Source organism: Xiphias gladius, chromosome 6 (assembly GCF_016859285.1).
Source record: "Xiphias gladius isolate SHS-SW01 ecotype Sanya breed wild chromosome 6, ASM1685928v1, whole genome shotgun sequence".
Classification (NCBI taxonomy): Eukaryota; Metazoa; Chordata; class Actinopteri; order Istiophoriformes; family Xiphiidae; genus Xiphias; species Xiphias gladius.
Genome location: NC_053405.1, coordinates 8,551,178 through 8,623,266, shown reverse-complemented (window position 1 = coordinate 8,623,266; position 72,089 = coordinate 8,551,178). Strand labels below are relative to the sequence as shown.

General features: G+C 40.8%; 2 protein-coding genes across 4 annotated transcripts in view; one reads left to right on the top strand and one right to left on the bottom strand.

Annotated features, from left to right (window-relative positions):
- lurap1 (leucine rich adaptor protein 1) overlaps positions 1 to 7,064 on the top strand; it is a 16,540-nt gene extending 9,476 nt beyond the window's left edge. Inside the window, exon 2 of the mRNA XM_040127992.1 lies at positions 4,380 to 7,064. Within this exon, the coding sequence (XP_039983926.1) occupies positions 4,380 to 5,222 (843 nt within the window). The 3' untranslated portion in view covers positions 5,223 to 7,064. The remainder of the gene's footprint in view (positions 1 to 4,379) is intronic.
- A 19,639-nt stretch (positions 7,065 to 26,703) lies between these two features.
- lepr (leptin receptor) lies at positions 26,704 to 59,489 on the bottom strand. 3 transcript variants are annotated; one of them, XM_040129170.1, is made up of 21 exons: positions 59,282 to 59,489; positions 55,211 to 55,267; positions 52,844 to 52,896; positions 50,230 to 50,457; positions 46,828 to 46,957; positions 46,010 to 46,200; positions 42,116 to 42,264; positions 40,123 to 40,264; positions 37,322 to 37,482; positions 37,080 to 37,179; positions 36,682 to 36,781; positions 35,615 to 35,829; positions 34,777 to 34,931; positions 33,968 to 34,121; positions 33,660 to 33,742; positions 32,852 to 33,065; positions 30,412 to 30,618; positions 30,200 to 30,283; positions 29,982 to 30,075; positions 29,401 to 29,476; positions 26,704 to 28,829 (listed from the first exon to the last, which is right to left on the bottom strand). In XM_040129170.1, exons 2-21 carry the CDS (start codon positions 55,222 to 55,224, stop codon positions 27,900 to 27,902), a joined length of 3,480 nt encoding a protein of 1,159 aa, XP_039985104.1. In that variant the 5' UTR covers positions 55,225 to 55,267; positions 59,282 to 59,489; the 3' UTR covers positions 26,704 to 27,899. The 3 variants fall into 3 exon arrangements, with proteins under 3 accessions (XP_039985104.1, XP_039985105.1, XP_039985106.1); XM_040129171.1 differs by lacking the exon at positions 59,282 to 59,489 and adding an exon at positions 58,978 to 59,002; XM_040129172.1 differs by lacking the exon at positions 55,211 to 55,267.
- Positions 59,490 to 72,089: the final 12,600 nt, after the last annotated feature.

Below are 72,089 nucleotides of genomic sequence, written 5' to 3'. Positions count from 1 at the left end.
GAGGCTGTTTGACCTTATGTCATAATTAAAGGCTGTAATCAGTATGGAAATAATGAGAATATTGGGGATGAAAGAAAAACCTCCAGCACAATACAAGACACAGTTGGCATGAATGCAAACTGTAGATGCATGTAGGTGTTTTTAATTCTTGGCACAAAAAAAAGGTAAATCTAATTTGCATAAAGGACATATTTGCATATTCTTAATTAGTAACACAAGGAAATATCTACAGTTTTAAATGGACTAGACTAACATAAATAGCGCTTTTCTAGTATTATCAACCACTCAAAGCGCTTTACAATACATGGAGCATTCACCCATTCACATACATGTTCATACATTGCATTCACACACGCTCACACATACTGATGGCACAGCAATCAGGGGATTTTGGGGTTCAGTATCTTCAACATGTGGACTGGAGCAGTCGGGGGATTGAACCAGCAGGTCAGTGGACGACCCGCTCCACCACCTGAGCCACAGCCGCCCCAAACTGTATTTTGGATTAATTCTGAGCACTTGCTTGAACTAGGACATATTTCTGAGGGAAAACAGATACATATTTAGGGCTGCATGTAACGATTAATCTGCCAGTTACTTTTTCGATTACACAGGGGCTTATTTTGTATGACCAATGCTCTGAAACCCAAAGATTTTCAGTTTAATATCAAATAAGGTTTTGAAAAAGGAATCAAATCCTCTCAGTTGAGACGCTGGAAGCAGGGGATGTTTCGAATTTTTACTCGAAAAATAGCTTGATTGATCAATCGCTTATCAAGTTGCTGATTCATGTTCTGTCGATTACCTTGAAACTTAGTGTTTCAACTCTACCCATATACAACTCCTTTTCAGGTACATGTTTATTGGTAGACAGCATACAGCGTAATCCAAATACTCGCTGCTTGCGTGTATTTTACAAAGTAAAATGCAGCCTTCCCGCTAAAGAATAACTAGTATAACATTGAGTTGTGAAAGCAGCAATGAACCTACAGGATCTATACTCTCAGACAGGCCCAGCTCAGCAGCAGAGTGACCACAGACTGTTGGAGCGCTCAGCTTCGTTAGCACTGTGCCACCTCAGCACTGACAGGCATGGAGCTACTTTTCTGACACCCTTATTAGGTTCTCAGTCTCTGCCAGCCGAAAACCCTCAAACCTCAAACCTGAACCCCACCCCAAATGTCTGAGTGCCAGGACGCCAGCGGGTCTACAGTCACACACACACACACACACACACACACACACACACACACACAAAGCTGTGGTTTTTGTTGATCTTCTGTTCTTGGTCATCTGGTACTCCTCCCAGCTTCTCTGTTGTGTTTCATGTACAGTAGAGGTGGATGAACGGGGTGGATAAGCATAAGAGATATATCTATATATTTCAATTCTCTTTTATGTCTCCCTTTTACCTCACTGTCTTCATTTCTTTGCCCTTCATCGCATGTTGTTAGAGCTGTGTCTGCAAGTGTAAGTTGGCATACAGTGTGACTTTGGCATCAGCACCTCTCCGACCACACAGCTCGGGCATTTGCTTTCCGGCAAATAAGCTCCTCTGTAAAAGCTCCAATTTTCTACCTCATCTCATATCCCAGGTGTCTTTTCTTCTCAACCGATGTCTGTTGTCTCTCTGGGTGTATATTAGTATTATTCAATGTGGGGAAAAACATCTTAGCGAAATTTCGGTGACTCATCTCCTCTCTGTGGACAGAAAGTTGGTCCCAACAAGCTTAAGTATCTCTGTATTTTGGATCAACACTGGGTTTTTGGTTAAAATTAAAATAATGCTCTGAAGTGGTGAAAGTACCCTCTATTCTACATGTAAAAGCAAAATATTGACAAAAGTCAGAAAAAAAATAATTTTGCATAACAGACTTTTTTCTTTGTTCTCACATTTATCATCTTGTGACTTCTCAGATTTATCTTTAGGGATTTTAACCACTGATCTAAATCTGTTTCCTACAGTGTGGTTTGTTTAACCGCGGTGGGCCTTGACACTGAGAGAGATGAAGGGAAGCCACTGAATTCGAGAGGACTAAATGCGCTTAAACGGTTTTATCCTGCAGCCTGTGGCGTGTACTGTCCTGACTGGTGACAGGTTCAAAAAAAGGTCTACCACCACCTACACGCAGAGATGCCGTATGAGGGCTTCTCATTTCAGTTCATACAAACTGTTGTCCTTGTAAATGGAAGAATCTCAGGCTCTTGAACATACTTTCTTGTTTTGGGCAATACAGCTCGATCATGACAGAAAAACCATACGCACTAAATCTACAATGATGCATCGCTCCACTGGATGTATAACTACTGATGCTAAAATTATGCAGGACCAAGAGATAAGTAGCTTGACAGGTCTGAACAACGAATATGTTTATCTCCACTGTTTTATTGACATGACCTGAAATGTCATAAGGACCCTATATAGGAAATAAGAGAGGACAAGGACTACACAAGGACTCTGAAAGGTCAGCAAAGGTCTAAGTAGCTTAAGGTCCTTGCGCTTGTACCTAACATTAGTAAAAATGCTAATGTTTAAATATGTTTTGCTGTAAAATTACCCCTTACACAATCTATAAGAACCATATACAGGTATGCTGTTAACTAACCATTTATGGCTTGTATACGGACATGCAATGGGCGTGTATTTTGTCTGGCCGGGATTCCTATGAATATGGCCCCTGTCAAATATATTACCATTATAACGGGTATTATGGGCTTTGTATAAGACAGTTTAGTAAAACACAGTGGAGGAATGTAAGTACATTTGCTCAACTACTGTACATAAGTACAAATTTAATGTACTCGGAATTACTTTGTAAATTAAGATTTTACATAGAAAATATACAATGAGCTCATAAAGTATGGTGCATTTTCTTAGATAAAACTGACCCGACAGTTTATAAAACAGTTAAAAATACCTCCCACTTTGACCAACTACACTACAACAGTAAAAACTACTTACATGTTATTACATCAGCACTGAAATCTGATTATATGTATAATAGTATAACCCTCACTATGGGCACTTTTCTGCATTTAGCTCTTTTACTTTTTATATTTTAAGTACATTTTTCACATGACTTTTACTAAGGTAACATTTTGAATGCAGAACTCATAATAGAGTATTTTAAAGTTCGGGTGTTATTACTTTTATTTCAATAAAGAAACTTCCTCCATCATTGGTAAAACATATTTATATGTTTAAATGTATGTTATAATCATCAGTAGGACTAAACCACAATGAAACCTGTCTGAAAGTAGCCATAATTACAGTATGTGAGGCAAAATACAAATTTGGTATGTTTATATACACTATAAACTGCACATTTTACAATATGATCCCAGAAACCAGAGCTACAGTGACCTTGAGGACACAGTGAGAGATAGACACAAAAAGTAACAAGGAAAAAGTGTTATTTGAAGGAAACTGGGAAATAATGAGAGGCTAAAGGCTTGTGCTTTGACAGAGGCTGGTTATCTGCAGAGAGAGGTGGAGATCATCAGGCCGAGCTTCGAATGTTGGTGCCATATGCACTTCACCGCAGACCTTACTAATGTATTCTCGGGAGGAATTTTCCATGACTGCAGCCATCTCTTTCTTCTTATTCACCATTTAGCTCTTCTAACCTCCCCCACACACATATCACATTAGAAGACAGCAGTGGCTGTTATATTTCTGATTAATCGTAACTTTATTTATCTGTATCAGATGACAGCATGAATAAATAAACATTTGAGTGGTTTGCCTCATTTACAGGGCATTTAAACATCGTTTCAAAGTCGTATTCAAAGAATGTGTTTTCTTTCTTTTCTTGATTTTCCTTTCAAATGTGACATACTTTCCACTGTATCAAATTTCTATCTTTCAACAGCCTCTCCTTCAGTGTTTCTATTGGTCATATTTCTTTTTAAACACTTTTAAACTGCTTAATCCACTACAGTATACTACTCTAAACCTTCTTTTCCTTCTGTGATCAGTTTGTTTCTCTGTTTTCTTTTATTTCCATCTCTAAGGGCTTTTCCACTACCTTTAAATTATTTGTTTCCACATTAGTTGCAGCTTACTGTATACTCGACCTGCCAGCTTCTGTTATATGTTACTTCCAATTATGGTAATCTGCAAAGGTTTAATAGCTTTATAATGGTGTTTGCACTTGTCTCCGTAGCCAAAGCTGACTGGTTAAAGTAAAAGTCCTAGTGGTTCTGCGGTTCAGTGTGTCTGGTTCTCATATATAACTTCTTCTTCCCCACTGCAAACTGCAAAATATCCAAACATGAGTGCAATAAAACATTAAAACTCATAATTCAACTTCACTCCTTGTTACTCTTACTTGTCTCCGTGTAATTTCATCCATATCTCCTTTTTTATTTCTCCTCAGGCCCACTTGCGCTCAGTGGATGTGAAGATCTTGCAGCAGTTGCTGGCGGTCCATGAAGGTATTGAGGCAGTGAAATGGCTGCTGGAAGAGCGCAGCACACTGACCAGCCGTTGCAGCAGCCTCACTAGCAGCCAGTACAGCCTGGGAGAGGGCCCCGACGCCTCCTGGAGAGGCTCCTGGAGCAGCCTGCAGGACCCTAATGACAAGCTGGACAACATCTCCATCGGTAGTTATCTGGACACCCTGGCAGATGACATGGATGAGTACTGCCCCTCCACCTCAGAGTCGGTCATCTGCTCCACCACACCGCTGGTTTCAGAGGCTGTTGCTGGGGGCCGGACAGGGGGAGGCCCCGGGGCCACCCTCACAGCTGCTGGGACAGGAGCTGGGGTAGGGGTAAGGTCTGGTCCTGGGGCTGGGAGTGGGATTCGGGATACTGTGACTACCAGTGCTGTCACTGGGACTGGGATTGCTGGGACTGCAACTGGGAAACTAGCTGTTCCAGCCAACTCTCCCCAAACCAAGTCTGAGGGCCCCAAGCAAGATTTCCCCATGTGGACCAAGGCTGCAGAGATGGGCAAGGGAAGCCCTGTCTCTAAGGACAATATCCAGGTACAATCCACTAAGGTTAACGGTGTCCTGGAGAAACCAACCACACAAACAGGCAGCCAAACCCGCCCCAGCCTCACTGAGAAACTGGGAACCAGCCAGAGCCCCAAACTCAAACCTTACAAAAACGGAAAGATTGAGTTGGATACTTGCAAAATGAACAGCAAAATGCATCTGGAGTACGACGCGCACTGGCGGTGGGTGCAGTCGCAAGAGGATGTTACATTTTTGTGAGAAGGATAATGACAGAGGGGACAAAATCCGCTATTGATCACTCCCTCTGTAACATCAAAGACCAGATCACTGAAGGTTAGAAGAAGAGTGAACTTTCGTTGGTAGATGCACATAGTGAGGCTTTCTTTGTTGAAAGACACTGGGTTTGAAAGACAAAGAATAACTTTCTTGTTCTGTCTTTCCCTCCTGTGACTGCACTAACTTTCTATAAAACATTGATGTCAGTATTAAGATGGATGCACATTACAGGATTTTGACCATAGTGAGCCAAACTTTGGCTGCTTCACACAAACTTGGGAAAATTTTAAAATCCTGTGTCATTGTTTTTCTCAGGGTCTTTCTTGGCATTCCCTGATTTTATTTTATTTTATTTTATTTTATTTTATTTCTCCTAGAAATAAAGAACAGTGAAATGATCTACCGGAGAGCTGAAACATGATTTCAGATTGACGTGTGGTATACAGTATCAACCAATAAATATTTGAAGGTTTAAAATATAATTTGACTTTCTCCTATTCAGTCAGAAAAATATTCCCAATGAGTACAATGCTATATACTTCTTCAAAACCCGTAAAAGAAAGATTGCTCTCCAATTAATTTATACTTTACATCCTATTAAACGTTTTGTGGATCCTCTACAACAGTGGTTCCCAGCCATTTTTTTTGTGACCCCTTAAAATGAAACAAATGTGGCCTCTCATTTCAGGTTATGGCCTTATTTTCTGTCCTGGATTTTTTATTTGAAGGCATTTAAAAGAAGACGGGAGAATATTTCACGAGAAAAAAAGGCTAAAATGCTTCTTTCTTTCATATTTCTTCATTTTTCTTGGGACCCTTTGGTAAGTCCTGATCCCTCGGTTGGGAACCACTACTCTACAATCATCACTACTTTCACTCCACAATCAATAGCAATGAGAGAGCCTGCTGTACTGAATTTAAGGTAGTAGTAATAGTATAAAACCAAAGTTTCCCCGTATCAACCTCTCATTAAAGTCCCAAATAAATTGTATTGTATAGGCCCTTACTTTTGGACATTGTAACTGAACACTACCAGTTGTTATAGACAGTATAACTTGTTAAAGTATTAACAATATAAGTATTATGATAAAATCTGTGAGTGTGTTTCTCCCCAAACACTTCCCTGAACAACGGTAGATGACATGAATGACGTAGACGACAGAGCACTGAGGTTACTAAACGTTTCCCTCACAGAGAAATAATATACCCACTACTAGCATTTGTGTATTTGTGGAGCCAATATCTTCAGTGATTGCCTAACCATCTGCAACCTGCTGCACTGTATATTCACCGAATTACAGCCACTCTATGCATCAGGTAGTGGTCGTGACTGGTTGTAGGCTAATCCTGAATATGGCTGGATATTTTTGTTTGGTTTTTTCAACAGTTACAGTAATCTGTGCTAGGTTTTAAAAGCAGATGTTGTGCCTGATTGATGTAAACCTTTACTACATACTGTATGCCTGTACTTTCCCTCCTAAGATCACTGCAATGTTGTTATGATGATCTGAGTTTTCTAACTGATTCTTTTTTTATTATTATTATATTTGCCTCGTCCTGGCTGCTGCTTGCATGTACAAATCGCTAGACCAACAGTCTGTATGCTCTTGAGTGTTTGAGCGGTAAATGTGTTACATTGCCTGGGTGGATATTGCATGCCCTGTGTAGCGAGCTTTATTGGTTGAATTGTGAGAAATGTGTGGAAGACCCAACACAATCAGAGAAGAAAAGCAATATCTCTTGAAGCTTTTCTACTGGCTTACATAAGCAGCCTCTTCTCAGCAAGTGAAAACGAATATTTTCTTCAGGAGTTTGAAAGTATACTAACAGGGAGAGGGTGTGTGTGTGTGTGTGTGTGTGTGTGTGTGTGTGTGTGTGTGTGTGTGTGTGTGTGTGTGTGTGTGTGTGTGTGTGTGTGTGTGTGTGTGTGTGTGTGTGTGTTTGTGTTGAGAGAGACAGATGTCAACTGTATGCCTGAGCACAGCTGGCCCGTCAAGGTTCGGATAAGAATAGACGAGTCCCAAAGGTCTTCAAGCGTTTTCAGCTCATTCCTCGCAGAGTAACTACACTACCTACCAGTCTGCAGTTAGTCATGTAACTGCTGCAGTCTTAGTGCAACACATTTAATAAATGGAAGACATATTACATAATCAGTACATAAGTATTTATGCTACAGTGTACCTTGTCAAACAAAAGCTCCTTATGAAAAGTTTGGCTTAGCCTCTCTCCTATCCTATATGACCTTCTGAAAAGCTGACATTTAGAGTGAATTTGTTTCTCTCCTTGTGTGGTATGATTGTGTGCCTCTGTACCCCTCTTACACTTGAGCTCTGTCCACAGTGCTGGGATTTGTTTTAAACTTTTCAGTACTAGTGCTAATACAATATATGAGATTTAATGCTGAAACCAAATCAATTGACAGTGTTTGATACTAGGTTGCATTGCAGTCAGTACCAAAAAAGTGTTCCCAGCCCCGGTCCCTCTACATCCTAAAAGTCATAGTCCTAGTTTTTTATGAAAGTGATTTTTGCATTTTAACCAAGATTTTTTTTTAATCACCCATTCGACCATTTGCTAAGCCCTTTCCCTCCTTAGTTTATGTTGCTATGCCTGCCATTCTTTTTGTTGTTGCATAGTACATACAGTATGTAGTTAATAATGGCAACGGGGGCAGATTCACCTAAAATTTAGAGTAATTTTTGAAACAATGGGTCCAAAACTTCAGACAGTGGTAAACAAAAGTGGGTTCCGCATTTTTGTTGTCTTTGAAATTGTAACTGTACTTGGCAGATATTATCAGCTACGCTATACCTAGCTAGCTAATTAAGCTAACTTTAGGTTTACAAGTCGGTTGAAAAATCTCCCTCTGACTTTTTAATGTTTTCAGCTGCCTCGTTTTAAAAGAATAAGAATCTTGCAAAAGAGTTTTAAATATGCACTTCATGGCTACATACATAAGAGTTCTAGGATCAGACTTTTGTTTTGTTCTAACATAATCCTGTTTGACTGCTTATCTTACATACTTGTTCAGTTTTTCAAACACTGTTTTTCACTTCAACATAATAAGGAAAAAGCTTTGAGGACGAGGACTATATGGTGTGTTTTGCAAAAGTAATGCTAGCTCAGATAAAGTTGGCTATCTAGGTAAACTTCTCCAAATCCAGTAAAGTTTGGGACAGAGCTGCTAATGTTAGCCTAAACCCTGACAGTATCCAGGACCAGTACACTGCATCTCTGTTTTTTTTAATATAACCTGTAACCCCTCTTTGTCTTGGAAGTAACCTAACTACTTTAGGTATTAAGCTAGTTAGCCGGAAATGCTAACGATTGACTTTACATTACAACAGGAATGGATTAAACACACACTTTACTCCAGCGCTTACACAGACTTGTGTACAACCCTTCGAAACCTGGATGTATCCAAAGTTTGCTGGCCCGCCATTTCTAGTTCGGGAGAGGGGTTTAGCAAACAGTCAATGAATGGATCGTGGCTGTTGCTCGGATCTGGCTATTTCAGTTCATGTAAAGAGTTAAGTAATTTTTAACTGCCACTGCTTGCACTAAATATAATGCGGCTAGTTATTATAACGTGTCGACTTGGAGTCAAGTATAGCCAGTCCATCTTAATTCACTTTCAGCTGGATCTCACTGTACGGAAATTCTATCTCCATGGGCAGCTACAGAAAGATGTCAAGCTCAGCATCTCCATTTGTTTGAGCCACTGAAGTGTTTCCTCTCTCCTCCTCCTCCTCCTGCCTTTCTTTTCATCCTACTTTCCACCACACTGGCTTGATGGAAATATTCAGTCCGTGCCAACACACACATCATGCACACACAATGCACTCTCACTGGAGACAGCACTATAAAACCAGCACCACAGAAACAGGCCAGTCCTGGAGACAGGCAAGGAAAACTGAGCTAAAACTGGACCTTGAACTCTTGGACGAGTTGGAACAGTCTTTTCCCTCTCTAAATACAAATAGAGCATCTGCCAGTCGGATGAGTATTTCAGGCATGGTATATCATCCAGCCACAGTATAGACATGAAGTCATTTGAAACCTCCTTCCCTTTTAACATATGTGTTGGCTGTAAAGCACTATTGCATGCCAAAGAAACAGTCTGCTCTGCTAGTTTGTGGTTTGCTTTCCAAATTAACCATGCCATATGGGGGGAAAAAAATTTAGTGTAGGGAACAAACCTGTAAAACACATTACATCAAGCTATAGTGTCTCTCTCTCTGAAGATATACTGCAGCCCACGGTGGTTCAATGTGTTTTCACTGGGCACATCCAGTCTAAAATAGGACTATCAACATTGTTTCAACTGCTTTTTGGCAATGATTTAATGAGTGCTGACAGCCTAGGTGCCAGGAGTGATTGCTTGTGGCCTGTTTGTTTTCGAAAGAGAGGGGTGATAATTGCTGTGTGCATGAGTAAGAATGGAAGTGTTACTAACTGGCAAGCTTGTGGAAAATACCTTTTAGTCAAAGCTGAAAGAAATGTCTCTCCTCGCTTTCTAGATTTTTTAGAAGGTACGAAGGTAAAGACAACTCAGCAGGCTAGCTCCCAAAAACCCCTCTGTTCTATCCTTTTATGATGTCCAGAAATTATCAGATGCCCAGTGCGCGATGTGTTTGCCTTGACTTCAGGTGCCGGGCACCCTCCGGCTACTCTGGGCACAAGACAGACAGCATGATTAAATAGACGAGTGGATAGCTACACGATTGTCATGACAATGAGACCAACCGAGCTTCAGCCCTAGTGGCTACATAAAGCAATGTTTACTGCAGTCGTAGGAGTTAAATATATTCAAAAAGTTTTTTATAAGCTACTAAAAAGAACAAAGCATTACCAGGTTGTGAAAAATCCCTTTGATTGGTTAGATGATTTGACCCCTTATTTAAAAAAAACAAACGATCAAACCAAAATCAGTTTATTAACAACTTAACACTTTTAACCTTAACAATAACTGAATCCTTTTTTTTTATATAGCTTATAACCTTTATGTTGACTGATAGACTATGCAGATTCAACTGTATTACTTCCAGAAAGGATTAACACAAATCAGTGTGATCTTTCAAGCAACTAAGCATATAAGCATTTTTCCCATAATGTTGTACTATTGCTTTAAGGTCATTTAAGACTGTCATCTTAGCACCAACGATATCACTGGTATTGGCATGGTCTCATTCATTTCAATTATACCAGGATATCAGACCCAGAATTTCTTCCTATTAATTCTGACTGATCTGTAAAGCAGATGTCAAGTCCAAAAAAACTGTAATCGTGATTTCTCCTGATGAACTCTCCGTTTAAATTTTCAATTTTATTACCTTAGGAATCATAATTTTTGCCAGGTACAGAGGAATCAAAGGAATCAGAGGAATCAAAACTTTTGATTCCTCTGTACCTGGCAAAGACCCAATTTGGGCATGAAATGTTTTACTTATGGTAATGTAATAAAACAAAAAATTTAAAAAGGGAGTGTTGCGAGTCCTTGAGACACAAGTCAACCATTCAGTGTAAGCTTTAGATGATAATTATGTTGGATTTTTTTAATTTTTCACTGTACATGAAGTCATTTCCAGTGGTGAAAAGTAACTAAGTACATTTACTCAAGTACTGTACTTAAGTGCAAATTTGTGGTACTTGTACTTTACTTGACTATCTCCATTTAATGCTACTTTATACTACCACTCCACTACATCTCAGAGGGAAATATTGTACTTTCCACTACATTAATTTGACAGGTTTAGTTACTAATTACTTTACACAATGGAATATATAACAAGCTTTTAAAATACAACCTATTGTTAAAGATTAAACCGATGGTTTCCAACCTGGTTGGCTTCTTACATCTTACCAAAAAAAGCAGTGTGTAGTCAGGGTCACATTTCAGATGTCTATAAATTGTTAACAGCTCCACCAAATAGTGATTATTCCCTCTAAACTAAATTGCTCAATTGATCCAATATCTCACCAAAAATCAAAGATTAAAGAAGAAGTCCAAAGACTGAAAACAGATATGTGTATCAAAACGTTGTCTTTTCTTCTTCCCTCTCCCATTAATCATCTCACAACCCCTCAGATTTATCTGGTGACCCTGTGGAGGCGCTCGACCCCTTGGTTGGAAACCACTGGACTAAACTAGCTAACTGTATATAAAATAGTTAAAACCAGCTCCACCTTGAGCAGCTACAACAGTAAAGTGTAAAAGTAATAATGGTGTGCCAGTCAAGGGCCGTTTTTCTGTACAAAGAGTACTTTCGTTTTGATACTTTTGATTCATCATTTTCACACTTACCACTGCACTGTTCAGCATTTTTACAGAGTACAGCCACCCTCTCTGTTAGCGGTCCGAAATGCTTTTAAGAGCCTTTTTACCTGCGAGTTCTGGCCGTTTTTGGGGAGGTTAAAAGACAGACTGTTTGTGTCTCCCCTGGAGGCAGAGTAGAGGGAGACACAGTGAGCTGAGCAGTGCAGCACACAGCACACAGCACACAGCTACAGGGAAGCTACCACTCCCGGTGTCCCACTGTTTTCTTCCTTCCTCTTACACATACACAAACAAACACAAGCACAATATAGTCCAGGACTGACATGGGTCTCTAGGAACCTGACAGCTCCTCAAAGAGAGCGATTAAGCATTTCCTTTTTCTTGAACTTTATTTATACTTTAATCCCGTGTGTGTTTGTGTTTTGTTAACATCCCAAACCGCTCAGTCAGAGGGAAGTGAACTGAAATAAACTCCACTGGGTGCACACTGGGTTCTGAACAGGGTCAAAAACTTAACCTAGGCAACACAAAGCTTAGAAGGTTGGAAGATAAAAGCCACTGAGACCGACTGCAGTACACTGGATCAGTCGAATCGATATCCTTGCTTGAGTGAGTGAAATTTACCTGAATTTTCACAGTACGATGCATTTTTATTATTTGGTTATGCAATGTGCCCAGAGAAAAAATTTATTTTCTCTTTGTAAAGTGGAAATGTTCAATAAATATCTGATTATGTCAGTGATGTGGAGAATTATATTATGCAGTATGTAAATTATACAAGCTTATCCAATGATTAAAGATATTTTAAGTGTTTTTGCTTGTGTTTTTTTATTCCTATATCAAATAGGGAAGTGGGGGATCACAGTAATGTTACTCAGGAAAACATCCTATTCAGCTGTTCGACCTCTTGATCCTTCGGTTTTGAGAAACTACACTTGCATTGTATCAAATATTTCCCACGAGAGAAAGCAAATAAGAAATTCAAAACCTAACCCTCCCCACCCTCTCCTGGTCAGCAGCTGTTTTTTACTCTCCTGATCTCTTAATGTAAACTACTCTGAGTGCTTTCAGTGAACCTATTGAAAATTCCTAATCAATACCCTGCCCAGCTCTCCCACAAAGGTTTTTCAATGAAGATCCATTCGCTCCCAGAACACTCAATGGCCATTTCCATAAGCAATTTCAAAGATGCTAAACTACGCTGATTGACGAAACTAGAGCCAGCATCCTTGTCCTTCCTACAACAGGTAACAGAAAGAAGGTGTAAGGATGAATGGGAAATTATTAAATTGAATATAAAAGAATACAAAAGTATATTTTGATAAATACATTATATTGTATGTCTTTAGACAGTTTTCCTCTTGAATAGTAATATTTGCAAACTTTAAAATATAAGTAGCCTATACAATACACATACAGTATATGCATTCAAAATGGGGGGGTCACACCTCCTGACAAGATCACACCTTTATAGGGTGATGAGTCAAGAGGGTTTAGCATCAGCATCGTTAGTAGGCATCATTATAGTTGATCTACTTTAAGAATGAATGACTGTACTAGCATGTAATCTAACAACAGCCTCTGGCCCCCTTTGACAAGTATATTCAGACTCGGCTGAGTGGGAAGAGGCTGGGGGCATGATAAAGGACGGGAGGATCTTGGAGATGTGATGTAGGGGATCGGTTCTGCAGATCCGAATATACACTGGTTGGGTTCAAAGACCGAGGTGATGAAAGCCGGGTGTGCGTGTGAGAAGGTGACAAGGGGGACGGTTCTGACGATGCCCTCTGGGTGTGTCAGAGTCAGGGCACCCAGCTGTTGAGGCTCAGATGTGGATTAGTGAGGAGTGTAGATTGTGGTTCGCCAAGACCAACCAATGAAGCTCAATCAAGAAGAGTACTTTTCATGCCTTCTGCTTTTTTTTTTGTCTGCTTTCACATGAATCAGCTTACTGTGAGCATTGCCCCTATCCACTTCAATCAATCTGATTTCACCACAACCTCTCAATAAATTGCTGCTGTCAGCATGGAAAGCTTGGAAAGCTGTCAGCACTCATTTCAGAGCTTTCAGAGAGTTTGATCTGACTCCATGTCCAGTCCCAGAGCTTCTAAACAATCCTGCAGTAGTTCACATTTTGAAAAAAATCTTCACTACCACCAGTATTTAGACATAGTTTCACTTTTATTATATTATTCACTCAAACAATATAAATTAATTTCATCAATAGGTCACGCAAGCCTTTATTTCTATCTTTTTTGTGATTATTTCTGTGGTGAAAATAGTTAGGACTGAACAAATTCACTTTCCTTTCAGCAGTCCCTATTGATAAAATCATAAAGGAATTATATACACATGAGATGGGAGATTAAAAAGCATTACGGTAACAATATTTACTGCATAATAATAAATGGACAAAAACACTTACAAACTCGATGAAAGCTCTTACGTTTGTTGCTCTGAACACTGACGTTGAGTTGAGTGAAACGGGAAACAACCATTCACGCTTACTGACTGACTGGCTGGCTGGCCGGCTGACTGACAGGTGATCTCTGAGAGGTGCAGAGCAGAAACACTACTCAAAAATGTCTTCTTTGAACCTCGAGAGACCAACCTGCATGAAAATGGGTGGCTCTATGAAGATGATGTACTGCTGTGTTACAGTGCTGGTGTCAGTGTCAGCCACTGGTGTTCAGTGTCCAGGAGACAGTGGCTTTGTCTGGCAAAGCATTACTCTGCTAGTTGTAGCGGGCTAAGTGTTTGCGGCTGGCGTTGATGCCTGTGTCAGCAGAGATTTTCATTTTACCACCAACGACCGCAAGAAGCCGTCAGATACCACGCAGACTGGAGAACAGCACTTTTTAAGTTGCAGTGAATCGGCTGATCATATAAATGCCGCTGCTTCAAGCTGTGCTCTATTCAGAGCCCTGACAGGGTATTTTTATTTCCGTTTGAGCGTTTTATTCCACAGTGGGTGGCAATCGTACGGAATGCACACAAACAACGTGGGGAGTTGTAAAAGCACAGTAAAACAGTTGGAAGGAGGAAGGTTTCCTGCTAACAAGACAGGGCGGAGGACCCAGAACAAGGGGGGGGCAATGTAGAAAAAAAATATATTAAAAGGAATTGTTCGACATTTGGAGAAACATTCTTATTTGCTTTCTTGCTGGGAGTTAGATGAAAAAAACAAAAAAATCATAATTGTATGCTAAATAGGAGGCTATAGAGCCAGCAGGCTATTAGCTTAGCAGAGCATAAAGACTGAGAGCAGGGGGAAATATTTAGCCTGTATCAATGGAATCCTGGCAAGAAAAGAATTCCAGCACGTAACTCCCCCTAAAACCACAACCCGTGGTTTTTACCTTCTGGTTTGTGTGCTGACTAAACAAACAAGATATAATGTGTTAATTTATAACACGAGGAGGTGCTAACTGGCAAATTTGTTAAACTCTGGACAAAGTCAAGCAAGCAGTTTCCCTCTTCTTACAGTCTGTATGTTATACTAAGCTAATTATCTCCTGGCTCCAGTTTCACATTTAAAGTAAGACTATGTAACTTTTAAATGTATAAAAAGTAAATTCATCCTCATAAAAAAAAAAAAAAATTTAGATTTCCCATGCGTATGATAGCTTCACACAGAGAAACACATGGGGAATGAGTGGCAGCAGTGTTTGCTGCATGTGGCATAAGTAGACCACAGAGTGGAGGCGCAGCCAGACGTACCTGCCTTCAATCAACCCACTGAATCGCTGCCACTGGTTCACGCCGCGCACCCACTCATGCTCGCCACCCACAGTTAGTGTCAGTGAGTGGTGATGATACATGTCTACCCTGTTACAGTGCCACCAATCTACTGATCTAACCCGCAGCAAAAATGTAAATAAACACCAGATTATTTTCATATTATACAGGAAAATGTTGGTAAATTAGACCTGAGGAACTCCAAGATTAAAGTACTTGTAGAAAAAGAACTGAACACAATAACATATGTCTTTAAAAAGTCTGTTATTTCAATAATTATGTAAAAAATGTCCAATTTTCCTTCTACCTGTCAGTGGATTGTGAAGCTGTCAAATTCACTAAAGAAAATAACAAAGACCGAAGTTAGGTCTGGTGTGTGTGTACACACAGACACACCATCTACCACTTATATTCAGATTTTAAATCCCATTGCAGATCAAGTGAAAACACAGCTGCTTACTGCTGTCTTGCCATTTTGCCATTTAGTCAGGTTAAAGACAATAGTTACAATGAGCCATAGAGTCTTATAGTACCACTAATCTGCTCAAGTACCCCTCAGTCTCATGACAGCAGCCATTCAAAACTAGAGAGAAAAACACCACAGGCCTCCAATCAGCCTCAGCATGGTGTGAGAGGAAACCATAGATCCGGACCTCTTTATCCTCAAGAGTCGTCGTCTGACCTCACGTTACCCCAGCCGGGACAAATTTCAGGGACGAGATGGGTCAAAAAGATTTTCATAAGGGAGAATGGAAAGCTAGTCTTTAACATTCCTTAACTTTGTTGATATACTCCTCAAAACCATTTGGTGTTGTAGCTCACTCCATTACGCAAAACTTTTCCTTATGTGCTATGTTTTTGGTATTTTTAATGTAGCTAATATTTAATATTCACCTATGTGTTTATCAAGGCAGGATTAGTTTTCCTGACAGAATCCCTTCTTCTGCTGAGATTTTTTGGTTGCCCCCCCAAAAAAGCAGATCCTTTTCCACAAATCCTAACTGCATAGCAATTTACTATTAAATGTCAATTTCTTGACGTAAGTGTCTGAAATGGCTATAAAGGCCTCTGGACAGCATCTGCACTGCTGACACAGATGATACAGGCACAGAAATCCCACTTTACCCGTGCGCACATGCAAAGCCAGGACCAAATATTATATAAGGCCGCTCAGTGAACTTGAGTTTTCTAGTTTAGCCCTCCTTAGTGAAAACCAAGCAAAGTATAGGGGTGCACTCAAAACTGGATCAAAAACCCCTTAGAACCCCTGGTAAAACCTTTTTAATCCGATGCTGGTGTCTAGTTGAAGTAAGTGTGAGTCTTTTGTTTCTGTTTTCAGTAACTCATGAGTCCAAGGAAGGCACGAGGTTATCTGGATATGACAGTTTATAAACATTCCCTCTTTCCATTCAAAACATCCAAAAACCAAAATTCAACTCCTTCGAGCTTCTTTTAACAAAGACCATTTGGAATTATCCAACCTCTCTTTATTCTTATACACTCAGCTGCCAGTTTTTTAGGAACGCAAAACTGATGCAGTTTAAAATAACAGTCCTTCGATTAAATCCTAACTTCATGATGGTTATGTTCAGTTTTTGTTGAATCTGTTTTAAAAAGCTGATGATTCATGATCTCATTGGACAGATATATGGGTGTACCTAATAAAACGGCAACCGAGCGCATATTATATGGTCAGAAACGCAAAATCCGTTTTTGTTCCCATCTTAAATTTGACAGACCACCTTCTTGTGTCACGTAACCACCTGGACATGAGCAGTAACCTAGACAAAATTATAAAACAAAGTCTTAACCATTGGACCAGCTTCAACCTATAAAATAATGTCCAAACATGTAGATAGGAAATTCCCTCTAAATAGTAACAGAATGATCATATTAGTTGAATTCACAGATTTATGCAATAATATATATACAAAGTTATTTATAGTTTGTTTTGGCTTTTTCACTGAAAATGAGTGCAGATAAATAATGTGAAAGTTTTTTTTCTTCACTAAATTTTTATTTAATATATGTGCTCTCATACTGTAGCTTCATATTACTTTACGATCATCTCTTCCTCCCCCTCATATTAACAACTACTCGGATCCTCTGACAGTTTGTTAGGATGTTCCCAGACGGTGGAATGTGCATGGCCGTCCCACGAGCTGGTTGCTACTGTTGAGTGTTTTTACTCCAGAGGTCCCCGGGCTCTAAGGGACCACAAGGGAAACAAACAAAGGGGCAGAACTAGGCCGTGGTGTTCCCACCGAGTGACGTAATCCAACGTGGGTCAAGGTCAGCGGAGGCCGGGGTTTTTGGGAATTGTTGTTGGGGTTTCCAATAGCTACCCAAAGATTTTGTGAGGTAACTCATAACATGGCCTGGGATGAGGCCATCTGTTTTGTGTTAGCGTGACTGGGTGCGCGTGCGTGTGTTAGTTTCTCAGCAGGATTCTCCGGTCCCAGCGTACTCTGCCGGCTGTTATGGTTGAGGTCATTTTGTGTTCACTGTATGCAATGAGTGTGATTCCACATTGACAAATGTAAACGCATTTGTAGGGAGATGTCACTGGTGTCAGATGTTCATGCGCAAAACAGAGAGAGAGAGAGAGAGAGAGAGAGGGAGAAAAGTTAAGACAAATAATCTAACAAAAAGAGGGGAAAAAAAGATGAGATATGAAACAGATAATTTAACCCAAGGTTATATCATTTCCAATCTGTTTGAAGACTGAATGTAGTGAGTATTGATCACGTAATCCCTGGCCACAGAGTCAAGGATCCTAGATTCATTCTTATTCCACTTGCAAATCCTTTAAACGGTCGATATTTACTTTGAGGTACTCAGATTGTCGGTTCAAAGCAGACCTGTACAGTATAAAGTTGAATTTAAGGAATAAATCAGCAGGCAGAAAAACCCTTGTCAGAGATAAATCTCATGTTGAGACTTTTCAGAGCAAGTAATTGTCACGTTATTTTTTTAAACGAGAGTGTGGTCAAACAGATTTAGTGGCTGGGTTTTGACAAAATCGCTCTGATTTCAGAAAACAAAAACTTTTTTAGAGTCAGATCACAGTTTTTTGAAAAAATTAAAGAACTTCTGACCAAGTTAATGATCTGCTTGTTATACTGGATACCAATAAGGTTCCATTCCACCATGGATCTGTGGATGTTCACTGCAAATCCTCTCTTCCAGGGACATGAATGAAGAGATCCTTTGATTTTATGTTAGCTGTGTCTAAATGCAATTTAAGGAATGCGTACTGTATGTCTGTTTTAGTTTGGTACAGTTTAGTTTTCTTTTGCTTAACACTTTTCATTGCGATCAGAGCCTTTGGCAGTTCACTGTGTCAACTGTCATTGAATTCAGCTGTTCAAGGGAGGTGCTTAAAGACCCTAAACACCTATGGTTCAGCTACACAGGTGTTTTCACTTATCGTGCCTAGTTAGACCTCTGCTGAAGACTGTGTGGGTGGGTACAAACTGTGCTTAACTGACACGCTTTGTAATCTAGTTGCACCTGTTAAAAGGTTCACAATTTTCCACAGTTCAGTTTGTCATTTGAACACAGAGGCAGTTTTTGGTCAGTGTAATCATTCCTCCCGTTCAAACTGGCTATTAAAACAACCTTTCCTAACGTGCTTTCTGTGTAAGTGATGGGGGACAAAATCTAGTGTCCTCATTCTGTGCAAAACATAATGAAGGTTACAGCCTCTACAGTACAGAAGCTTAGCACAGGAACTCTGTACAGCGAAAGGGAATTCTGCATCAAAAAGACCAATTTTTGAAAATATTTTTTTTGAAATCTCAGGTTAACTTCAGATAAACTTTTTAATATATTTTTTTACATGGACTGAAGACTGTGGAATTCATCACCCATCTCTTCCTTTGGAAGCAATGAACAGGGAGAATGATTTAAACAAAACATTAAAAACTCTTGAATGTAAATATGGTCATGTGAGTGTTAAAAATGCAAACTTATCCTTTAGGGTATATTCAGAGTGGATTTCCTTTGGCAAATTTTATCCATGTGGTGTCTCTAAAAGCAGGTGAACCCTAACAACAACAACAGTTAATCGAGGTGTACATTATTCTTCATCTTATCAAACATCTGGCTGTCATTAACCTCTCGTGATGTTCTTGCATTCACTGCAGCCGATCTGGAGCAGAGGTTTAATCACTCAGAATAAGTTAAAACATCTGGGTGGGTGTGCAAGGTCTTTAAGTGATACATAATGTAGCTTTTGTCATTTTAACAAAGGATACAGATGGAAGTTCACGGGGATCAAAGCTAAAGGATAGATTTACATTTTTTTCAAGCCTAGCTTCAAACAGCGCTAACATGCCCATATGTGCGTTGAAACGTTGAAACGTTTCTCGGTCGCTGGTTTCATTTCTCCAGTTTATACTGGCCGTGGAGAGATCCTCCTCCTAATGTGATTCCAGTGTAAGAGATGGGGCACAAAAGCCACAGTCCTCCTTTCTCTGCACCAATGTATTGTAAAGCTCAGCTGAAGTTAATGTGAGGCTTCAGGAGTCTGACTTAGTAAAGGTGTACAGGAATCTCAGGAATCCCCAACCTCACCTTTTTCCTTGTTCTGAAATGTCAGGAAGCAGCTTGTGCAGGCTTGAGAAAATGTGTCCGACATGACCACTATGTAGTGTGCAATGTGAGATTAAAGGGGTCAAAAGATTTTGAAATTGCTACTACATGGTTGCATGGGTCTCCGGGGAGCAATAGAGTGATGGAGCTTGCCAGTAATGCATTACAATAAAGGGGTGCAACTCAGCATAGAGAAATGGTCTTCCATACTGCTGACAAAGCTCATGGAAATGTTTCACGTGCACTCATATGCAAGTACATGGACGGGCATTCACACCCACATAAACACACACGTGCTCCCTCTTTTGTGCAAACGTACACACAAAACTGCATTACAAAGATTGATCTGTAGTCATGGTCATATGGATCCATATATGCACTTAACAGAAAATAGGGAACGAGTTCACAGAAGCCTGGGTTGTTGCCTTTCCACATGCCTGTAGTGGACCCCAAACCAATTAGGCCTTAATTGAGTGAAGGCGGGGGGGTCAGCCGAGTCTCTTTCACCCTGTTAGCCAGAGACAAGCATGCTTTGTGACACACGTACTGACTGATCTGGAAGCATTTCGTCCATCCGACCCACTTACGACACACGAGGCCAAGCGAAAAGGCTCCCCCAAGTCGCTTTCAGAGACTCATGTGCATCTCACGTTCTTCTCTCACAAACAAGTGGACAACTGGGTTTTGCCATGCAACTGTTCGGGCTAATGGTTTTGGTAGATTATCAGTGTGTGCCCTATAAATATGTGGGCTAATGCTTCTTTTCGCTCCTGCAAACAAGCTGAATAATTGGTCGGAATCGACGAGGACGAGCTCTTTGATGGCATCTTTCAATACCATCAGCACGGAAGTTTGTCACCATCGAGCTCGACTGACCTAGTTGTTCTGTCTCCAATCAACAAGAAATAACAATGGAGAAAAGGTTGGGTGAGGTAATATGATGGTGTTTAGTTGCTGGATTGAACATGGCTGCACAACATGGGCTAGTTAACTGCACCCGGGTTATTTTAGTTGGATTTATGAGTGTCTTTAATGAGAGGGGGAAAAGCTAGAGAGAAGTTTGGCCTCAGTGAACCAGATGTCAGCAATATGGACACTTCTGAGATTTTAGAACTCAACATTTATACTTTGGTGAATGTACAGTAGAATCCCAGGTGGTTTCACACATTTTAGCCACGAATTCGGAACTGAAAATTTTATTTATTTTTTTTTTTGTCCAAAGAGGAGGAGAGATGCTGCTCCTCAAAAGGGTACTCCGGTCATTTATTTATCATAAAATTGAGGGATTTGTGAGACACACAAACAAAATGGTTAAAATCGGTGCAGCAGGGGCTGAGATATCCTGACCTTTTTAGTATCTAGTATGACTCAAGCTTCGAAAACACTGGATACTACATTTTGTGGAAAAATGTAGTATCCAGTGCAACTAATAGCATCTTTCATTAGACCTTTGCGGCCTGTTAAATGGCCTCTTTTTTTTCATATTCCCTGCAGGTTTTCTGTTTAAAAGTTTAGAAGTCTCAAGCTTAAGTTGAGATAACCCTATTGATCGTCAAAGTAATTTTCCCAGACTTTTAAGAGTTTCTTTCAGAGCCACAGAAAACATTATATTTATTAATACGACTGACTTCACAGCCTGAGTGATACTCTGCTGTATAAAAAAAAAGACATTTTCAAGCAAGTTCATGCTTGCTCTCAACAATCGAATGCATTAATTTGTAACTATGTGGGGCAATCCATATAGTAAACGATGAAGAAATAGATATTTGCATATACTGTGGTCTGAAAAAAGACTTCAAAGTTAGGAGGGTGCAGAGTAACACAAAACATTATTTATTTACATGATGATGTACTATGATAGTCCTGGATCATGCCCATACACTGATGAAAGCATTATAGTAGAAAATATTTCGGAGAATAAAGTACAGAATATATTTAAGGACATCTGAGCAACTCAAAAAAGAAATCTTAGAAATCTTGATCTTACTCTGCCTTTCTTTGGCTCCATCACCCGATTTTATATGTATTTATAACATGAGAAGCTCCCCGCTGCTCGTGGAGTTGCATCACTGGAAATTTCTTGCTCTAAAACCAGATATTGCCAGGTGTCTGATGAGGTAAATCATGCAACAGGCATCAAATAGCTCATATATTTACAGCCCTGTCTGAGAGCAATGGGGTGGGAGAGCAATATGCATGTCTTCACAAATCCTCTCAGAGGACTCCAGCACAGAAAGGGCCCCAAGAGAGGGTCCCAGGGGTCAGCACAGCTTCTGTCTGCATTCTTTTTTTCCCTCTCCCACTCTCAGCCACTCCCACTCCCTCACTCTGTTTGCTATGCTTTCCTCCACCTGCTGCTGCAGATACTTTTACTACATCTGTTTTTGCCAGTGCCATTTTTTTTTTTTTTTTTTTACTGTGGCTTTTTCTAAATCCATATTTTTCATGCACTGCTCTTTGTTTTTCTCACTGTCTCATTGTCTTTGTGCATCTCCCTATCCTCATGAATGTTGATGGCATTGATTTCCCTACAGCAGAGCTGCAGTTGAGCTAAGATTATGATTACAGGGCGCGAGAGGCTTTACATTCCCAGAGAACCCAAATCTCTCCACCTAACTGTGGTCCCTGGCAACCAAACCAAAGTTGTTGTGTGTTTTTTTTTTTTTTTTTTCCCCCCGTTTACTAAAAAAAGAAGCACAGCCAATGCAGCATTGCACACGCGACTCTAAAACAGCAAAGAAAGATTTTCCTCATTTCCTTTTTGGTTGCAGAGTTTTGCAGCGAACTTGCCACAATCCGACCTTTACCCCAGATGTTAAGGCCTTCAAAGCCAACGTGGATAAACATCAGTAGCTAAAGCCCTTCACGATTGCTGCACAAATTAATGCCAGGCGATCAATGAGGGATTTACAATGTCAAGCTCCTAAATCTTTCTGCTGATTCCCATTAACAGGGTTGATGGCAACAGCCGGAGCATGAACAGTGATGTCAGCGCACACACACACACACACACACACACACACACACACACACACACACACACAGTTGATGGCCAGGCTGATAAAACTTTTGTGTGAAATTCACCAGTGAAAGTAACAATAATGATGATAGTAATAACAATGATACACATGAAGGATAATAGCAGTTTTTCAAGTTAAACTTTTTATGGAGCACCAGTGGATATGAAACATGTTTATTTGTTTTATCTCATAGTATGATTTCAGTCCATCTGTTTGTTTTTTTTACACAAATTCACTAATTCTAACCATTGAACGGAGAGAATTTAGGAAAATTATACTTGCAATTTAATTTTGCATTTTGATCAGCTGTGGTGGGTGTGGTGAATAACCACAGCATATTTACTTTTCAGGAGAACATAACTCCTCGTGGGGCTTGGTTACCAAACTTACTGCTGTTACCGTGTCAAGTTTTCTTAAAGGACCATACCAGTGTGTTTGTAAGATTTAGCTCCTTTTTTAAAGCTGCACTAATCAAACTTTTTATATTCCCACTTCAAATGACTTGTGTAATGTGAAAGGTGTCACTCGTAGTGATGAACCCACAGAATATTTTCACTCAACTCTGCAGTTCCCCTCAGCTCTTTTTTAGTGTCTTTCAGCACATTGTTTTGGTTTTGCAGTCCTCACCTTTACTGTTTTGGTTCAGTCTCATCACTCTCGTAGCATCATTCTGCAATATAGCAGGCAGTTGTTTTCAGCAACAAAAAAAAACCCAAAACAGGCTCAGTCTGTCCAGCACCAAACAGCAGAAAGAAAAATAAGCGACTAGTTTGTGAGCATGGTGGGCCTCGTAGTTAAAGAGCCAAATATTTCCCTCAGGAGCTGATGGAGACCAAAACTAGAGACCAAACCAGGGGTAGAAGAGATTATTGCATGATATGTTTACAGCTTGTTTTAGCTGCCTGTTATTGCAGGTTTAACCACAAACCTTGTATACTTCACATTTCTGCTTGCCATTTTCAAATGCAGGCTATAAAGTTTTGATATACTTATATATAATCAGCGCAGATTTATTTGAATAGTCTGCACTGCACAACTTAACAGTAATCACTGAAATTTACTGCAGGCTGTTTTTCATACTATTATGAAATGAATGGAAACCAGCGGACACCAGAAACGGCAGAAAAAAATACATCTCGGTAGTTTTCTCCTATTTTTTCCACCTCCTTCCTCCCCAGCACAGAGGTGCCAGATGATAACAGCATCCCGCGCAAAGATAAATCAGTTAGGACACATAGGCTGGCTTTTGAAGAAAGTTTTATCTCCTGACAAATATTTCCTGGGAGGCGAGGATGGCTTCTGAGGAAGCGTTTGTGCAGCTCAAGGCGGCGCTGCCATTTCCAGATGAATGGATCCTGGCAGAGACGAGAACAAGATCAGGGAAGATGACCAGAGAGAAATTAAATGTAATTGTAATTAAATCACATTCGTATGTACTTATTCAAGCACACATTTCTGTATGACATATACACCATTCGACTTGTATATACATCAAATATTAATGCAAATAAGGAATATTTGACCTTGAACTAGAGATATTTCGCAGGCTAATTTGATTTAATAGCACAACAGAAACACTTTTTTTTGTTAACATCACATAATATTTGACTGAAAATGGGCATTTTGTGAAACCATTTCAGTTATGTTCTTCTCTTATTAGCATTTTTAAAGCCGCTACACTATAAATCTCTATGGGTTATGGCAAAGTTCACGGCTTTGAACGGAGTCATTTGTGCCAGGAACACTCAACAGCTCATCTGGCCTTCAAAAGGGAATTTAAGTTAATATGCAAAATCTTATTTTTCACCAGAATCAGTCTCCTTCCGCTAATGAACTCACTAAATCTCCTTTCATTATGGTCAAATAAGATTAAAATAAACATAAAACATATTCCTCAAAGTTGGTCTTCAATATTATTATTAAAAATTATTTTTCCCTGCTGGTAGCTTATCTTTCTAAGAAGGTTATTCGCCTCTTCAAATGTTTCCAAACCTTGAATTGGTTAATTTGCCACAGCTGAAAGATCAGCAGAGCACCAAAGAACTTTCACATGTGCAGTATTTCTCCTGCAGGCCACTTTATCTCATGGCCTCTTGTTAAGCTGCTGGTTTTCAGAACAGGAACAGGTACCGTGGTCTGTTGCTGAGGGGCTTCTCAGGGAAAACTGGGTCACTTGACCAGACATGGCATCACTGGAAAAGCTTGGCTCTGATTTTGGATGATTTTGATCATGACTGGGATGTAATTTTGTCTGCATCCTAATTTGAAACATTTGTGTCGGATCAGTTTCAGGCTAAACACAACTTCTCCCCCTCTCCGAGTCCTTGCTCTCTGTTACCATATCTGAACCTAGCATGGCGTCAGGCCCCAGTGCTTTCAAACCTCTCTTTGCCAAACCTAGCAGCTCTCTGCACCATCATGTCCTTCTATGGCAAATGCAAGAGATGAAACAGAGAGGGCATTTAAGGATACAGCTGACATCACTTAAATAACCAGCTCCACAAGCTCTATCAGTGGTACTTTTTCAGTGTCCTTGCGGCTGATTGACATACATTAAAGAGAGATTTATAGTCCTACAGTTTGCCATCATTTTCAGGCTGAGTTTCTGTCATGTTATCATTAGCTGTATAGTTTAGTGTGAATGTTTCGTCAAAGTCGAACTGCTGCAAAACTGAAGCTGAACCCTGTGTACAATCAGACATTTTCATGAAGCCGGGGAACTCACAAAGGACACATTAAAAAAGAATAGTCAAATATGATGCAGCAGAGGACAACATATCCTGATTTTCAGCTCCTAATACGGGTCAAGATCCAAAAACATTGGATCCGACACTTTCCATAATGCAACATGATATCATCCTCGGCTGACCTTCCCTGCCAGGGCCCCGTTTTATGTACAAGGATAACCATATTATCCAGATTATAGTGTTGACGTTGTGTCATCAGTCGGGATTTTTTTTTTTTTAAGCAGTTTAAAATTCATCTGAGAGCTGTTGCCAGCTCTGCTGCAAAACCTGCAAAAGTGCAGTCTGACAGTTAGCTGGATCATGACTTTTTAGGAAGAATAACAATAAAATATGACAAAAATAAGTTTGTACACCAAAAAAGAACCAAACCAAAACGTAGTCTGAGATACTGTTAGCAAAAAGGGAAAAAAAAAAAAAAACTCAAATAAAAGATTCTCATTGTTAAAAGACAAATGTTGCGAGAACAATCGAGCGGAAACATTGTGAGGCACAATGTAGATAATAATGACACCAATAACAATGCAGGAACACACACAACTTGAGACTTAGTTCACAGTGACCTCTAGTGGAATTTAGGTGGTTGCTGCATCCTGCAGCTTATGAGGACACTGCAGTCACTGTTGAAGAGACCATGTGACCGGTCGTGAATCGGCCTCCTCTCTACTGAACACAAGTATGCCATAAGCAAAATGTAAACAGTTTGATTGGAAGGTTTCAAATCATTTTTTTTTAGAGGTGAGTGATTTTTTTTTTGTATTTTTTTTTTTTTTGTGTGTCATTTATTTGAGTCTATAAACATGTTCACCCTCTTATTTGTTTCTTGGAGTCTTCAGTTGTTTGGGTTGCGAAATCTTGGGGAAGTAATCCCTGAATGACTCATTACCTCCCACCTGTTGACCTGTCAGTTGTTATGAACAAGCCACATAAACAATATAAGCTTTTTAGCAAAACTCCAAATACTCCTGCTCCTCTATGCGCAAGTTCCTGAAGTTTGCTCTTTTCATTTGAACAGTTCGCTGGCAGTACCAGTCCTGGTTACATAAACCAGACACAATCACAATAAATACTTTATTTTCACCATGAAAAATAGACAAAAGATCTCCATATACAATAACAATTTGTCAACCACGTTTCAATAGTTCCAATAGATTAATTTTCTTTCTTCGTCCTCTGGTTTGCAACAGACACTATTTTGTTTTTAATTTACACCAGACAGCAGGTGTTTTATGTTAATGGCCAAACACAGAAAAAAAATAGATATCACATTTCTCACATACTGTAACAAAGTCTGAAATACATTACAGCACAAAGTACAAAAAGACAATCTTTGGGTTGGTGGGTGAGTCAGTCCATGCAGATGTTGATGTCCAAGCTGCCAATGAATGCAGTAAATTCTGCGCCTGTAAATCACCTGCAGTTACTCACTGACTATAGCTGTTTTCATCATCACCTGGTTTCATTTAGTCACACCAGTAGCTCTGAAGTGACATCCAAGTTTTGACTTCAAAATCACAGTCAAATGTGCTTTGAGAAAGCCGACACCGTGCAGATTACAGGCCCTTTCTCTCTCTCGCTTTTTTTGGGCATTTATTTATTCTCTTTGAACCGCTTTCATGTTTCGCTTAAAATGCAGCCGAAAGAATTCAGCAGAGAATCAATGACGACGTGTTTTCCACATGAAGATAGGAGCAGGCGAGTGAACGGTGGCACAAATGGCATTTCCTACATATTTTTATATGCATTTAATATACGTCCACCTGTGAAATAAAGTGTATGTATAGGATGTTTGAAGCCACAAAATGCTTACCTCCCCTATCGCTCCTTCCTGATGACCTGATGACATACTGCTTGTACAGTCTGCCTGCTGCTCCCTTCGAGCATTAACTGTGCATTACTCCACTAGCCTAAGCTCCACTGAAAATACGTGAGCTCCTCTCTCTCTGCAAGCCCTCCTGCATCAACAACCGATCCTGCGTAATTTGCAGTGTTGCAGTGTGGCACAGTAGAATCTGCAGCCCCATGAAGAAAGAAATAAATGCCTGTGAATGAGGCTTGTGCCATCCTGACGTCTTTTCCAACAGACCACTATAGCAGCATTGATAAATATCAATTTTGCAATCATGCATATTTTGAGGTATTATTACATTTTCCAGCTCCACACCTCAGTTTGTCTGAAGGAACAGATGCAAATCCACTTCGGTAAATGCTGAACCGTGCCGCAGTCCACAACTCAACGGATTTAACGGCGCGCATTTTCATTTAAATGCAGTTTGTGTGAGGGTCACATCTGGGGTTTGCTGTCTTGTGGTTGCCTCGTGCACGGAGCAGTTCTATACTGAGGCAGGTACAGCGGGGAAAAGCCTAATGTCGACGCCGACAACGGCTCTGCGGGCTGGCTCGAGTCCTCGGGGCCGAGCAACGGGTGCGACTCCACAGAACAGTCTTCTCTGTTCAAAACTACATTTTTAAGCAGCTTAATTTTTGTCTCCTCTTCTCTCTGCTGCTCCTCATCGTCCGCTGGATAGTCCGTTCCTAGATAGTACAAGTCCTTCTCATCTCTCACCTCCCCGTCATCCTCTTGCTCCGACGTTTCGGAAAGCTCTTCCACAGAGTTGTAGGAGCAGGAGCGCCGCGGGTTGTCCATCTCCCCACCCCGGCAGCTGTCGAGCTCCCACAGACCACCGGGGAACGAGCCTGAAATGTCAGAGTTGTTGGCAGAGAAATTGCCCTCATCGCTGCAGCTGCTGCCACTACCATCCTTGTAGTGGAGTTGAATGGGCTGTTGCTCCTGCTTTGGGTCAGAGAGCAGCACGGTGGCATATGTGACTGAAGACTGGGCAGAGCTGTCAGTGCTGCCTGGGGGTTGGTCCGCCGGGGGATCGACTGGCTGTAACTCATCTATCCTTGGATGTGAACTGGTCAGAGCATCCAGATTAAGGGCTAAGGACGGAGCTCCAGCCATGAGCACCTCACTTTCTATGCACTGGGTTTGGTCAACCTCTGCGTCAAACCCTGAAGGTATGGAGATAGCTAAGGCAGTGGCTGGGTTGGAGGTCAGGGACACAAGTGGGGTTTGGACCAGGGCTGTGGTCAGAGCTGACAGGTCGGCTTTGTCCACTATGACGACTTTGGAGATGTTCTCAGAGGGCAGCAGGAGCGGCCAGGCTGGCAGGCCTTCTGGGGGTCGGAACAGGTGGTCAGAGGTGTCAGCCTAGACGGAGGTACAAAAAAACAGATGTAAAGTGCTGATGTATAAATAAAAAAATATGAATACGAGAATACGTTGCTGATAATAGAAAAACTGGTTAAGAAGGGAGATGAACTGCATTTTTTCTGTTACTGTATTACTCCCTGAGGGTTGTACTGCAACCGGCTCATACAGTAGCCCATAGATGTGGACAGACATAGCTTGTACATTGCTGTTGTAGAGTAAATGTGCAGGGTTGAAGGAAAACGTGTTTCTATTTCTTTATTTATCAAAGTCATAAAAAGATGATTTTAAAATGTTTAATCAGTCTACAGCACTACACCAAATACGTGTTATAAAACAGAACTTTCTGCAAAGGCATATTGTATTGACTTGAAATAAAAGTTTAATATTCTGGAAAATGCACTTCTTTGCTTTCTTGCTGGAAACAGGGGGAAACAGCTAGCCTGGCTCTGTCCAAATTTTTCTGAAAAGTCCTTTACATTACTTTAGGTGTTAAAAAAAAAAATGTTGACCCTGAATATAATAAGCATTTAAGGAGTGCATTCTCTGTTTTGTTTTTTTTTGTGTTCACCTTTTTGTAGTCTAGTCCTTTAGCCCACGAGCACTTGTTTGGGTTGGGTACATCCTTCCACACAATCTTTTTCATCCTGGGAATAAAATGCAGAACATATTCAGGTTGTGTGTACTGTGTCTCACTTACTGTCCCTTTCTCCCTGGCTTGATTTCTCCTCCGATCAGTTAGCATCTAGTGTAATTACACCCCCCTGACCTGCTAAATGTCACACTAATTTTTCAAGGTCAGTCTCTACTCCCTAAATTAGACTGCACCCCAGAGATTAACATCATTTATCATTCCTTGCAGGTGTCAGGGCAAAACACAAATTCAGTATACACTGATGTCGTAGTATTGGTTCAAGGAACAAGATTAAATATGAAAGAAAATGCAAAATCTGTATGTCTAATATTTCTTTTGCAGGATAACATACATTATTAAAAACACCCTTTAAATGTTGATGTTGCTGGTGCAGAAGGTTTTGTGACCTTACTGATTAAGAAACACAATTCAGTTCAATTCATAAAATTTTAATACTCTAATATCCTGACTTTAAGGAAATATGTTTTAATTGCTTTTTACTGAACAGGTTCTCTTACTGGTTTTGGGAGAGGACCAGAGTGACAAACAGGATGACTGAAAGGAAGGAGATGATCATCAGCATCATGTAGGCTGCAGGGTCTCCCCTGGTGGCTGTAACACGTGGAAAGAGAAATAATGAAGTGAAAGTGCTAGAAGTGGACTGTTCTTGTAAACACCTTGATGAGCCATACGATACTGCTGCAACAGGCAGAAAACCTGGGAATATCGGGCATACCTATAGTGTACGTCGCCTCGCCTTCTCCGTCAGCAAACACAGGGTACAAGTAGAAGCCGTATTCCTCAGAGCCAAAGAAATCACCTTTGAGATGACAAATAAGGTTAGAGGTGAGGCGGGCAAATATATTTGCTCATGTACAGCAACACCCCTGTACACAGTCTCCAGAAACAAAATAATAAAAAGAACAGAAAGAGAAGAGTACATGTTACCTCTTAGATAGACGGGGCGGTCAGCGTAGGGCAGTCTGGCCCATGTTTCTCCCCCCTCGACTTTGTGATGATCAGACTCCTGCTGCCTCTGTGGTGACCACTGCACCACCATGAACAGAGGCAAAGAGCTGTTGTCCAGCAGGCTCCAGGACAGAGAGACACAGGTGCTGTTGATAACCAACGCGCGGAACCAATGCACACAGCGGCCTACAGGCAGGACAGAACGGAGGGGAACAGTCAGTGCAGATCAGCGCTCTCATGGGACCCGAACTCTCGGGGTTCGAGTTCTATATACGCAAGCTCAACAAATTAAAGGGAACCCAAAATAATCATTTTCTTCTTGGCACGGTAGATTCTCTAACTATCTCCTGGAGGGGATTTCAGTCCATTTGGGTTGAGATTTGATGACGTCGATGGCCAAAGCTTATGAATCACATAATTTTCATAGGTAACACTTTACTTTAGGTCCCTCTATTTAGCATTTAAAAGCAGAATTTTGAACGTTCAATAAATGGTTTATAACACACTATAATGTAGCTATAAGTAGATAAAAGTGTGTATTAATGTATTTGTTAATAACTATAACTCCTGTGGAGACTCACAAGTGGAGGCTGCTGTATAAACAGATGAATGAATGATAATATAGTAAAACACAGTCGTGGTACGGTAAAATATGTCTTCATAGAAGTTATAATTGTTGATAAATACTGTAAATTAATAAACACTTAAAATGTCCTTATAGCTGCGTACATCAACTTTATAGTGTGTTCATTCATTAAGTGTTTATATACCTAGGTAGGGGGACAAACTGTGTGACCTTTACATACTCGTCAAACCACTCCTCGTAACCTCGAAACAGGTGGCAAATTAAATGAGAAAGCTGAATAAATGAGCGGAGAAACATAACAAATGCAGATGCTTCTAAACAGGGTACAGGAGGAATGGTTTACTGACTATGAAAATGACGTGAATCATTAGTTATTGCGTCTAATGCCAACGTCAGTTGTCTGGCCAATTTAGCCTTCTGCTAGTTTAGCTGCTAATAAAACTGAAAACACATTTTCTCAGAATGCTAATGGGAAAATGTCTAACAGACAGCTTTGGCTGGAAAACAAATGACAAAAACTGGCCATCCTCATGGAAAACCATTTAGATTCTTCCAGTTAGTAGTTTAATGAAAGTAAGCTTCTCTGAATTATGAGTAATAGGAGAGAGACACACAACTGTGAGAAACAAACATTTCTACGTATTAGACGAGTACAGTCATTAAAAAATGAACCTCGTTACTTGAGTTGGAAAACTGCTAATATTGTTTACTACAGTAAAACTAATGGCTGCAGGGCCAGGGCTTTTATGGGCTCCCCAGAGACACGCATTTTGTAATGCGTACATTTTTCTGTCACGTATTATAAGGCAAGGCAGAATTAAACTGGTCATGGTGGCAAATTAAAAGACAGGAAAAAATCGGTTGAAAAGGTAAAAACAGGTCTAATGCACGACAAGATCTGAGCTTAACAACCATAAAAACGGTGGCCAATCTCATGTTTCTGAGAAATCCTGACAGGAAATTATAAAACAGAAAAATTTTAAAAATTTAAATAGTTGGTTTACTTTTTTAGTGCTGCCCTCTTTCACGTAGTTTGGAAAGAAACAAATATGATTACTGGAAACTCTCGGTGTATGCATGCTTGTCAGCGGTTTTGTGGACAATGCTAACCACCTTGTTTTCTTTCCAGTACATGTGCACCTGTGTCTGTGAATGTAAACACTGGCCATGAATCTGTGTGTACCGATGAGAGTCTGAGGAACCGCTTGCCATGCGATTGATTTTACCCTCACTTTTGCAGACCTGGACATTTTCACAATGCCACAAAACACCAAACCCTTTTGATGTAGAAAGTAAGAGCATGTTATTAAGTCTAAATCATTGCTGCAGAAACTGTCTGCTCTCCTCTGGCTGCTGATGTGTTGAGGTATTTTAGAATTTTAATGTGTTAGTTTTGGTTTTAGATCTTGTTTTTTTTTGGTTTTGGACAGCTCCTGGGTTGTTTTTTAAGGTGGATTAAATCGTTGATATGATTGTTTAGAAATTTTATTCAGGATTTTATAATCACATGTCTGATTTGTGGCATAGTTTGTGTTGACTCTCGTATTTTATTTTATTTTTTTGCCTGTATCTCATCTTATTGTTGGTTCCTATCTTTGCCAGGAATTTAATCTCTTAAAATTCCAAAGATGTATTTTATTAAACATTTTAGGTCAACTACTTTGGAACATTTGGCCGCAGCTACTGATTTTTTAACGATATTGACTTAAATGATCATCAGGAACAGGTTCGGGCCACAGTGGCCATGAAAGAACCACTAACTATCGTGCATATAGTAGAATTAATTCATCGCGTGAGTGATTTCCAACTCTTTTTAATCCCCAGCTCACTCACGTTTGGGCTGTCTCTCCAGCGTCATGTTGATGTTGTTAGCGGAGCTCCCCAGACTATTGTAGGCCTCCACAGTCACAGTTTGGAGCTCCTGGTTCCACTCGAAGCTGTAGGAGGACACCAGCTCGATCCGCTCCCTCCTCACAGTGCCACTCGAGGCCTGGTGCTGAACTATAAATCCGTCCACACAGTAGGAGCGCCCTGCTGTTGGGAGATCCTGGAGAACAAAGCATAACGTTTCAACATTTTTAATGATAAGCGTAAAATGATAAGGCTGGTGTTACTCTATATATTAATCGTACATTGTCAACTAAATCCCGTGAAAAGACCAAAACCAACGCTGCGATAGTCCGTCTCTCAATACTTTTCGACTTCCCAAGCTTGTCTGTGGCTCTCAGCCCAAAGCTCATTGGTTCCTTGTAAAGATGTACATATTTAAAAATACATATTTTGGTTTAAAAAAAAAAAGGCTAAATAAAAATAAATCTACAGCTGAGGGACTGTAGCTTTTAGCAAATGTTACTAAAACAGGAGTAAACGGTGCAGTTGTTGGCGAATATTCCGAGTTGCAGATCAGGTTCACTTGTGAGAATTTCCTGCAGCAGGGTGGTGCATGTCGGATTGACTCAAAGTACACTACAGTGCTCGTTTTCATAGCGGTGAAGGAACGTGTTACCCAGCTGGCTTCGGCCACACAGACAATACTTGCTAATCAATTCTTGCTGGTCTTTTTGCAGGATATATCACCAGACCTAACACCAGTCCTAACCTTAACCTATAAGCTTGTTTATGTATATTTTCGTTTGTATACCTCAAACAGCAGTGTGACATTAGTCTGGTTTCTGTATGGATCCTCTTGAAGAATTCTCCAAAAATCAGGCCCATGCTCAGGAGCTGAGGAAGAAACCAACAATTACGCCACATTGCAGCTTCTACCTCTCTGTTTCTCTGACAGTGATGGGGGTGATGGTATTTGTGTGCCATTTTCCATTAGAGCAAAAATCCGAAGGCCAGATGTGGTTTAAAAGGTAACATCGGGCATATGTCAAGGATGTCATTATCTTAAAAGGTTAGGGTTATTTGAGATTTTGTTCAGGAAAGAAATGAATGGTGTTTTACCTCTGCTGTTTTGTGGAGTGGAGTAGACAGAGTCACTCCACTCGCTCCAGTAGCCGGTGCCGTTGGCGTGCATGCAGCGGACTTGGACCACATACACACGGCACATGTCCGGCACGACAACCTCTGCCCAAGGAACCCGCACTGGACTGTGGACCTGCAGACATGACATTATTTTCTCAGAGAGTTTCTTTGGGCTCATTTGGGAAAACGAAAAATATCGCTAATGGGAAATATCTGATCTGTGCAGTACACATCTGTTTCATCGATCTATCCACTTCACCCAAGAAGAGAAAAAATGATTCCCTCATCTTTCTCATCATTTTGGGTGAACGTTGAAAAGAAGAGGCTATTGATCATGTGTATCCAATTTCCGTGAGAATTTTTTAATCAGCAGACAGGAAAGTGGTCTTATACAGCTTACAACAACTCATGTCAAACTGACAAGCTGGGTCAATGTCAAAGCAGCCGTATGAGACTTATTTATATATTTATTTATATTTACCAGCAGAGTCCTGGACCCTTGTGACTTCCAATATGTTTGTTCCTGTGTTTCTTGATAGTTCAACAGGTTTCTTAGAGCCAGAGAAACATTTTAGAAAGATAATTTAGGTCGACCTAGTCCTGTTTTCAGAATAAAATAACCATAAGTGAACGGTAGTGAGTTGGGGGTGCTCTGTGGCAATCATCCTGTTTGCTGATTACCCAGGTCATTACAAACAAATTGATATTTAGAAGGTATCTGATCATTTGTCTCACAGAAAGGTCAGCAAACCGTAGTGTCAGGCCAACGTTCGAACAGACAAGCTCACCTTCCACTCAGGCTGGGCCCTCACCATGGACGGCGAGTGGTACTGAAACTGACACTGGAGCCCGTCGACCGGCAGAGACGGCGGCTCCCAAGTGACCGTCAGGACCCCACTGCTCCGGCTCACCGCCTTCACGTTGGTGGGCGTGTGTGGTCTCACTGCAGGGGAAAGAGCAGGGAGGAAGACAACAGAGTTTGAGTTTGTCTCATAAAATGTCCCGAATCTCCATGATGTGTCTGGTAAACGTAAAGTATGACATCTGCTGTAGAACATCTTATGGGCCATGGCATGGTAGAAGGGCTTGCTTGTGACTAAACTTTATGTACATCCTGACAAAAACTTCTCAACAAACCATCACATTATACATATCTCAGGAGATAATGGTCCCAGAAGAGGTCAGTTGTAAACACTATCTTACATATATATATATTTTTTTTACCTGTTATCTTAAAATATCTCATTTCAACAGCAGTAATTTAAGTGCTATTTTATTTTTGAGAACACAGAGAGAAGGCACATCATGATACATGAAGTAATGATAACTAAAACAACAAGTCATGATAAAAGTAACACATTCACTTTTGATGGACAGACTTTTTACAAAGTGCGCTTTCTGCCATAGTCACCCTCGTGGCGGAAATAATGAATATCTAGCAATATCAGGAACACTCAATACTATAGTTAATATGATTGACATACTGTATAACTGCTTAAGCAAAACCAATACGCTAAACACCACGGATGAGACATGGTGTTGTTAAGGCTGTTAAATATTACTTTCTGTCTGCTTTTTGTTCTGATTAGTCGTGATACGTTCCACACCAGAACCCGTCTTCCTCACCATGATCTATGGGTGACAGGTAGATGGGTTTGGACCGGATAGGGCCGAGCCGGGACGGCACCTCCAGCCACAGCTTGTAGCAGTTCATCCTCAGGGGCTGGATGGTGCAGGATTTCTGCCTGGATCTGACCTGCAGGCAAGCAGGACCCATCTCCCCCACTTTCTCACCCGCCCTCTCCCTCTCCTCCATCACATCGCACGGCAGGTCGGCCCACCTGGCATGAAAACAATTAATGAAGAGAAATCAACATTTTTGTCATGTTATCCTTGGTCTTAGAGCCGTTCAGCTCCCTCTTCTCTCCACTTTATATAATCTGATCGGTAAAGCTGCTATGCTCAGTTACAGAACTTATGGGACAATGCCTGTTTATTACAACTTGGGTCTTATTTTAGTATTAAGCTGCCTTCTTTTTGTCAATGATGTTGTGTTCCCAGGTCTCGGCAATTACTTTGGTGAGTGCAATATTATTATTACCAATAGCGATAATACCTAAAACTATGAACATCAGACACAAGCTGCAAAAAACTGGAATTATACCTAAAATTACAACTCTTACAGCTTCCCTTCAAAGTAGCAGAATGTCTCTCTCAAATCTTATCATTTCTTGATGTATTTTTGTCTTCTCTGTTTAAGGGAGGGGGACTTCAAGAGAAGAAGTAACAAGTAGGCGAGATGGAGAAGAACTGGAGGAAAGAGTTCAGTTGTAGTGTTGGACAAGAGGCTTTTGCAGTACATCAGTTAGCAACAAGAGCTATGAAAAAAAAACCATATCATTTTGTCAGTCCTCATTGTAAACTGTAGAGACTTTCTATGGCTCTGACATTATGCTGTAAGTACTGATAACACTAATTTATAGTTTACTGCTCAAAGAAACTTCCTGGTGTCACTTCACACTCGGGGCTAGAAACACGTATTTCCAGGCTGTGTCGGTGTTTTCAGTGAATGTCCAGTGACTTCCTGGTTTTCAGGAGACTGAGTCCAGAGCGTGGATTTAAGGTTTCATGGACAGTGCCACATTCGAATACACGTCACCCACTGTCAGGTTTCAACTGTGTAAAATCTTTACCTGGATCGAAATTTGGGTTTAGTCCACTGCGTGTTCTTCCAGCTGCAGTCCATGGCGTCGATATCACCGTTGGTTTCGCAGTTTATATCAATGGAAGCTCCTGAAACACACAGAGAGAAACGCTTAGATTTAGGGGCAATGAAAACAAACTTCACCTGAAATAGCCTCTGCACTGGGATTACTTTGGTTGGCATTGTTGTGCTGGCACGTCGCCACTCTCTTTCCTGTCTTTGTCCACTGCACCAGAAAAAAACAAAAGGAACATGGATTTCTAGCAACAGAATTTGCCTGTACATAATTTATTTTTCCTTTTTTTACTTTGTAACAGTGGAGGGAATAGTGGATATTTCATGGTGCGTAATATTTAGCTCGGCTGTTATTGGTGCAACAAGGCTCACCCTCGACATAGATCTGGCTGTAAGGGATGGTCCACTCCTGAGTACACTGCAGCAGGTCATACATCCGAGTCTCCGAAGGACGCACTGTGATCTGGCTGACCTGGTTTGGGTAAAACAAAAGTCAGATCTATTAACTTTTTTACGTGAACTGTCTAAAAAACACACATGGAAGTCATTCAACTTTTTTGTGGAAATGTTCCCAGAAACACACAAAACACCGGGAGGAGAGTTTTTTTTCTTACCCACTGGTTGACTGGGTGGTACTGGCTGCGATTAAGCGGCTGCTGGAAGTTGAGCACCCACATGGCCTTGCTGGCGTTGATGCTGTGGTCGTTGAACACACAATACACGGTTACGTTCTCCCCCGGTCGTGCCACCACTTTCTCAGGGATGTAGCTCACCGCTGTACACACAAAGAAAAAGAATCATGATATGATTTCATGTTCTTTAAATCTTTTTGTAACAACCGACAACTCTCTCATGCTGACCTCTAAATTTTCATAAATCCAACTGATCTTTCTTTTCTTTTTGTAGCAAAAGACAAAGCTAAATGAAGGCCAAAGGCAATAAAGGAGACTAAAATAAAGACCCTCAATCAGACAAATGGCTGAGTCATTCCCATTCACCCACAATTTCAATGTGGGTTTTTAAAAAAGAAAAGTTTTTCGGGAATTTTGAAAACATTTTTTGTTGTTTGTCTGAAATTAGTGGAGTGGGAGGGTGTGAGTCTCATTATCTAACCACCTCCTGAGATACATCTGTGTGGTGCCGGCTGCACTGCCAGCAAAATAAAAAAAAAAAAGAAAAAGGGAAAAAAAAAAGAGAAGGAATGTGACTCATCAGCAAAAAAGGTAAAGACCTAAACAAAAGGGAAAAACTTTTCAATAAATTGAAACAGTTTTGATGTCTCATCGTCTCATCATTGTTCAACACTAAAAGTCATTACTTTACTTTCCCAGAAAATTTGTAAAACTTTCTGAAGCCATAAAGTAAGGCATGTTTTAGTATGATTACTCAGAGCTGTTGAGTCTCACAAACTTTTAACCCCCATGAACGACACATACACACACAACATACACAGATTTCCTCATGTGATACAGGCAAAACATACATATGCATTTGTAAAAGCAGGTAAACACGCACTCCTCTACTATGACAACACTGCCAGAAGTAGCCTGTTGTGCTGTTCAAAGCCGTTGGTGTTAAAAGGGTCATTTAAAGTCTGCAGACAGTTCTCAGTCTCATTTTTCAATCCTCAGTTTCACTATTTTAGAAACCACTGTTACGAAATCTGCACATTGGCGGCTGCCTCATGTTCACCTCTGAGAACAGATTCGCCGCCAGTGACATTGTCCGTATTTCACGCCATTGTGTCAAATGATTGGTCACTAACCGTGCGAACCATCTCTGATTCAGAGTCTGCTGACGCTGGCCATATCGAAGTGAGTTCTTCATTACTGGCTCAGACTAATGATCCTGACTCGTTTTAATACATTACCAGTGACATTAATCCACTTGACAGATAATCGAGTTCATTGTTTGACTACACTTCGGGTGGTGATGAATCCTCATCTGCAGGACATCTCAAAGAAAATGAGAGCTGAATTGCAGCCCTCAGGGCTGGTTTAAAATGTTAGCCTGCCAAGTTCATTGCTGAAGGGCAAAATAATATAATTTTACTCCCTAATTTTAGAGCCATCAAAAACCTATATTACCTCTCACATGAGTCAGATTTGTGGTGCATTCAGATTTCATTCAGCAAAATTATAAAGGGGTAAATTTAGCTTTTCTGTATTTATTATTACCCTTTTTCAGTTTCATGTTTTGTCAGTTAAATCAAAATGGCATTCCAATAACAGAGGAGGCAACATGCAATATTTACGGCAGACCGACACAGAGCAACTAGTACCAGAAGTACAACTGGTTATACTGTAAATATTTTTGAGAAAATCTGTAGAACACATACAACAGACTTGTGTACTTGTGTGTAGACTACATGTCTTTAGCTATTAAATAATCACACACACACATATATATATATATATATATATACTTTTAAAAGCAACTGCTCAGTGATATCACCAAAATCACCCAAAAACATGTTATCACAAAAGCTACAGTTGTGGCTCCCGTCAGTGTCTGATTCTACTCAGGGCTAAAAATCAGACTTCTAAGTGTTGCATGGCAGCATAATTACAAAATACATCATCTTACTGACTTGCTGACTAAAAGGGCAAAGAAAACAATTGCAGAAAATTGGAAAGTTAGAAATGAACCGTGCTCCCCTTTGATTCACTCTCTATTGATGTAGGCAGTCATTTTAAAGGATTGTCTTTTATTTCCTCTTCAATCCTGCACCCAAACTGCACGATGCATATCTGTTCAAAATATTGTACAGCTGAATCTAATGAACCTCATTCCTTTTGCGGGTTATAGTCATAAACTATATACTATAACTACTATAAACTACTAAATAAAACTGACCTGATGATGGTGCTATATGAAAAGTCCTTAGGATTCATGTTTTGGGCACCACGAGTTTCAGTAGGAAATTTCATGTCACTTAATAGTTGTCGAGACATTTTACAAAAAAAAAAACAAAAATGCCAACCTCATGGTGTCACTAGAGTTTAAGTCAGGGGATCATCAACCTCATTAAACTTTATCCTCCGGGGACAACACATTTCTGTACAAAACGTAATGGGAATCCATCCCACACTTGCTGAGATATTTCTGGCCGGAGTGGTGGACCAAAACAGTTGGGCCCTGACCCCCTGTTGAGTACTGCGGCTCTGCAGGGATTTTCACACAATCCCTCAAAAGTTTAAAAAACAGTGAAGGTTGTACAGTGAAGGTTGTGCTGTGTCACATTCACAGCACAGAAAAAGAAAAACGCCTGCAAAAACCTTGCAGCTTGTCAAAAGTGTAGGAGTAAAAAGACCAAAAATAACTTTGAAAAAAGCAGCCATTCTGTGTGTTTTTTATTTGCAGTAGTATATTTACGTGTCTCTATATAAACAGTTGGAAGGAAAATGGTTCCTACTGTCCAGGTAGATGTGGTGACTTTCACTCCAGTCACTCCACAACGGAGGCTCATCCAGGCCGGAGCAGCGAACCCGGATGGTGTAGTTTAGTCTGGGCTTTAGATCCAGAGACAGTCTGGGCCCTCCAAGTGCAGACACCACCTGGAGACAGAGGAGCGCACACAAGCACACAACTGATTTGAGGATGGGTTGTGTTTTGCTGAGAAGGACGACTGAATCAAAATCTATCATCAACACATGACTGTGGTTGCTGTTGTCTCATCAAATATAACTGTTACCAAAACATAAAACTAGCCTACAGCCACTATGGACAGTATTTGTAGACAGCTGCAAATTCTGGCCATGTTTCTTGTCCATTTTCTTTTGCGCAAATCATACGTTATTTGAAAAATGTGCTTTGGGACTCCTTGAAAGAATTTTACAAAATTAAAAAGCGTGCTCTGTGGCAACAGAAGGGCAGTCAGTAATGGCAGACAATATGTCTAAAAGTTAAAATCACATTAGGGCTCAAAAGTCCAAAGTGCATACTAAGAGGGAAAGATTAAAAAATAGTGACTGAAAGGATATCTTTATTTATTTATCTGTAGGAGTGTTATAGGTCTAAAGTCTGAAGCCTCTGAGCTTCCGATCCACCGCTGAACAGAAAGTGCACTGTTGACTGCTAAGTACTACACACTCGAGGGCCGTTTAAAACTGAGTGTGGGCCAGTCACACTAAATATTCCTTCCTCTTGTTAGTGGAAATTTGTGCTTTATAGAAGCAGCACTGATGCAATGAGGGGCAAATACAGTTTGTGTGTGTGTGTGTGTGTGTGTGTGTGTGTGTGTGTGTGTGTGTGTGTGTGTGTGTGTGTGTGTGTGTGTGTGTGTGTGTGTGTGTGTGTGTGTGTGTGCGCACGCACCCTGTAGCTGCATATATAACCTGCGTAAGATTTTCAGATGTCCTAAAAGGCCCACTTTACTGTAAAGCGCCTGATCACTATTTGATTTTTGAGGCTGTAACCAATATTAAAAGTTGAGAGTTACAAAAATCTTATAACGATTGATTTGCTGACATTCTATTTTTTTTTTTTTTTAACTTAACACATGACTCCCTCAACTTTGTTGGGGTTTTGTTTTGTTTTGTTTGTTTTTGTTTTTGTTTTTCAAAAATTGTGACCAAGACATGTTCTGTGCAAGACATTTTACCGTTCTCTGTGCTCTCCAGGGGACAAATCGATGTAACCAGAGACACTGGTTCTAAATAACAGTAAGCATGTGTTGACATTTCTGTACTGCAATACCTTGTTACCTATCAGACATATTGAAAGATGTTGTACTATTTGTAATAAGCTAATATCACCTGTTACATTGGCCCGGCCAATTTGTCACTTTATCGTTTGAAGCATAGTTTGCACCTGACATCAAGGCTTTCTTTGCAGTCTACAATAGTATGTGATCATTCCTGCCTGGAAGCAAATGAAAAGGTCACGAAGGCTACTGTGTTTTTCTTAAAAAGTGACGTTTTCTCTTTAACACGGTGCCTGAGGGAAAAAAATAGCAAATCACATGACTGTCATTGAGTGCAAGGAGATGATCTCTTTAGAGCTGAAACAGTTTGTCCATTATTATATCATATTAATCCCATATTCTCAATGAATAAGGGACTGATGACTTTTGCTTGAAAAATGCATGAAATTCAAGAAAAACACTATGTAGTTCCAGGTTCTAAAATTTGAGGGTTTCATATCATATCAGTGATGTTTGGTTTTTGGTTTTTGGACTGCTGGTCCAAGAACCAGCAGTGTTATCTGCTGGTCAGATAACACAAGCAATTTAAAGACACCACCTTGGACCTTTTTAAAAAACTATAATAAAAGTATAGTAGGCAATTTTTTTATGCGCAAAAGCATCAATCGATCAATCAGCAGATTAACTGATTAACTGATAATTAAATTAATAGTTAGCTGCAACCCTACGTCCCTTATGTGGTGTATAGCGGGTTAATATTTACCTGCCAGGCTGGATGAGTGGTGTTAAAGGAGTATTGGACCTCATATCTCAGCGGGCCACGGTCAAAGTCTGATGGGCCGTCCCAGTGTAAAATCAGTTCCGCCTCGATGGTCTGAATGTGTGAAAGGTTGACGGGAGGACTCGGTCTCACTGTAGAAAAACGAACGGTTCGACTCAAGAAACGAAGCACACACAAACAGTACTGTATGTTCCATAAAAGTATCAATACATATCAGACAAATTCCTTACACCCATAACGTTACTTAGATCCTGCTCTAATATCAGATTGCATTACCAGAGGTTACTAAATCCTGTGAATTATTAAAATAGGTGTAAATAAAATTAGAGGATTATATTTTCCCTATGGTTCATAGAAGTACAACAATTGAGATGCTGTCCTTATAGGATGTTAATCCTCTCTGCAGTCTTAAGGTCACTCATAAATTCCTACTGTACGTAATCGCTCAGTATTTATACCTGGGCTAGTAATTTACTTTTTGATAATATGACATAGAGTTACGGCACTTTACATCTGAAGTTGGCATTTGGTGTGATTAAAGATCAATACTCTTCTAGGCCTCATGCCAGGAATGTCAATATTTAATGGTCGAATCTTGACAGCTTGAGTGCAGAGTTAATGAAAAAAGTATAGGCGGCATATAATTCAGTTTGTCGGCTACTGCTCACTTCAGCCCTCGGCCTTTACATATATGTGAGGCTTATGCACTTAAATGTCAATGAGTGAATTTTGAATCAAAGCATGGAGCTAGGGATTTTCATATCCTATAAATTATCCGTACAGTGACTAGAGCCCATTATTGATACTGAATGACCATTTCAGGTGGAGACTCATATTTACTGTCATTCACTGATGTGAGACAGGCTTAGCAGCCTGGATAGCAACGATGCCCCGGTTCAACCCTAACTTATGACAAATACGGAGATAATTAAGGCTCATAAAACCTCAAAGATGCCCTACTGGGAGAAGTGAGATTACTCACTAGAATGAGTAACAGCTCAACAATTTCTTTTCCAGACTACTCTAACATCAGGGATGCGAAGACATTTTCCCTCTGAAAAGGGCTCATTTAAACATGGAACTCCAGGTAAAGCAACATCGCTTACTTTCCAAATACAGCATCAAATGACTGTTGACATAAAGTGTGATCCAACTGAACAGCACACAGTGGCAGTTCATAGTCTAGATGACATAAGAGTTTGGCAGTGGCGCACAAGGAAAGGAAAAAAAAAAGAGAGGTTTTTGCTTCCCTCGCACCTCTTATACTGAGATTCATAACTTTTTCATAACAAAGCCTGAATACACAGTGTTCAGTGACGGTTTTCTGTTTACATGGTTTGAGTCCAAACAAGAGCTGTTGATCCTGCAGCCAATGCAGCACGACTTTTCTTGATGCAGACCCGAAAAACTGTACCAAACAGTAATCAAACTGTGAACACATATGGGATCAAAAAAACTAGGCCCCGCATGCATCCCCCTAGCTAATTCACTGTCTCCATGGCAACATCGCGCTTAGGGCACGCAACCCTTGAAGCATGATGGGAACTGCAGTTTAAAAACTCTGAACAACCTACTGAAAGCGGAGAAAAAAGAAAAACAACAGCATTCACAAAATCCATGAGCGTAAGCTTTAGTTGGCTAGAGCTGCAACAGTTAGTCGATTAATCGATTACTCGCCTGAGAGAAAATAAAATCAGCAACTATTTTGATAATCAGTCAAAAAGAAAATATGCAAAACGTTTGATGGTGAGAATTTGCAGCTTTTCTTGGTCTTTTATTACTGTAAACTTATTATTTGGGGTTTTCGACTGTTTTCGACAATAAAAATTTGTTCGCGTCACCTTGGTCTCTAGGGTATTGTGATGTTTACTGCTTTCTTTCGTTTTGTCGACCAAACAATTAATCGATTAATCCAGGCTCAGAATGTCCCCTCACCATGGCTCTTCTACCCCCAGAACACCACCGCTCTCTGTTCATATACAGATATTTATTGTCTGTTAAAAACATGTGGACACAACAGGCAAACAACTTCATTATATCATTTTACTTAACTAAAAGAATTATTAGCAACAAAATATACTTCAAGTATCAAAAGTAAAAGTACTTGTTGTGCACAATGGCCCCTATCAGAGTGTTTTATTATTATATATTTTTTTATAATTGGATTATTATTATTATTATTATTGCTGCATTAATGTGTAAGGAGCATGTTCATGTTGCTGGTTAAACTGGGGCTAATTTTAAGTATTTTATATACTGTTGGACAGTTTATCTGTTTAATGTAGCTGTTCAATTAATGTAGTGGAGTAAAAATATTTCCCTCTGAATTCAGCGGAGTAGAAGAATAAATTAGCACTAGAACTGAATTACAAAAGTAAAGTACAAGTACCTCAAGAAATATAGTACTCGAGTAAATGTCCTTCGTTAATTTCCACCACTGAATATCACACGTACATTGATGGCTGGACTAGAGTTCACCTAGAGTACAACAATTTTTACGAGAAAAAATATGAAAGCTTTGTTTCGAGAGCAGAAAAGGCTCATTCAGAGGGATGAAGGGTTTGCTAGTGACACTGTGACCTAGACAGGAGGAAAAGGATAAAACCAATATATAAAACCCCGACAACATATGGTTACTACCCAGTTTCTGTTCTGCTCTGACAGTTTAACAAAAGAGCTCTGGTCAAACAAACACACCATGGAAAGTTCTTATCTATCACTGTGGAGATCTCACAGTTTACATGTGGTTGCACACACACACACACGAGGCTGTGACCCCGCTGCTCTCAGCTGTATTCCAGTCACATCTTCCAATCACAACTGAAACAAAGCTTTCTTCTTATCTGTCCAGATTCATCACTGGTAAATGTTGGTGTTTTTAAACTTGAGGGAGCTTTGCATCAGCCTCGTACACGGCTTAATTTATTCTTTACGCATTAATGCCAGTAACTAAAAGACGTTGGGAAAAAAGTGAATGCTGGGAACCTGCTTTTTTTGATGACTTAGGGCAATGCACTTAAAACAGTGTGTCCTATTCCAAGAAAGCGTGCGATTTCCCAGAGGCCTTCGCGGTAACTATTCTGCTCGAGAGGCCTCCAAGACCCTCTCTAGCAATTTTTTTCTAAAAAGGCACACATTGTAAATGGTTTATAAGTTGTAACTAATGACACAATAAATGAGTAATAAATTATTTCGCAATGCTTAATAGATGTGCATTAAACCGATAAGGACAAGTTTTAGTTTTAGTTGTTTGTTGCAAGGTTATTAATTAAATAAAGCCATCGTTACAACTTATATATAAAAACTCCATTAAATATACGTTAGTAGAAAGCAGAACCTGTTTCTCAGTAAGTGACTTTCATGCATAAAGTGGCATTTGTCCTAACTCTCCAGGTCCAATAACGTGGGAAGACTGATGACTTAGTCAAACAACGCCACCTTCCTCTCTTCTAAATTATAAATCTGTTGTGTTCCTAGAACTTCCATTATTAATTCTTTTATTGAAAGTTTTGAAATTAGCTTTTTTTTTTTTGCTGAACCATATTTCTCGCAGCTTGTCTCTTTCCCCTGAGCTTCAGCTGGTAATTTTCATACTTTTCCCAAAGGCAACTCCTACAGCACAGGTATGACTCTAGCCACAGCGGAACAAGAGTTTTTCCAGTTCAGTAAAAGCAAGAATCGCGCACACACACCGTTCCTGAAGGCTGTATTATATACTAACAGCTGCAAAGCCAACAGTCCATAGAGAAAACTGGTATCTTGCATCCTCCACAATGGATTCTCCTTCTATGACTGTTTCATACACTAGCTATGAATCCATTTATATCTTAAAATATGGGAAGGCAAACTGTGTGACATAAAACCCCGCCATCTTACCGGGTCGGACAGGAGTTCTGAGCAGAACCCGCAGGGCCACGGCGTTGGAGATGCTGACAGTTACCACGGTGACAAAGCTTGTTTTAGTGTCAAGAGCGACTGAACACGTGAAGGAATCCTCCGCCTCACAGACAACGGGATTATCGGACGCAGTATTCCCATTGGTCACCCGTGAATCATCTGTCTGGGACCTGGAAATGGATGCAGAAACGCTATAGTCACAGTGTTTTCTCAGTGCAGCAAAATGTGATATCTGAATTAAAACGTGATCAAAAATATATACATTACTGAATGTCCAAAAAGGAGCAAAAAAGGTGGAAGCATGTTATATGTTTTGTTTTTTTGCAATATGTGGAATTATTAAGAAGTGTATCTTTAACATTTAATCAAAATAAGACCAATTAATATCAATTTAGTAGACAACTGTCACATTGTTTCACTTTTTCTGTGCCACATTTGATTGACTTTAGATTTTTTTGTTATTTTGGTGGTGCTTTTCAACACTGACTCTAATCAATGAAGGTTGATTTTGCTAAAATATCTTTCAGAGTTTAACCATTCATTTTTAAATTTTCCTCTTATGTTTCAAAATTGACAAAACAATCTCATCTCAAGGTAAATGAATTAGCCATTTTGGAGCTTTTCATCATATCACCTTATCTTCATTGGCATGCAGCAGAATAATTCCGTACAGTGCTCAGAAAAGAAAGAAAACGGAAATTGGAAACATTAATTCCTTGAACTCTGGGCAACTCTATCTGCTCACTCACACACTCTGCAAAAAGCAAAACAGTAAGAAGATGCAGCTTTATACTCACAACACACGGTGTAAGCTGACCGACATGAGTGGAGCATCCAGAGTGGCGGATGTTTGGCCACGAGACTGTAGATAACAAGTTAATTTTTCCCAGTTTTCATCAATCCTGCACAGTATGTCCAAACAGGAGCCTGACAAGAAATGACATTTTCATATTAGTGGCACCATCAGCGACATCCCCAGATGTCATACACCAGCTGAGTGTGACATCCTAATGAAGGCTTCTGAGAAAGAAGCCCGGCTTAATTTTCTGAGAAATAGGCCTCTGAGTGAAAAGCAATAGATGCAAGACAAAATGTAGTAACAGAGCTCCTCCAACGTAGCAATTTGGTCACAAGGAGACAAATGACGATGAATTCATTCTGAAGTCTTTTGGTGGGAATTCATTGTTACAGATCTGATTCCACTCACGGTCAAATCGGGGGTTTTACTATGATGCTAGCGGTTAATGTGAGGTTAATGGTAAAAGGTAATTAGTGCACTTGGCTGTTAGAGGAGAACTCAGGTGATCACGAAAGTCTTTAGGATTTGTCTTCTGGGGAACATGAATTTCTGTACTAAATGTTATGGCACTCTATCTAATAGCTGTTGGGATACATTCAGTCTTGACCAAAGTAGAGCGCCAACAGATTGACATTAAAAACCCTTAAATCTTTTCAAACCCTTAAATTGTTTTGAACGTTCTTAGCCTGGAAAATATCTGTCATGCATTCTGAAGTACCTATTCATGTGCGATATGAAATGTCTACAAAATGTGCCAAATTTTTTACTTTCGGTTGGATTAAATTTTTCCGCATCACAATCTGCCACCTCCTCTGTCTGCCAAATTAATTTCATATACATAAGGTTTACATTGTCATGTACATGAAGGAGAAAGTTTAGTATGTGTGTCAGACCCTCTGCTTTTTTGTTCAGTCTCAGCCATCTGCAATCATTAACCCACACCTGCCTTGGGGACATTTTTGGTGCTGAGAGCAACAAAAGATGTGAACGAAATCGGTATGACTAACATGCAAGTAAGAAGAAAAATGACTGTAAGAAATTTTTAACATGACCCTGGGGACTTAGCTGTGTCTGTGTGTGTGTGTGTGTGTGTGTGTGTGTGTGTGTGTGTGTGTGTGTGTGTGTGTGTGTGTGTGTGTGTGTGTGTGTGCGTGTGTGTGTGACACCTGGCTGAATCACACTCTTGACTGTCTAAAGGCCTCATAAAGCAAAGGAGGCACAGTGCTGGCCTTTAGCCTGTCTGTTTAATTGTCACCGCATAAAGCCTGAAGGTCTTGGCTAATCACCATTGATTTGGACGCGTCCCACGGCCTCAGAGATCAATGCAACCAAACAAATCCCCCTCGCCTCCCCGATGTCTCAATATTGCCTCGCTTGCATCTTCAACTCCGCGCTGACAATATCAATAGAGCATTTCATAATTATGACTCACCTGAACTGGCCCCATTTGCTTTTTAAACTTAATGGCCCTCTTATTTTCTTTTCTTGTAATAAAACACCGGTGCTGAGCCTTTTCTTTGAAAAGTGGGAGAAGCAAGAACAGCTGGTTTGATTTTGCTGTAATGACCGATAATAGGAGCAGGGAATATCTCGTGAGCCAAACGATGTGAACAGATCACAGCACAAGATTCACATGGTCGCCCACCCTGATAAAAAGCCATTAATGTGTAATGAGCCTGTCAGGCTGATGTTTAGGGGCATCTCCATCAACGACAAGTGATGCTGCTGCAAATAATCACGAGGCTGTGTCACACTAATCCTGCTGCTTGTTCTGATGAGCAAGAGCCACATCATACAGCCACCCTGTTGCTACTTTTGATCACAAGTGTGTCACCTAAATGTTTCTTGTAACACAGTTATGCCTTTGTTCCCTGATGCAGAGATCAGTGTTTGGCCTGTATATTTTGTCCAATGTCAAACACGGAATAGCACAAAACCGTCATCGGGTCCGTCACTCCAAAGGGTACCTTTTTAAATTGCAGAAACTACCACTTCAGCAGCAGTGTGTAAAGCCAGCCCAGCATCCTAGTGTCCTACGCCGCCTTCGGGCGAGTTAACGGCTCGAAGTTTATAGCCAATGTCGATGTCCTGTGCCAGAGCAGGACGTAGTATACCCATTGTGTAAGGAGGCGGAGAGTGACCGCATGAAGGTTCGGGTGGTGTGGCTGACTGTCGGGCAGGACGCCGGAGTGCACGTCCCATCACAGACCTGTCTTTTTATTTACCATTACCAAGATCTTTCTCTAACTTCAACCAAGTGTTTTAGTTGCTCAGTCCTAACCATAGCTTAACCACGATTTATTTGCTATAACTAGCAACTTTCCCTAAAGTTAACCCCACAGTAGCGCCCATGTGCAGATATTGCAGAAAGCAAGATTTTCAAAAATGTTGGCATTTGGAAGTGCAAAAAAAAACACATTACATTGAAAGTAATCCAGGGTTTTGCAGATTTGTCCGATATCGACTTCCTTGTCTGCCGATGGTCTATAGCTGAATGTTATGTGCCTGCTACTTTTGAATATTATTTTTGAATATTCTACGCAAGTAATTCGAGGGGTTCCTCCTTGTGAGTTAAAACTGTTTAAGTTAGATTAAAGGTGCACTAGAAATACACTTTTCTACTGAGTTTCACTGTGGACTAAATGCACTTGCATTCTATAAGTGTGAATAGGTCTATGAATAAGAATTACCCCTACAGTCTGCCCACGGAACTTTTACGTTAGTCTTTAATTACATGTGATGCTACTGCCATTGTTTCGGTTAAAGAAAAGAGATGCATCACAAGGAATAGAAAAAAATGATCCCACAAACCTCAGCCTCACATGGCAATATCATAAAGAAATGTAAAGCTTGTTGTGCAGATGTAACACTGATACAAGTGACCCACGCCCTGGATTAAAACTCTGAAGGTAATCCATAAACCAAGATGTCTGTCAAAGTCATGATAATTGTTAGATAGTCCGGCTCGTGACGTTTGGTGCTGAGCAAAAGGAGTGGCCTCAGTTTGGTATTTGACAGTCTGTCGTTGCAGCTGGAGAAAACTCATAAGATGGAACTGCATGTTGTCAAGTGGTTCTCAAAGGCTTTGAGGAAGCCCGATATCCAATTGACTCAGCCACTGCACAACCTGGCAAGCAAATTTTGATACTGATGGACTCATGTCTGATTTCAAAATGTTAGAAATACAGACATGGTGTGAAATACAACACTTCCTATGCACTGACTCTTTCAACAGGGCCTTATCAACCCAGACAAGAGTGACCGACAAGCCCTGATCAAAATATCTCAATTGCACAAAACCATGATAAATGTTTGTTTTAAAACCCTCAAAAACACGGATAGATGAATTAGTCATCAGTCAAGAATCATTTTTGCACACCACTGTCGAATGAACTCTTACCACCAGAGGGCCCATGAGAATGTGATGCGGTCGTCAAGCTCCTGAAGCTGCAGCGGGGATAGTGTGGGAGGTGAGATTCAGAGCGGTTTGTCTCCGGTGCGTACGTTCCCCCTCCCTCGCCATTAACATGAGCTAAAGGTGAGTCACAGCACAGCTCATCCTGCCATGGGAGGTCCAGGGCACCTGCCTGGAGAGAGGCTCCCTCCCCAGGCTCCAAACACTGAGCACCTGCTCACAGAAAGACAAAGAGGTTGACTCAGGTTTGACAAACGGGCAGGAAAATAAAAAAACTGATGATTTACACTGTTTTATTTTAAATTTAGTGTTTTTTTTTCTGCATCAGGCAAGTCACATGGCAGTATGATGGATATCTTATAATGTTTGTTTTAGTCAATACCAAATGCAATGTTTTTAAATTTCTGTGTATAGGCATAGAAGTTTCCGTATGAGTTGCATCTTTTTGCCCATATACACGAAAAATTAGGTTATGATATAAAATTGTGCTAAGTGATGTCATAAGGAAAGAGTATACATAAAAAATGCATGTATAAGTACATACTGACAATGTAACATTTCCTTTTTTTGAAAAAATCTGTATAGATGTATGTAAGTTAAATAAAATATGCATTTTAGCCTGATTGGTTAAGGGGTTAGGGTTAGGTAGAGGCAGTGGACATTTGGGGACATTTTTATTTAATGTCTATTTGTTTCTATAATTTTTTATTTTTTTGTATTTTTTCAAAGCAAGGTAACAGCCACTATATTATGGCAAGCTGTGTCTGTGTCTCAGAGTAAAACAGAAAAAGAACATGAGAGGAGCACAAAGACCCTGCTAATGAACACCTGACATATTGATTTGAGCCCAGGTGAAAGTCAACACGTTGGCCTAACACCTGGTAGTGGATAACATACTGCGACTGTCCAAGAAAAGTGGTTTTCATTTGAGCGGCTGATCCCAAATGAGCCATACACAAGGGGAAATCTGCCCACTGTAGCACAATAAATCTCAAGGATGCAAGTGTCAACACTGGTATGAAGCTGTGATGTCCTGTGTATCCTGGGAGATTACATGGACTCAAACATCGTGACCAGTGTTATTTCTTCAAAACCTAAGTACTACTTAAATAGAAATGTCATTTCAAAGGTGAATCCGCTACCAATAACTGGCAAAAAAGCAATAGGGGTTTCAGGATTTAATTACTACCATGTCCATCTAAGAAATCATATCATGTAACTTCAAATCTCAAAGAACCGTGGCACTGTGTACCTACAGAATCTATAGTGGAGGAAGCAGACGCGAAAGATTTACTTTTTATGAAAACCTGTGTTTTTCCTTTGAAGGATGTCTATTTTCAGGGACCGGCATGACGCTGCAATATACAAGATTACCTTATCTTTGTAAAAAAAAATTACATTTAAAATGTTTTACAGGTGAACAGAGGGTAATATTTAAGGAGAACAAAAGTGGTCCCACAGCAGAATCCTGAGGAACCCCTTCACAGAAACGTAATAAATATTTAACCACCAACAAAGACAGCCCCTAAATCCAGTGGGCGATGGAAGAGAGAATGATTGACGGTATCAATTCGGTTTTAAGTGTTTTTTGTTCATTTGCTGAAAATTTGGTGGCAGCAGAGACGTTGCTATTCCTGGGTCTGAAAACAAGTTAAACCTTCAACTGGGTGTTGCATGCAACACAGACCTCACCTACAATTCAGTCAGATTACTTTGGCACAGTTATAGAAAAGACAACACAAGCAAAAAACTGGCTCCTGGTTTAAGCTGCTACTCCATTACCTCTGCCTTTCCTTTCAGCCTTTCAGCCCTTTAAACATTGTGCTCCTCCAGAAAAATATTAACATCCAGACTTCCTCACAGAAAATTAAATGGTTCTTCAAAAGGCTTTGTGGTTGTACAAGGAACCGTCACCAGTTAAAGAACATCTGATTTTGGGGATGGTTCTTTAATCATCTTTATATGGTTCTTTGTGGTATTAAAACGGTTCTTTATTCTTATTTGAGTTATCTGATGGAGGGTGAGGGCATAAAATACAATAAACATTGCTTGAGGTGGTTGGGTCTAACTGCCTGTGGAACTGTAACTTAGCCAATGCTTGGCAATAACAAAAATAAAAAATAACAAATTGATGCCAAAAAGTCTTTTTTCACCTTTTCTAATTTTTTTTTACCGACACTTTTACTTCTCAAATTGTATGAGTTTTATTCATGTAAGGCTTTTCATGTCTGCAATAACAACAGTGTCAGGACCAAAGCCTCAAAAATTAACTTCAAAATACTTCAAACATACAACTTGTCTCGTCTCACGTTTGATTTGGGATATTGAGATTAATCAATAACATCCATTGGCAGTGCCTAAAGCGCCTGAATGGACACATACCGTACAATATGTAAGGCTGAAGAAAAAAACACCATGATGTCTGTCTTTGGAGTGTCTGTCTTGATTTTCTATTACATTTGCCTCAAAAAATAAATTTAGAATCAAACTGATTCTAAAGTAAGCTTGTCTGTTTACCCTAAAGAAAACTAATACGAGCTGGAAGAAGGCATACTGCAAGCTGGAAGTTCACATCTGATGTTTTGGAGGTTGAACTCACCATGGGACACCAGGAAGATATGCACCAGGATTGTCAACATTACAGACCGATCCCTGTAGAGAGACAGAGAGGGGATAGGCAATGAACGAATGGACAGAGAGAAGGTAAAACAGGAGAGTGATGAGAGAAAGAGAGAAATAATCAGAAAATAAAACTGAGAGAGCAGCTGCACAAAGAGCAAAAACAGGAAAGCAAGAAAATCAACATAGATGAGGATCAGGTATCAAGGCAAGTAATAGTTGATTTAAAAGTGCTGTATGAAAATAGTGCAGGTGTAAACGAGGGGTTAAAGTATTCAGTGTTTAATATGCTTTTTTGCAAATATCGTTAAAACATCTCTAAATCCGACTGGTGCAGGTTATGCGTGATTTGTAGGAATTGCAACAGCCATAAAAAAAATGAGAAATAATATCTACATCTGAAGTGATTACAAAAAAGCAGGTGTTATGGGAAAATCATTAGTTGGTGACACTGTGACACATCCAGTGCCAGAGAACTCGAGTTTGAAACAGTTACACTGTAAAGCAGAGGAACTGGTAGCCATACATTTCTACAGACTCATCTGATACAGAGTCTCTTTTGTGACACATTGTGACACGAGACACTGGGCAGCAGTTCTAAAGATCGGTTTTTTTCAGCACTCCAGTGCCAAGAAGTTGGTGTTTACTGGCTTTCAGGCTGGTACCTTGTTCGTCCTAGAGTAGTGGACCCCAGTCTTTTTGTCTTGCGTACCCCCACATCCCTGGGAAATGAGCTCAAGTGCTCCTTCATCAACACCAGATGAAGTGGATGTTATTAAACACTATCAATTACATAAGAATTGATAATGTTACAATATTTATATGCAAGACATAACAAGGCTTCGTCCCTTTTTTTCTCAGTAGCTTTGGTCAATTTCGCATTCATACCACTACTTAGAGTGGCTGAAGCTTGATGTTTCAACAAACTATCTATTACTTTGAGCTACCTACTTCAAATTCTTTGCCTATTTACTAGCTTTCACTCACTCTTTAATCGCACCAAGTAATGTGTAGGCGTTACAACTGACTCCGTTGGTGGGAGGAGTGTCCTGAGCAGTCGTACCTGGGAGTTTACTGGCCATTGTCACAACAAATATACTGAAGATCCCTATCAGGGCGATTTGTAATCCTTTTTGTGTGTTTATCTTCCTCTTAAAGGACCAGTGTGTAGGATCTAGCGGGATCTCTTGGCAGAAATAGAATATAATATTCATAATTATGTTTTCTTTAGTGTATAATCCTCTGAAACTAAGAATCATCGTGTTTTTCGTTAGCTTAGAATAAGCCCTTCATATCTACATAGGGAGCAGGTCCTCTTCCACGGAGCCTGCCGTGTTGCTCCGCCGTGTTTCTACAGAAGCCCAGAATGGAAAAAACAAAGGGCTATTCGCATTTTTACCTTACCTGAAGGCCACCGTGGGTTCTACTACACGCTTGGAAAGGGCGAAGTGAGGGAGGGGATATTCAGTTGGTTGCGATCCGCAACCTCACCGCTAGATGCCACCAAATCCCACACGCTGGTCCTTTAACACAAAAAAGTGTCATCATAATTTCTATTTCTTTAACCAGCTGAGCGACTCCACAGTCTTTCTACATACACCCTAGCAACTGCATTAGTGCCCCAAGAGGGTACACGGACACCTGATTGGGAGTCACTGTCCTAGAGTATGGACACATCTGTGTGTAAGTCAATAATACGCCTTCACTGTGGTGGCATCTTACTTGTGAACCCATGCGATACCACTGTAAAATAAGATTTCACTTTTAACAATTTACCAAAGTTAAGCCCAGTTTTATTACAGGCATAGGCATATTTTCACCAGCAAATCACCCAACCCACGTTTAGTGCGCTGTGCTGTTATCACCCTACTCTGACATTATGCTTAAACTCTGCTCCAATAATTCATATTTTCATTCAATTGTGTCCCTATAATTTTCACGCTCCAGTTAAAACCTTGATCTCTGCAAAGTTTCCTGGCCGCAAAGAAAAGGAATTCCACTTTTATGATTCATGACTGTCAGATCAGATTTATAAATGAGGTATTTCGTCTGATTTCAATTCAAGAAATCGAGGATTGCAAATGTGTTGATTTGCAAACATAAACTAGCAAATTCTGCAAAGCAATTTCAAAACGATCCCTTGGAGGCTAGACAATGTTAGTGTTATTTTTGTCCACAAAACCAGGACACAACCACCTTCAGACTAGAGTCTTGAGACCGAAGACTTCATCTGAAAGGAGGGGGAAACCGCCCATCATGAAAAATCCAAACATCCGTGCTTTCACAGTCAATGAAGTCAACTAGCCTACGCCACCCCAGTGACGACGGTCTATGCTGAAACACTTACATTGTAGCGGTCATAGTGTGAGCATGGCCTAGCTGGGCTTTGGCGGGGTGAATCTCACTGAGAAGAGAGAGGGAGAGAAGAGAGACAGAGAAAGTCCCGAAAGGTTAATGTGATAATACATAAGGATTTGAAGCATTGCTGCAAGCAAGTCGATTTTCACACCAACAGGACTGAAGACCTGTGTCCTGATTGGGATAAATGGGGGTAACAGGAAATAAATGAGAAAAATACTGACAATTCTTGGCAAAGGTAGAGCCAGAGAGAATCCAGCGGCAATTTTTCTAGTAGTGGCATTAAAAAAACAGCGGAGGATTTCTCAGACACATCCTATTTGGGAGGCAGATCTCTCACTGATGGGGGCACCTTCCACTCTTCTGATACAATACTCCGCAGCTGCTGTTCATTCACGAGAAAAGCAAATATTGCTACGCAGCACAAGGGAAGTATAATCACACCATTATCTTCTCTGGGAGGCCACATATGACTTATTGTTATCAATCATTTCATAACAACTCAGAGTTATAGATAAAAAAAATGCTACTGTATTTGCACTCACTGGACATTTTTGACCATAACTGTCTAATAATTTCTTCTCAAATATTTATTTTCTAATTACCACATTCTCTGCTTCATTCTTATTGTCGTTGCCCTTTAATTACAAAGCTATCCTCTGGTGGTTTTGGTGCCAAACGAGCAGTGAGGCAAGGAATTAATACAGTGACAACATCTATTAATTCATTGATATACTAGACCGGGTCGAACACACAGGATGCAGGGAAAAACAGCACCGCGGACAGACCGAAGTGTGTCTCCGTGTTCATGTCAGGAACTGTGTGTTCAGTGTGTGCGCAATAAGGTGATCATTTGCAAATCAAGCTCGTCGATGCGTAGAAGAATCTGTCAACGTGTGCCACGTGTTTGTATGAGTGTGTACCTTGCACGGTGCGCACGATCGACTGGAAACAATAGCAGACTGGCACAGCAGCTGTATGATCCAAATAAACGAAAAAGCAATAGGCACTTGATTAATTAAGCGCAGGAGGTAACGCGGCATCATCAGCACGAAGAGGCTGCAGGACGAAAGCAACATATGAAGACGACACTGGGCAGCAGCCCATGTATATAAACACATCTATTCCTATGTGCGGATTTTAAAGTACACATCTGTCATCACCTTCAGGTGTGCAAAACAAAACCTGCTGATTGACTAACTTCAGTAGTTCCTGGGATAAGTAATGACCTGTCATGTAGTGCTCTGTGTTGTCACTTACCTCAGAATACTGAAAGAGAGATTTCAGTTTCCATATTAACTGGAACAGAAACCTTTACTACTGCTACTGTTTGCTGAATAACAGAAAAAACCCAAACTGCAAGGTTTAGACTTTATTTTCATGTGATGTTAATCTTTAAGTGTTCGGAGGTTTATTGTGTTGTTTTGAATACGGAACATTTCATGGTGGACTATGGAAACAGATACGACACTTTCTACAGCGTCAGAGATCTCATTTGATTCGATCGTGCTGTCTCTTTGTATGGCAACCGTTTTTGTTCCTTCCTTTCTGTATAAATTCTTGTAAAAACGACAGAAATACTTAGATCTCATTTTCCAGTTGCTCTGTTCTTGAAACTGATAACACAGAACTGACATTTATGCAAGTGTTCAAGTTTTTTCTTTTTCACGTTTCAATAAACGATCAAGAAAAAAACCCACGAAGGGCAGGATCGTCAATATTCGCCTCAGGTTGTAATGAAGGGTTCAGCACCCAGTTTCATTTGCATGTTAGACAGAGAGATGCAAAATCCTGAGTCACTTACAAAAACCTTTCAGCCTCAGTCCTATCTAAACCAAGGCTTTGGTAAGGACTAAGAGTGAGCAATATGGATAAAACCCCCTATCACAGTACATGTGATTCTATGATGATACGGGATATCAACATATATTATAATATAACACATGTTCTGAAGAAACCATATGTAGAAACCGTTCATACATGAATTAAACAAATAGGACTGTTTACTTTGGGCTAATCCATAAAGCTGATTGCTCGACAAATCAAGACACATTTTCACAGCGATGAAAAAAATATGCACATATAAAAAAAAATCTAATATCGCCACACGGTGTTTGCAAAGCCCTGATTTTTCAGCACTGCCTACAGGGGTCTCATTTAATCGGAGCTATTAATAGGATGGCTGTCACAGTATAAACAATGTCTTAAACTCATACAGTATTTGTCATCATATCACTCAAGCCTTGTAAGGACCAATCCAAAACCATGTTACTGGCTGAATTACATGCGCTCTCTAACCACAACACAGGGTCTTAGTGACGATTTACTATGAAGCTCAACCGCCGTCACCTGTTGGTTTACCAGCCACGCTGTTATGTTGGTGACGCATAGCCATATAACTCACTTCACAGCAGGCTATTGTGTGTATTTATCCACTGAGGCTTGTTGGTGTTATACCCCGAGCTCCAATCTAGAGCAGTGATTGGTTGGACGATCGATTAGTCGACCGACGGTAATTTTTCAAGTGAAAAAAAGGGCCAAACATTTTCTGTGGTCCAGCTCCTAAAACGTGAGAATCTGCTGCTTGTCTTTGTCTCGTGTGAGGGTAAACTGAATGTCTCCGGGTGTCGGACTTTTTCATTGGACAAAACGAACCATCTGAAGGCTTCGTTCGGGCTTTTGGGATGGTCGTGCTCCACCATTTTCGGACACTTGTTTAGATGGAAGGATTAACTGATTAATCTAGAAGAAAATAAAGTTAAACCAACTCCACTCACTACTCCAGTCTCACGGGGGCAAGTGCTTATGCTGCTCACTAACACTTAATTCAAAAAAACTGTCAGGGGTTAGCCAACTGGATGTTCCACGAACAGGTTTAACCAGGATGTCAAACCAACCACCAAGATGAGACAAAACAACCCACTGTGGGGTTGAATGAACTGAGAGAAGGGCCATGAGGGCCATGTCCCCCCCCCCTGCTCTAACATCTTGTAACTGGACTACTACACATATGCGTTCAAATGGTCACATTGTTTTACCTTGGGGGGGGGCAAGTAACACTCGACCTCACTTGACAGATCCGACATCCGAGATGTTGAAATTCTGATGCCCATCATCTCTGAGCTGCATGCTCTACGGAGAAAAACTGTGCGACCCGCGAGTCATTTAAGGATCAGCAGTGACGGCTCGTCCAGATCCAAAGCTGCCGCCGCCGGGCTTCTGTTTCCTCGTCTTCGTTGGAAAAACAATGGGGCCTGATCGAGACAACCGCCAGAAACTATTTTCCGCATGCAAGGGGAAGCTCTGCCCCTCTGCTCCGTGTCCTCCAAGGACTCCATCTCGCCAACTATTCATCCTGGTCTGACTCACTCCCTGCCAGTCTAGAGCTGCTGTGAATGGAGGCGCGCTGGGGCTTGTCGCCCGTCCGTCCCCCCCCTCCCCACACACACACACACACACACACACACACACACACACACATCAGCCGCAGCAGCAACAACACATTTCTGACAAGTTGTTCTCTCGTCTGACTCTAGATGATCAGCGTTAAAGTCACACGTGTTGAAATGTAGTCGTTTTAAGGCGGCTTTTTTTTTTTACGTTCCTGGCAACTTTCCCCGTGGTGCAACGCGAACAAGAGAAAACTAATAAAAGTGTAGGTAGGCTAAAAAAAGAATTGACACACACCTTTTCTCAAGAGAAATGTTCAAAAGCACAGCAGGATAAAGACTTTTAAATGGGCCGATGTGAACTCACCGTCGGGAATATTAAGGGCATAATAGTCGGCGGACAGCAAGGAAGAGCGCCAGTCTATCGTGGCACATCTGTACAGCGGTATCGTAATTAAGGCTAAACGGAAGAATGGGAGGCGAGAAAAAGCCAGAAACGGTGAAAAAACTCAAGCTTTCTTTTTGACAGAAGCCGCTGATATTTCCGCTCCCCCGTGTGAAAAAAAAAAAAAAAAGCGAGTGAGAAAGGTCACAGGAGCGGTTGAAAGGCATGCGTGGTGTCGGAGGACGTTAGAAGTGAGAATAAGTAATAATAAGACCGTGTTTCTTACATCGCTCCTGAGGCAAGCCGCCGGTTTCGCCTGGTCCCGGTCAGAAGTCATTCAGGTGTAAGTTTATATCCGCACTCCGGACCTGCGCGCCTCTGTCAGGGCGAGCCGTCCATGGCCGAGACCTGCGAAAGAAATCGCTTTCTCTCTCTCTCTCTCTCTCTCTCTCTCTCTCTCCCACGCTCGGCCGAGCCTCCCCGCGTAGAGAGACGAGACTCAGGGGCCGGAGCCGACGGAGGAGGGAGAGGACGGAGCGGCTCTGACAGACGCCTCGGCGGCCAGCCCACTGTGAGGCGTTCAGGGACACCTCCGCTTCAGCCCCCCCCCCCGTTCAGCGAGCGTTCGGCGGGGGGGGGGAAACAAGCAGTCGGCGGTGGTGGAAAGTAACTAAGTATATTTACTCACTCTATCCGAGCACAGTTTTGATGTACTCCAGGATTTCTGATACTTCATGCTTCTACTCCGCTACATTTCAGATGGAGATGTACGTTTTACTCCACTTTATTTATCAGACAGCTTTATTTGCCATTAACTTTACAGATTCTGAATTCATACCTGCAGTAAATCATATAATCAGCCTATAAAATATGACGCATTGCTACATTAAAATGCTGCTTACATCAGCAACAATAATATAATATAATATAATATAATACATTGGCAGGGTCATTCTGCTGCATAATGAGTTCTTTACTTGTAGTAGAGTATTTTTACACTGTTGTATTGCTACTTTTTACTTACAGTAAGTAAAAGATTGGAACAACCTATTTCTTGCACAACAGCAAAATGCAGCTGGTAATGAATGGCTCCTGAGTGGTTGTCAATTTTTGTTGAGAAATCAGACACTGACCAAATCTTACATGCCAAACTTTACTATTTGTTTAGTTTAGTTTCTTTTGTTTGTGGACTATGTATTCACCCGATAGTGGGGGCTCTCTTGTGGGTACTAAAATCCAGTCCTCGCAAGGTTAGCCATTAATGGTAGGTTTAGACTTCGTTTTAAGGTAAAGGTACATCACTCCATCCGTCCATCCATCTATATCCACTTTCTCTTGTGCAGGGTCACACAGGGGCAAACACAGGCAGACAGTTACACCTGAGGGTGATTTAAAGGTGCAAAAATCAAAATGTCGTTGTCTGTTTGCTCCGCCGGTGTTCGTTGTATCTCTAGAAAATCCCACTTTGAGCTGTCAGCAAGTGTGTAGCACAAAATCCTGCTCCCTGCACAAGCAAAATATCCTTGTGGCTCCGCAATTTCTCCTCTTGATTTATGACCCCCAAGCCGCATTTTTGCAGATAAGTGAGTCTGCAGCTGTGCACACGAATCTGTTGTGGTTGTTCAGATGACGGCTAATGAGCTACCACTAATTAATGAAGAAATACTCAAAACAATCTGCGTAATGTGAGTTACCCTACGCAGTTTGAAAGGCCACCGCGTGCCACCTTTTTCTATTTAGGCACTTGTCATTCCCATGGCATTCGGCAAAGCTGGAATGCTACGGTATCTTGCCTAACCCTACGCTGGAAAGAGCTTGCTGTAGTGGGATAAATAAAGGAGAAATAAACAGAGGAACTTTGAATCCCTGACGGATCAAAGTGCTCAACAAGAGCTTTTAGATGGTAAATATCTTCAATCCCTGTTGCATGTTGTGGGGCGACCGTCCAAGTCCGAGACGGCATACACACGCACAGACGCCACTTTCTGAAGTTTGACACCACAACAGCTAGACACACGAAACATATTCCTCACGCATAAGTCACATTTTAAAAATAGATTCAAGTGGGCTGCAAGCTTATCTTTCCTTTGACAATAGTCTTGCTGATTGCCCCTCCCACTTTTCAACAGCTGTGTGTAATGATAACCACACTGCGGCTAACATGAACACCAACATGATGCCAAGTACTTCAAGGTCCCTAACGCCTCTGTCTTCCTCAATATTTCACTCCGTTCTGCTTGGAAATAGAACGGACTGACTAGACGCCAACTAGAGAGCTACAATAACGCCACTGTTTGTTAGAATAAACTCCAGCCTCGGAGTTGTGTCCCAAATGTTGTACAGACACCTGTCGTATTCGCATGAAACAGAACCAAAAAAAGACTGCGGTGGTGTGCAGGGCAAACAGAGGCGCAAACGCTCTAGTGATGCAGGCTTCTGCTGACATTGAACTTTTAGAAATTCAACTAAAACGCTGTCTGTTTTAGGTCTGGAAAAAAAAAAAAAGTCCCCATCCAGATGTGGATCCTTAGCCACACCACTAAGTCAACCTACTTTTCCAAATGCAAACAGACAGTCCAGTGTATAATCTGTTATTTGAATGGAAAATGTGTCTGTATTAACTATACAAGGAATTCTGCACAGGAGACTCTACTGTACAGTGAATAGTGAATGATTTTGTTGTCCTGGTTGATGCGGCCTTTAATTTGTGTGTTATATTTACACGTCAGACAAGTGTTTCCCAGCATTTTTATTTTCCATGTTGCACCAGTTGAAAGTACAAAGCATTTATTATTACTGCACTACCGCCTGGTGTCCATACATTCCTCCACTGCTCAGTCCTCCATATTACACCTTTAAATTGCAGATGGTGAACACAGCGGCGAACAGACATAGAGGTGAAAGAGGACTGTATTCATGGAGGAAAAACCGGGTCTGTGTCACGGGAAAGCAAAACTGTTGTTGGCGTGTCCAGAGTAAAGGTGGAGATTTACGGAGACAAGGATGAATGGGACAATGCTCGTGTGTGCCCAAAGCTTATCGGTGTTTCCCACAGACTTAACATTTATTTGTGTCATTGACCCCCGCAAACAGTGTTGATTGCATCATTCTGGCAGAATTTTCGAATCAAAATACAAAGATTTCCAAAAAGGCTACGACAGTGTGCTGTCCAAATTAATTTCTAAATATGGGATTCTATATATTCACAGTTGTAACAATTGCAACCCTACAAATGAACCCAAACACATTTATTAACTTTTTTAACAAGAAAGAATCATTAGATTTAAATGTGCATTCACTACTGTTTGTTGGTGTTTTGAGGGGGTCTACCAGCCCTCCTTTCTTCTCTCTCGATAAATACAATAAGCTTAACAACACATCAGGCAAATAGTTTCTGTCTATAGCCCTCTGCATGGGTAAGATTGTGGTCTGCACAAGTTGTCATGTGTGACAAATAATAAGATAAGATGTCATATAATCACAACAATAAATCACTGGTTGTCAGAGAGATGAGGGGACCACCCGTTTTTGTTTTTGTTTTTTTCACGTCAAGGTTTGAAGTATCTCCATCCATCCACCGTTACACAGTGATAAAAAAGCAGGGAACATCCTGCTAAGGTTGCCAGTCCCTAACAGGCCTTACGTGTATAGACGGACAATAACATTCACACTCAAGCTCACACCTATGGGCGACTTAAGAGTTTCAAGTTCATCCAACCTGCATGGCTTTATGAGAGGAAGCCGGAGCATCTGGGAGAAACCAGGGCTGACGTGGGGAACACATGCAAAGTCCACAAAGGACACAGCTGGGTGGCACGTTTGGGCCCGAGACCTTCCAGCTTTGTGGCAAGAGTGCTAACCACGAAGCCACAGTGCTGCCCAGGTCGGAATTATGACCAGGCTGAGGTTGTGTTCAGGCATGAGGCAGTTTATGGTTAAAGTTAGGAAAAGCCTCCAGGGAAATGATGCAATGCAATGCCCTCACAGGTATCGTAGTACAGGTTTTTGTGTACTAGGTTTTCCTGTGCGTGGGCGTCAGCGTGAAACTTTATGACGTAGAAAGGACGCCTCATTATTTGTTTGCCTAGATTTGCCTGTGTGAGGGGGAGGAGATTCATTTGGAGATGGATTTCCTTGACCTGCGTCACAATGGAGGCACATCACTACACTTTTACAGCCCACTGATCTTTATAGACGGGAATTCAGCTCATTATTGTCAGCGGCTTGGCATCGGTCTGTTGCTGTGTGCTGCAGTGAGTGGTGGGGATTAGCAGCATCTGGTTTTTTTTTGGTTTTTTTTTAAATCATCTACTAAAAAAAGATACAAACAATTGCACACTTGTCTTCTCACAATATGCTCTGACAGAGGTCTGACTGTGAGCTTAGATGATAAATTTGTTGCAAAGGAGATAAGTGCAAATGTTTGGATCTTTTCCAGCACATTTTTGTTTTGTGGTAATTCATGGCAGTTTTAAAAAATCATCTGCACAAATAACAAAATACAGAATACATTTAATATGCCTACTTTGGAACCTGATAAAAATGATTGCAAAATACTTTTTGAGTGGAAAAACTTGCAGACAGGTAGTCTTACTCACACTTGCAGTTGACATTACTCATAAAGACAAGATACTCTGAAAGACTTAAGAAAAACACTAAAATGCGGCCATAATTAAAAACTTTGCCCTTAATTCCTGCCTCTGGAAATATTTCCCATTCTTCCACGGCACAGCGTTAAAGTGATACAGAAATACGAGATTCACAGCCTACCATGCAGTACATAAAACGAGGTTAAAATGTAAGGGTCAGTGGAGGTGCAGGGAAGGGAGGCACGCAGGTCGCAGCAGCCTCACCTACAGCACGCGTTGGAAATGAAGAGGTGACATCATTCTCCCCAGTGACATCATCCCAGCCCGACTGCGAGGATGACGTCGTCCTCGTGGTACACCAGTATGTAAACCTCATGTGAAGATGTTTTGTGGTCCGAAAAAGAAAATGATAATAAATCAATAAAACCAGACATAACTGATTATTTGTTTGTTCAGCTGTTGTCATTAATTTTAAATTTTACACCTCTTTATTTCAGTTGCCTCACTGCATTAAGGAAATATTTATTTTTATTATTTTTTTACCTTTCTTGCTCTCTATTAATAAATCTACTAAAATTATTACATTTTATGATTTGAGGTCATTTGCCAGCTTGTTGTATCATTCATGTTCTGCATGTTGTTGTGTTCTTGCCATCCTGCAAACTGTTTTTTTTCCTACCTATAAGCCTTAATTATTAGCATCTCCTCCAATAAAACTGCTGAACTGGTCCAGCCTGCCTGGTCTGTGTCTGTGCATTGGGATCTTCCTTCCTATTACCTCGTATAAACCGTGACTACAGCAGTTAAAACATGGTGAACTGGGGGTTACAAACCCAGTATGGCTATAATTAATGAAATGAACTGATGACAATTAAGTATAAGAACAGCATTTTTATTTATTTTCTTGCTGGACAACAACACAGTGCCAGCCCTATAAATGAGAATTTCCGTGGATGACTGACTGACTTACTGACTGAGCGATAAAGCGACACCACTGGTCAGTTGAGTGCCTTGTGACTAAATGCTGAAGTTACACCATTGGCCGTTGCTCTTTCCAAATGAGTAGGTGCAAACAGTTTCTATAGCATCATCAGGGGGGTTTCACATGCTGTGTTGCCAACTTAGAGCCTTTGAATCTGGATTTACTGACTTTTCACACCCATTTATTGAGTTTTCTTCGCAAAAGCACCTAGTGACAAATCTAGTGACTTTTTGGACAAACCTTTGCTACTTTCGGTAGAAGAGAGTTGCCAGTGTTGGCCCTAGAGCGCGAGGTCGGGCTTTCCCTCTGCAGGTAGACCTTTCTATGCGTCTCATTCAATTGACTGCACGGTAGCTGACACAGACGTGAATGAGCTTCTAACTTTCTCACTAGTGATCATTTAACAAGTGAATACGCTGAAATCACCGCGCTGTTGTCTTTAACTATGTCTCTGGTGATTTTTTTCAGACGACGTCGCGGTTTTAAAACCGGGATTTTAGAAGTTGCAGAGCAGCAGCTTGGAAATGGCTTGGAAGTGACTGCTGGTTAACGTGTAGTCTTGATGGGCCGTGTTTCAGTCACTATTTCATACCTGTTCCATTGTCTCGAACTTGACTCTTGGTTTATATTTGATAAGTATCACCCGTTTGTCCCTTCAAATGCCACCCATCAAGAGGTAGCCCCAGGTTAAACAGTCCCGTCTCTCTGAGAGAGGCAAAGTGCTGCTCTAACACCTACATCAGTTCATCATTATTCCCATGGCATCGTTGCTTAGGGGCATGGTTTGACAGCAGAGCTACGGTATCATCACTGCAGCGGATGAGTCAAGCGTTTTACACTGTGCCAACATTATGAGTTGAATCCTTCTAACAAACAGCCCCCCTGTGCCCTGCAGTGTAAAACAGCTTTGGCCTCAAACAGGGAAGCCGTTCATGAATAATTAATCGGATTTTGCCTCTGTAGAAAAAAAAAAAAAACCCACAGGGAGGGGTTGCATACCAAAGAGGTGATGTCATGCTTGCAAACTGGTTTGGGTGATGTCACTGAAGAGAATGATGTCATCTTTTTATTTTCAAATGCAGACATGTTCCTGCTGCCGCGTGACTCCCCTGCCAGCACAGGGTTTCACATGCAGATTAGATTTCTTTGATCACCGAAGGAGGCAGCGTAACTTGATTTTACATAACAAACCGTGAGTCTCATATGTCTATCACTTGAACGCTTTCTGAGAAAAGAGAGGAGAATTAGGTGGGAAATAAGGGCAGACAAAGGGTCATTGTTAGAGAGGAATGACTTAATCAGCCATTGGCACTGGTTTCAGTTAATCTCTCTCCAGATATTTAGTATTGCGTTTCCTCAAAGTTGGGGGGACTTGTCCAGAGGCCGAAATGTCCAGGTTTTTAGTTCCTAGTACAGGTCAACTTCCAACAACACTGAATCCCACACTTCCTATAATGCCACTCAATGGATTCTGACGCTGGCCTGCTGCTGTTTGAAAAGTCAAAGTAGGTCATCCCCCTGGAGCTCTGGGACGACTGCATGGAAGAGGCAAGTGAGAAGGCCAAAGTACTGTACTTGGAGCAAGTGGAGCAACATGGAAGTAACTAGTTTGACCCTCTTAAGAGCCAAAAAGTAAAGGCAAATGTCTGTTTTTTGGGGACACTTTTTGTACATTTATTTTACTCTTTTCTAAAAGGTAAAGTACATGACAGTTTGCACAGTGTGTTAATGAAGGTTTATCACTTTCCATGCCAGAATGCAATGCCAAAACCTAGCACTGAATATGAATAATAACTTCATTAAAAAAACCAAACCCTCCTTCTCATATCATTCAGTGGTCTGAACACTCCTTTCCTCCAAATTTAAGTTGCACAAGTTCTTAGGTCAGCTGGATTTGTTGTGACAGATGAGACATTGACCCAAAAGCTTCAAGCTCAGTTATGATTACACTGCAGAGATTTTCCATGTTTACTGGAATAAATTTCTCCATCTGCCCCTGCCTTGAATTTTCTTATTCTGAACATGAAAAAAATAGTCTGGTGTGTTTGCTATCTTCTGATTTAACGCATCTGGGTTTCTCATTGTGTTTACCGTTCGTGGCCAGAATTTTTGTATCCCAAAGCTCTGTGTTTTCACGTCTGTGTTAGGTCCATGGATTGGACGTCCTTATTTCCATTGGCATTAAACTTAGGGGTCACACTATGAATATCCTAGTTACTGAGAAACGCAGCTATAACAGCCACACTGAAAGAAGTGTTGAGGCTGAGGCCTGTTGAGCGGAGGAAAACATGGAAGTGGACCAGCTTCCTCGTTTTTTTACAAGGACATAATCATAGTAGGAGCTTCAGTCTGAGTGTACATGTTTGTTCATGTCATGAATTGTGTTCCTCATCAAGTAAGCAGTGGCGTGTGCTGACAAAGTTTGAGCCTGATGTCTTTTCCAGAGCACAGCTGTATCGCATGTCCCCTCGAATGCTATGCCTGCTGAAATACAAGCTGGCCCTGCATTTGTCATGAGTTCTGGGTAATTCAGCCAATATCTATATAACAAAACAGACAAAGAGTTTGGAGCCATCAGCCAGAGAACAATAAAACCTGCTGACGTCTGCCGTTCTGATAACTGACAGAAGGTAATGATCCAAAAACAAAAAAGGGGTTTCATAAGATTTTGTGAAACGAGCATAAACAAAAGTGTTTTGTGATGACAGCACAAATTGGACACAGGTCCAACTGCTGGACATGTGACCAGGTTAGACAGGGGAAATGTGATTGGAGCTTGAGTAATAAAATGGAAGCAGTTGAGCCATCGCCACCACAAGTGAGTGAGATTCATTCATTCAGCATTTTGGGAAAAAGACTTATTGGCTTTTTTTTTCTTCCCCGGACTCTTCTCGTCAACGTGAGGATGCCTGGAAAGACTCCAAGAATTCATTGCACTTGGCCAAGAAATGGTTACAGCACTTAACCCCCCCCATAAAATGACAACTTGTGCTGGTAGGCAGATTTTTACACAGAGCCAGGCTAGCTGTTTCCTCCTGTTTACTGTCTTCATGCTAAGCTAAGCTAATGGTCTGCTGGTTCTAGCTGCATAAGTTTCGGATAGATTTGAGATTAGTGTTCGTCTTCTTATCTAAGTCTCTGAAACAAAGCTCTCAGAAAAAAAAATTTCCAAACGGTTTCTTTAAACCTTAATATCTGGGTAATTGTGAACAGTTTTCACTGTTTTATCTAAAAAAGTAGTGTGAGGTTCTCCAGAGTGCTCAAGACAAAAACCTGACTTTGTATTTCAAGACAGAAAATTGGGGTTACCCCAGTAACTTCTGTGCTATCAAAGTACACATGCGTCTGGTGGCCACTCCTTCCCAAACGTATGCAAATTCCCAAAATTGTGACGATTCTTTTGCTTGACTTATTATTTTACCCAGAGGGAAGGAAAAATACCAAAGGAGATGCCAAAAAGCCAAGCTCAAATTGTGCACTAAAGAGCTATCATCTGAGCTGCAGCCATCACCTAGCTGCTATTAGAGGAACAGCCTGCTTTAGGCGCATAACAAAAATAACAGAGTAAGAGTTAGGGACTGGTGCACATTAGGTTAATTATTTTGGATATGAAAACATAAAATTTCAAAACCTTTACCCAAATATATAAACTCACAGGAGAGAATGTGTTTGCTTGATTGAAAGCGGTCAACACAAATGTAGCTTCCTGACTTCCTCCAAAACCACCGCATATTTCCAATGGGCTATTTCAGTCTCAAATTTATGTCTATTTCTTGGTGGAAAAAAACTTGTATCTCTTCCTTGGAATACATTTGTGCATTGCGAGAAATTTAGCTAATTTCACATATTTTCATGAGGCAACGCAGTATTTTTCCACTGTTCAGTGGCTTTGTATTGAAGTAATAGAAAAAAGAGCTGCACATGAGACGCAGCACCCGCCAAGCACCGAGTCCTGTGAGAGAAGAGACTGACGAAGAGAGAGTCAGGGAAGCAGATAAATAAAAATGAGTGAGCCAAGGTACCGTTCACAAATTGACATATTGCAAAACAGCTTTTAAACTTTGCCCAAACTTACATTTAGAAGGGATTTTTTTGCTATGTTGTCATTGTATTTTCAACAAAGGACAAACGCTTTCATGCGTTTAGCCATCTCACTTTTCTCTTATTTGTCTATTCAGAAGTGTCCGAATTGTCAGAATTACCGATTCAGACATGACACAGTGCCTCGGCTCTGTGATTGGATATGAGTGATGCAAGCGGCGAGCACCTGGTGGTGACGTCGGTAAGGCTTAAAGACGTGTCTTAAAGGTATGTGAAGTACTTCTTAGCATCAGAGACCAAAGAGCCTGAGGGGTGGAATAAGCATTTCTTGTTCATCTTTTGGTCCTCTGTTTTTTTTTTTTGTTTTTTTTTTTCCATCTGCTTCCCTCTCTCTCTCCTCTCACTGACACAAACACACATCAGCACACAGCCTGCAGCAGTGTGTGCGCGAGGATGTGATGAAATGACGGCACGGTATTGACTATATGCATGTTTTCTGCACGGCCATAACTGCATCATCACAACATGATGGAGTCACTCATAAAACCACATTCACTGCCTCTCCCTGGGATACAATCTCCACCTTGTTTCTGCGCACACTCATACATTCCACCATTCTGTCACTTATTCCACACCAGACAGATGATGTGCTTCCCTCTCACTTTCTCCTTTGAGAGACAAGCAAGATTATAAGGGAGTGCTTCTTCCCAGGCACAAAGCAAATATGGAAAGAATTAGAGAAGAAGGCTGAAAGAGAGACGGGGCTGAGGAGTCCCCATGCCAGGCTTGTGCGTCATCAAATTTTATTATCTGAAACCTGGTGAGCCATCTCCTCCCTGCCACCACGACAGAGTAACAGCGAGAGCGCTGAGCAGGGGACTGTCATGGTGATAGATCAAGCTTGTTAGTACTGCCGTCACCTTGTTTTAATTTTTTGCCTTAAAAACAAATAGGGCTTTAGAAGAAACTGCGAGCAATTTCAAAAAATTGTTCCTTCCTGCTGCTTGTAAGGAACCATTCTTCAGTACGGAGGATTTTTTTTTTCCTCCGAGAAATAAAAATTTCCTTGCAGCAATGTGATGGAATTTCAAATGGATTAAAATGCTTTCCATTCCTGGTTTTAGATGATCAGCAACATCATCCGTGAAACGGAAAATTTGCTCATCTTTTTCAGCCATCTAGCGATGATCATACCGTACATTCACTAAAGACACAACTGTTCGGGGTCTTCAGACACAGTCGAGAGTGATCGATTTAGCAAATGTGCTCCCGTAGCCAAGTGCTCGTGATGTGAGGAGTGTTGTTCATATACTTGACTGTGGTTGCTTCCGACAAATTAGTTTACAAAGTGTCGCCTGAACACGTCTGAAGGAAGAGGTGTTTATAGATGTCTCAAACTGCCACACATGAAGGCGGCGAGACCTGATAATTGCTAAAGGGGCGGTTCACGCTTTTGCAAAGTCTCTCCTCAGAGGCGTATGTGGTGTTGTGCTCGGATGTATACACAAAAAGTAATAGAAGTGATTGAGTTAAAAAAATGAAAAAAGCGAACACTGATCATCAGACACTGATGATCCAACAGGTACTTCATTTGAAGCGTAATGACACCTTTTTTGTGTACAAAGGTGTAAGCACTAAGGGGCAGATCAAGACTGAATCAGCGCTGTCTGACATAAAAAAATCTGCCTTGAGAACTTCATATTTTGCACAACGCTAACATAACAAAGCATGCTAACCACTCATCGAGGTCACTGAAATCATGGTAGAAAAATTGTGAGCGGCAACAAGCTCCATTAGCTTATCTGTTGTTGTTTGTTCAGAGTCAGCTGTTCCCAGTTCACAGTTGTTCACAGTTACGTAAAAAGAAGTATCGGTGGGATGTTGTCTGCCCTGTTTCCTTGTGCAAGTGCACAAGCAAACAATCCCACGCCAGTGGTAAATGGCAGGAAATGGAGTGTTACTAATAATACAGATCAAATAAAATCTTGTTTTCATCAAATCATTCACGTATTTATCAAATCAAATGAAACTGGAGAGGAAATGTAACATTCAATTACACTCATCATGGTTGGACTGTTAAAAAGGCCTGGCCAATACACACATGGGAAGACTTAGACTCAAAGTGTTGTTCCAAATGCTAGAAATGTTGTTTTGTGGGATGGTTTTATAGGGGTTATTTAACTACTGCAAGTATATCACCTAACGATATGTATTTTTTAAAATATTGGCACCAGTATCAGCCTGTCAAACGCTGCACTGGTCCAGACCTAGTGCACGACAGAGGGCAAAAACCCGTACTTCCAAAAAATACTTTTACTACCGCCAGACTACTCAAACCATAAATGGTTTTAAGATTGTTTCTGAAAAAGTCGTGGATGAACAATGATTGCCAGTGAGGTACGGTGAAGAGTTCAGACGTACGCAGAAATGCAGGAGCTTGGTTTCATATTAACAGAGTAGCAACATGCGGGGTTTCCATACCGCTGTGAGTCTCACATTTCTACATAATGATCACAACTCCTCAACCCCCCGCTTGACGCTGTGGACGATATGATGTTTTTATTCAGTGCCCACTCACGCAAAAGCAGTCTGCATCAGTCAAGCAGTATGGCAGTAAGATCCAGGCGGCTCCCCCTCTGAGTCATACCTGTTCTCCACCTCAGCATCCCACAGCATCCTCTGGGCACTGGAGAGAGCATCAGTTTGGCACCTTGAGCCGTTCAGATGCTTCTATATTTTTTAAATGAAAGCTCTGAGGTTGTAAAGCCTGGTGGGAGGGGGACGATTCGTGAAGACTAAAGCAACGTTTTTTTTCAGTGTTTTTCTGAATGAAAACGCTCCATCTGCTCTATTTGATTCAAACTCCCCTGGCTGAGGAAATAGAATCACAGATATTGTTTTATTTATTTTCTATTGTTATGGTTTCAGTGGAAACAGAGTTTGAGTTGTTTATTTCCAGCCTGAAGCCACAAATTACAAAAGTTTTTACTTTTTATTTCTTTGTAATCAAGCTGCTCATTCATTACAGCTTGCCATGGGACTAAGAGTTGAAATTAAAGCTTTGTAAATACAAAACTTTGATAGTTAACAAAACACTGAAAAGGTTTGGTTAGGTTTAGGCAAAAAAACAGGACCACCAGTGCCGTTTAACAATAAAACGTAACTACAGTTGGTAATAATCTGCTTGCACGCATGACCCATGAGGTCATTTTTTATGGGAGGAGAGTCCCTAAAAGTGGGGTTTAGAAAGTAAGTTGACTGCAAACAGCTCATCCTATGTTTCTGAAATAGTGTTGTTTGTCCAGCCTTGTTTTTCCCAGCATTCTATCCCTGCCACATTTATGCGGGTTGACCTTTCCAATGACCAATACAGATCCAGCACTGTGCCTTTTGTGTGTGTCCATACCTACATTTGTGCGTGTTTACATGTTCCTTGATAAAAATAAAGAAAAAACAAGGTTGCCACAAAAAACAAAACAAAG

Coding starts and splice junctions, on each gene's coding strand:
- lepr (XM_040129170.1), bottom strand. Junction 46,958..50,229: donor TTCTCATGGGCCCTCTGGTG/GTAAGAGTTCAT, acceptor ATTTCTTGTCAG/GCTCCTGTTTGGACATACTG. Junction 30,619..32,851: donor GCTGGAGAGACAGCCCAAAC/GTGAGTGAGCTG, acceptor TCCTGCCTGTAG/GCCGCTGTGTGCATTGGTTC.